This window comes from Eleutherodactylus coqui, chromosome 13, assembly GCF_035609145.1.
Source record: "Eleutherodactylus coqui strain aEleCoq1 chromosome 13, aEleCoq1.hap1, whole genome shotgun sequence".
Classification (NCBI taxonomy): Eukaryota; Metazoa; Chordata; class Amphibia; order Anura; family Eleutherodactylidae; genus Eleutherodactylus; species Eleutherodactylus coqui.
The window spans coordinates 48,249,453-48,321,541 of NC_089849.1; the positions used below are offsets into that span (position 1 = coordinate 48,249,453).

General features: G+C 45.0%; 1 protein-coding gene across 1 annotated transcript; it reads right to left on the reverse strand.

Annotated features, from left to right (window-relative positions):
* Window positions 1-5,629: 5,629 nt before the first annotated feature.
* On the reverse strand, window positions 5,630-55,127 carry LOC136587890 (protein-glutamine gamma-glutamyltransferase E-like). The gene is made up of 13 exons (XM_066586697.1): window positions 54,973-55,127; window positions 41,174-41,347; window positions 36,417-36,641; window positions 31,438-31,556; window positions 29,730-29,858; window positions 27,502-27,673; window positions 26,947-27,082; window positions 25,246-25,349; window positions 22,160-22,402; window positions 16,514-16,828; window positions 12,189-12,346; window positions 8,986-9,119; window positions 5,630-6,161 (listed from the first exon to the last, which is right to left on the reverse strand). The coding sequence occupies exons 1-13, from the start codon at window positions 54,989-54,991 to the stop codon at window positions 6,011-6,013; spliced, it is 2,079 nt and encodes a 692-aa protein (XP_066442794.1). The 5' UTR covers window positions 54,992-55,127; the 3' UTR covers window positions 5,630-6,010.
* Window positions 55,128-72,089: the final 16,962 nt, after the last annotated feature.

Genomic DNA, 72,089 nt, shown 5'->3' on the forward strand with positions numbered 1-72,089 from the left:
TAGTAAACTGAATTCAGTCCCTAATAGATGATGCTCCAGTTCGGTCCATAGCTTATTTTTAAAAGAATGTGCTAGCTCAATTATGCGAGCTTGGTGTAATGCTTTGTACTCTACGACCTTAGTTTTGCTACATAAATCTAGAAATTAGGCATTTCAGTTTTGTGAAGAATAATAGATATGTTTATGGGAAGAACTTAAAGCGGGTACAGGACTTTCGGTAAAATTATCGTTTTTATTGAAGCTTCCATCCAAGCTATTAAGTCTTGAGAGTTTTCCATGTAGTTAGATCTTTTTCAATTTTAAGTAGAGGTATATAATTTAATTTGAATAGGTCGGATAATACAGGTGAAATTTTGGTCCCTAGGTATGTAATGTGGGAGTCAGTGTTTTAACCCCTTGAGTGGCAGTTTTTTTTACCATGTTGTGCCTCAGAGGGCAGGTTTTTTAAATGAGTCAACAATGCAATTTTAATATTTATTAACCCCTTGAGTGGCACGCCCGGAAAATCTCTAGGGCTTGCTCCACTGACCATGCAGTTAGCCTCTTCCCTCCATATGACATAAGGGTACGTCATGGGAGCGGGGTACTTCCTGCAAAATGACGTACCCGTACGTCATAGGGATAGTGCGAAATCATGATAGATCTTGCACTATCTGGCAGCGGGAGCCGGCAGTCACTGATAGCCGGCCCCCCGCTGTTAACCCATTCGTTGCATGCTCCCTCTGTGAGTTCAGAGTTCATCCTATTGCCCTCAATGGGCAGCGGCAGCTACATTGAAATCAATAGGAGGGCATCACGGTCCCCTCCCACAGCTGGGGGGTCTTCTGGCGTCTTGATGATCCATGTTCTGTTTGGACTTAAAATGGCTAAGCTAAATGGGAAAAGCCATTTATAGGGTATTTCCTTTTCTCTCAATACTCTTGTAAGATGTTAGAGTTGTCTTCCTTGGTCTAATGTGAGATCTTGGAAAATTTGGATTTCTTTGTCATCAAATTCTATTTTTTGGCAAGTTTGGCTTTGTGTAGGATTTCTTCTTTAGTTTTCAAGCTTTGTAGGCAGCAAAGAATGTCTTGTGGTCTATCAGATTTCACAGATCTAGGTCTGAAAACAATATAAGCACTTTCTAAGTGAAGATTCATGTTTTCATCTCTCTCCGGGAGACCGTTGAAAATTTGGAAAAGAGTGATTGAAATCTCTTTGTCAGGGATGTTTTCTGGGATTCCACGTATATGTACATTATTACGTGTGGAGCAGTTCTCCAGATTGTCTATGTGTATTCTTTGGAAGTAAAGTTCTTTGTGCTGATCGAATAGAATATCCTTGACTTTTTTTGCATGGTTAATCATTTTGGCACATGAATCTTTAAGGCTGTTGATTCTGGTGTATACCTGTTTTATGTCTTTTCTTAGGACTGAGATTTCTTCCTTAACTGTTTGAGTGAATTCTTTGAAAAGATTTTGGATACAGTCTTTGGTTGCCCGAGCTTTGATGTATTTTTTTTATGTCTGAGGTTATTACTGAATTGTCTTCAGATTCACTTTGTGAGCCCAGAGAAGAGCTGGTGTGGATTTTATTATCCTCATCAAATGTTGTCTGCTTGGCTTTGCTAATTTGGAGAGCATCTAGAGAACATTTTCTGGAGGTTTTCAAGAAGTAGTGGGGTCTCTTTGGGTGTCTTTGAGTCCCTGGTGTTTTCAAAGTTTACAATTTTTGTGAGATTTCCCATTTTGCCTGTCTGGTCATATTTACACTAGGAGAACCAAAATTATATTGTGTTCACATACCGCGTTTTATCATAGTAGTTTCTTCTATTTTTTTGCAGAGGTTGTAGATTATTGTATTGCTTTCCATCACTAGGTGGCACCAATGCCTATTTATAGTATTTCAAAGAGTTAAGAACAATCCTGAAGAAAGGGGAAAGGTATAGGAAACTGCTGCAGAAGTGTTTGGTTTAGCCTGGTAGATGATCAATACCAGGAAAAGAGCAGGTGCCAATCAAATATAAAGGTAGGTTATTATGTTGGCGGAGCAGTCCCTCTAAGGCAGTGATGGGGAACCTTTTAGTGACTGAGTGCCCAAACTACAACCCAAAACCTACTTATTTATCACAAAGTGCCAACATGTCAGGGGGCGGGGCTTATCACGATGTATGATTTTACCCCCATCATTCTAAAAAGGACAGGGCCACTTCAAAATAGACAGCGTGCAGATTTTGACTACTTTTTGGATGTGGAAATACTACAGAATGTCCTCAGCGGAAATTTCTGTGGAAAATTCTTCAGCATTTCCGCATCCAAAAAGCAGTCAAAATCTGTACGCTGTCTATTTTGAAACAGCCCTGCCATCCCACAGCAGCCCCCAGTAGTAATAGTGACATCTCACAGTGGCCCCAGTAGTAATAGTGACATCCCACAGCGGTCCGCAGTAATAGTGCCATCCCACAGCGGCCCCCAGTAATAGCGACATCCCACAGCAGCCCCCTGTGTAACAGCGACACCCCACAGCGTCCCCCCAGTAGTAATAGTGACAGCCCACAGCGGCCCACAGTAATAGTGACACCCCACAGTGGCCCGCAGTAATAGTGACACCCCACAGTGGCCCCCAGTAATAGTGACACCACACAGCGGCCCCGAGTAATTGCGACACCCTACAGCAGCCCTCAGTAATGGTAACACCCCACAGCGGCCACCAGTAATAGTGACATCCCACAGCAGCCCCCAGTAATAGTGACATCTACAGCAGCCCCCAGTAATAGTGACATCCCACAGCAGCCCCCAGTAATAGTGACATCCCACAGCAGCCCCCAATAATAGTGACATCTCACGGCAACCCCCAGTAATAGTGACATCCCATAGCGGCCCCCAGTAATAGTGAAATCCCATAGCGGCCTCCCCTTCCTTACTCACTCACAGTTGGGGTCCTTCTGCGCCTCAGCTTCTGCCGTTGCAGCTCCCAGGGTCAGCGCTGTCTTCTGTCTCTGCGTTCCTAGCCTCGCCACTGTCCTGTATGCCGGGGCTGCTGGGCTCTGCGGTACCTTTGCTGCCGCTCTCAGCCTTGCCGGCCGGCGCTCCTGCCCTCGGGCCCGCCGCAGTCCTCTGTCCCCAGCCAATCAGAAGCTGGGGGCGTGAATCAGTTGGGTGACAGGTGTATCATGTCTCCAACCTTTACTTCCGCTGGCGAAATAACACACCAGTGCCAAGGGCATATTAACTTTTTCCACACCACATCTGCCCTATTCAGCAATTCCAGCAATGTGATTGGTTGTTTGGTGAATCAGTCAACCCAAACAACCAATCAGGTTGCTGGAATAGCTGACTAGGGCAGAAATGGTGTGAAAAAAGTTAATATGCGTACCCTGAGGAGACGTTGGGGGAGGAGGATCCCGGCTGCACACTGATGTCACAGTGTGCACCAGGATCGGCGTTGCTAGCAGCGCTGCTGAGTGAATGCCGACAGGGAAGCAGTGGCCCCCGCCAGCATTCACAAGTGGTGAGCGGCCGATGGCGGCGCGTGCCAGTAGGGAGGGCTCTGCGTGCTGCCTCTGGCACACGTTCCATAGGTTCGCCACCACTGCTCTAATATGTTAAGAACATGGATAGCTCTACTGTAAGAGCTGGCCAGCATGTCACTCACCCTCCTTACGATGTGGATTATTTGTGCAATCTCTGAATAAGGCCTCATTCAGACAAGTGTGTTTTTTGCATACACATAGTGGCGCAAAAAGATTGCCGCATACGTGTGGAAAAATCACGTGAACGGGCAATGTTTCATGCGCAGAAGACCCGAGCTTCATGCACATGAAAATCATCCATTTACTGGAGCAGCTGCACTTTAAAAAACACAGCTGCTCCAGGAGGAGAGAGAGAAGAAGCCCGGTAGCGCTTTGGCACTTCCCCAAAGCAGAGAGAGAGAGCGGTGCTATGGGGGATTAACCCATAGCAGGGGGGAACAGAGCTGGCTATCAGTAAATCCCCCATAGCCCCGCTCTCTCTCCCTACTATGGGGGATTAATCCATAGTCCCATTCTCTCTCTCTCTGCTCTGGGAATCCCCATAGCGCAGAGAGGGGGTGGGGTTAGAGAGAAGGGTGTGGCTAGAGAGAGTCAGGTCTATATGGCTTTTCACAGAGATTCCCCATAGCAAATATATAGGGGGCGGATCCCACTAGCCCTGCCCCCTCAACCCACACTCTCAGGGAAGCCCTGTAAACCCCACCCCACCACTATAGGGCAATGCCTTGGGGAGTGAGATGCAGGGAGTCCTCTACTACTCCCTGCTGATGGGTAATTTCCCAGCAGCGGGGCTGGAGGAATACCCCGCTGCTTACAACAGGGCATTTAAAACATGCTGCCCAGAAGCACCTTTTAAATGTCCCATTGTAAATTCCTGTTAGTCCCCACAGGGATTATGGGAACCCTCGGCGAGTCCCCTCATCCCCGCGGGGACTAACAGGAGTTTACAGCAGGACATTTAAAATGTGCTTCTGGGCAGCATCTTTTAAATGCTCTGCTGTAAGCAGCGGGGTATTCCCTCGGTCGGCAGAAATCTTCTTTTACTGCACAGGAGTTTCCATGAACTAATGCTCCCATAGGAGTCAATGAAAACTCCTGTGCAGCTCGCACCAAAGATAGGAAAGGTCCTATCTTTTGTGCGCACCACGGAGCTACATGCGTCCTGCACTCGCATATCCTATCTTTGTTAAGTGCGCACCGTTTTGCGCGCCTAACATTCTCTCTGTGAACGCTTCTATAGGAACCTATTGGCTCCAATCAGAAGCGTGTTCTGTGCGCTGCTAGCAGTGCAAAAAAAATTACTCATCTAAACGAGGCCTAAGTTGCAGCCTCACTTTTGCAGTGCAATTGATGGGGTTTTAACAAGTGGATATACTTTGTTTGTAAAGTGTTTCTCATAGATGGCTGCACAGATGAGCAGGAGTTCTCCCTGCTCTTTTCAAGAATGGCGGCTGCCTGCGCAGCTGGGTGAGCTACAGAAGCTCTGATGGAGTTTAGACCGCAGACACCTGTTTATCCAGGCTACTAGAGGTTGGAAAGGGCCAGAGGAGACCAGGTGAGCAGCCACTGGCAGGTGGTGTATTGTTCAGCTGGTGTTGGTGCAATGATCGAGAGCGCTACTCACCACTCTGCTAGCTCAGCCTCAGTCCAAGCATGACTGCGGAGAGTTGTGTGAGCGAGGAGATCAGTTCAGTTCAGCCAGTTCATTCAACTTTTGCAAAAAGTTCAGTTTAGCCCAATAGTTTGAACCAAACAAACGTTCAGCAGAACCCCTAAAACTGGTGTATAACACTTAGAGACACAAAAGTCCTGTATAATACTCTGGTAGTGTTATACAGGGCTTTTATGGCTCTTCGTGTTTTACACCAGTGTTCAGGACTGATGTTGAGTGGACCAGACCAGTAGGTAAAACTTTGCTAAAAGCTCAGTTCAGGTTCATGCCAAACCAAACTTTTAGCAAAGTTCAACCTCAAACAAGGTTCTACTGGTTCTGTTTGTTCAACACCAATGAAGATGCCCAGTAGTCACTAGCTCCTTTGGAAGAGAGTTCTGTAGGCAACAGTCTCAACACATTGTCTAGTCTAGGATCTCCATGAAAGTCACAGAAAAATTCTCAAAAACATCTGAAAATTATTTTATTTTTTTTACATTTTATTACAAATTCTTCCATTTTCATTTTTACCACAGAATAATGGAATGAACACATAAAATCCCGTACCCAGACCAACAGGAAGAAACGTTTCAGGTAATTGAAATAACTGTTCCTCTGCACCAGTGAAATACTCTTTTTCTTGCTTCTTTTTATTGCTATTTAAGTGCTTAAGCTGTACTTTTAATTACTAATCATCCCTAGTCTCAAGATACCCCATCACACTGTATTTAGGAAGTAGTAATGCACACAGTAATTATGTTAAACTGATTCAATATATTGCAACTACGACAACTTAAAAAAGTCATTCAATTCATATTTTAAAAAATTCCTCTTTATTAAATTGTGGATTAAGAAGAAGCAACCTTAATTTCTAATGACCCCTTAACATCGGAGAATAAATCAGACGAGAAGTCCACGAAGAGACATTTTGAACCAGGTTGGTATGGTACAATGTCAACTTTGCTGACAGATCTTTGGTTCTTGCTCAGTTTGGGCACTCTGTAGATAAAAACAAATGCTAGTATGTTATACCTTATATAACCACTTATATAGGTTGTAAATGGTCAAAAATGGGATCCAGTCAACTGAATCTATCCAGGAATAGAAATACATGGCTTCATTCTTTCAATAGAAACAGCGCCACTCTTGTCCATAGGCTTAATCTGGTATTGTAGCTCCTTGTAGTTCAAAGGAGCTCAACTCCAATGCCAGACACAGTCCATAGATAAGAGTGGTGCTGTTTTACCAAAAATCTAATTCCAGACACACACTAGCCTAAATCTAGCCATATGCTGGTTAGGAAGTTGTGTCTGGCTGACAGCAAGCTATCACCCCTGTCCTTCCCAAAAAATTGCACATTTCATGGCGTATTTTTTAATGGGCGGAGCAGTGACAACATTTTGCTAAATACGCATCGCAGTGGCTACAATTTTAGCAGAACAATAGAAATTCCGAGATGTTCAAACTCTTTTATCCATGTCATCTATTATCAGGATACAGATAATCCCAATAAGCATTAGATTATGCATGGAGCCCAATAATTTTATCAGGATCTACCTGCATTGATCTTTTTGAAATATTTTGTGAAAGAGGACCTCATAGTGATCAGCTGACTGCTACAGGAACCAATGTTGAAACAGCTGGCAATCAGATGTTATCACTGGGAAAGTGACCACTGTAGGAGACATGTGGTATTACATAGCACCCATGCCAATGTATTCTTTGGTCCTGCTGAGTCTTTATCTTGCATGGCAAAAAAACGGTAAAAAAAATCCTAAAAAAAGCTAAAATGCTTACTTTGCTAATTTTATCTTCTTAAAAATGCAATAATAATAATAATCTTTATTTGTATAGCGCCAACTTATTCCGCAGCACTTAAAAGCTGCGTGTACACCAAAATGGTACTAATAAAAACTATGGCTCGTCACTAGAGATGAGCGAGCATACTCGTCCGAGCTTGATGTTCTTTCGAGTATTAGGGTGCTCGAGATGCTCGTTACTCGAGACGAGCACCACGCGGTGCTCGTCTGAATTAAACGAGCACTGACCATTGAATTCAATGGAGCCGGCAATACAGCCGGCTCCATTGAAAGCAATGGGCTGCCGGCTAGTGCGGGATGAATTTTCGGGAAGTGCTTAAAAATATAAGCCTTTACCTGAAAATCATCCTAAAATGTGTAAAAAGTAAAAAAAAAAATATACTCACCTTGTCCCGGCAGAACGATGTTAGCCCATTGAATTCAATGGAGCCGGCAATACAGCCGGCTCCATTGAAAGCAATGGGCTGCCGGCGAGCGCGGGATGAATTTTCGGGAAGGGCTTAAATATATAAGCCCTTCCCTGCAATTCATCCAGAAATGTGTAAAAATAAAAAAAATTATATATACTCACCTGCTCCCGGCAGACGGAGTTCAGCCGCGGCCAGCGGCAGTTCTCCTGAACTGCTCTCTGTAGTATTCAGCAGCTGGGGATTTAAAATCCCCGCCTGCTGAATGAGCTGCCTCTGATTGGTCACAGCCTGACCAATCAGAGGCAGATCTCACTCACACCCATTCATGAATTCATTAATGGGTGAGTGAGGGCTGCCTCTGATTGGCTCAGTGCAGCTCTTAGCTGAATGACAGCAGTTCAGCACCACAGTGCAGGGGACAGCAGGAGAAGACGCGGCTGTGCCCCAGCAGTTGAAGGGAGGTGAGTATCTATTTTTTTTGTTTTTTAAATCACTTTTAATTCATTTCCAGGGAATGGCTTATATGTAAAGCCCTTCCCTGAAAAAGAATTCAGGTGTGCCAGCGGACCATTGTCTTCAATGGAGTCGCCGGCAGCAGCAGCGGCTCCATTGAAGAGAATGCCTGCATTTTTATTCTTTTTTACACTAAAATCTTTCTTTTTCAGGTAAGGGCTTATATTTTTAAGCCCTTCCCAAAAATTCATCCCGCTCTCGCCGGCAGCCCATTGCTTTCAATGGAGCCGGCTGTATTGCCGGCTCCATTGAATTCAATGGGCTAACATCGTTCTTCTCTGCCACAGCTGTTACAGCTGTGGCAGAGGAGAACGATCGTTATGCTGACAGTGGGCGGGAGGGGGGGTCTCACTCTTGCCACTATTATGGCTTAGTAGTGAGACCTCGGAGCCCGAAATGCAGCCCTGCATGTTGCTCCTCGCCTGCCCTATCCATTTCTGTGTTTTTTACATGACTTTGGTGATTTGCTAAGATTTTCACAAATGAAAACCTTAGCGGAGCACCAGTCATATATAAAAATGCTTCAGTCGCCCATTGACTTTAATGGGGTTCGTTACTCGAAACGAACTCTCGAGCATCACTGAAAGTTCGACTCGAGTAACGAGCACTCGAGCATTTTGGTGCTCACTAGAGATGAGCGAACGTACTCGTTTCGAGTACTTACGCACCCGAGTACCGCCATTTTCGAGTACTTCAGTACTCGGGTGAAAAGATTCGGGGGGCGCCGGGGCGCGGGGAGAGGCGTGGCGGTGCGGGGGGTAGCAGCGGGGAACAGGGGGGAGCCCTCTCTCTCTCCCTCTCCCCCCCACTCCCCACTGCTACCCCCCGTGCCGCCACGGCGCCCCCCGAATTTTTTCGCCCGAGTACGGAAGTACTCGGAAATCACGGTATTCGGGCGAAAAAGGGGCGTGGCCGAGCACGTTCGCTCATCTCTAGTGCTCACTCATCTCTACTCGTCACACAAAAACAAGTCTATACAGAGCTCCGTACATGAAAAAATAAAAAAGTTATGGCACTTTGAATACAGCAATGCAAACCAAATGCCTTAGTATGCAGTTTTGTATAATATTTCATACTTACTCAATCGTGATCTGCTTCTCTACCAGCCCACTTCCCTCAACAGTCAGAACACAGTTCTGGACGTCTTCTTCAGTGGGGTTAGTGAATGCGATCTCCACACTTAGGGGTTTATTTACATAGGCTTTATCTTTGGACTGGAATACATAAGACAAACATCAAACGTCACGGAGTATACTACTAAATCTTGACTTAATTACTTTTACGAAGCCAAGATCAATGATTAAATACATTTCCCACTAATTATTTTCAACACCTTAAAGGCTATGACCCCCTCTTTCGGGAAATTTGTTTTTTACTTAAAGGGGTTGTCTCATGAAAGCATGTGGGGGTATACACTTCTGTATGGCCATATTAATGCACTTTGTAATATACATCGTGCATTAATTATGAGCCATACAGAAGTTATTCACTTACCTGCTCCGTTGCTGGCGTCCTCGTCTCCATGGATCCGTCTAAAATCGCCTCTTCTGGCGATTTTAGACGCGCTTGCGCTGTGCAGTCTTCTGTCTTCTGAATGGGGCCGCTCGTGCCGGAGAGCGGCTCCTCGTAGCTCCGCCCTGTCACGTGTGCCGATTCCAGCCAATCAGGAGGCTGGAATCGGCAATGGACTGCACAGTGAAGATCCCGGCGGCCATCTTACTAAGGTAAGTAAGAAGCAGGAAGAAGTCGCCGCAGCGCGGGGATTCGGGTAAGTACTACCCGTTTTTTTTTTTATCACATGCATTGGGTTTGTCTCGCGCCGAACGGGGGGCCTATTGAATAAAAAAAAACCCCGTTTCGGCGTGAGACAACCCCTTTAAATGCTTACATTTTAGGTTAACAATTATTTTTGCAATACAGTTTTATTAGAAATGCTGCCACGTCAGGGCTCCTTCACACAAGCTTCGTTTTGATGCTGAGTATCTGCGTCAAAAACATTGCATCTAAAAGAACCGCGCCAAAATTATTTGATGCCGAGATTTCTCTCCATCAAAAGATATATAAGGCATGTCCTATCTTTTGGCAATGGGAGTCGGACGGCAAAGAGAGGGGGAAGAGGGTCGAGGGGAGCGACATACTCGCTAGTAGCAGTCGTGTCGTGTACGTGGCTGCTATTCATTCACCCAATTTAACGCTCAGATAGCCGAGCTGTTTTAGCGCGGCCTTAGAAAGGCTATCTGAACGTTAAAATGACCCTCCTGTGAAACAGCCCTTAGACTGCAGTTTCTATATAGAGTGATTTGTAGAGGATGCAAAAGACAAAACCTTAGTAGGAGATCCGTTAGTATGCTGGACTGATAGCTTCGTTTTTCAGCCCTTATCTCTCCTGCTCTGCACTTTTTATCAGCTGATTTATGACCAAATCAAAAACTTTGTGGTGGATATAAATTAGCTGATAGAAACATGAGTGGAGCGAGCAGATGGAAACCAAGCCATCAGTCCAGCACACTGACAGATCTCCTATTGTGACTAAAGCCCCAATTAACCGCAAAGATGATCACTCAAAATTCGTTCAAAAGATAGGATGATTCACAGTTTGAATGATCATTTTGCATGGGTTGTTAATGGGCACTAATGCCATTAGTAGCTTATTACTGTCATTTGAATGTAAACGAGGCTCCCTTCGCTGTATGCAAAGAACAGCAGGTGGTCTGTTATCTGCAATCAGCTTCTTTGTTCTCTCATAAGACTGCAGCTGAATACAATGTTATCAGCCCTCCCTGCTATCAGCTCTCCAGCCGAACAATGGATTTTAAGCTGAACTAAAAATCATCGTTCAACCAAAAAGAAACGATGGTAGAATTTACAAGCAACAATTATCGTTCAAAATACATTGTTTGAGCGAATTCTGAGTGATAAACGTAGAGTGGAACTGGGGCTTAAGAGTAGCCACCTGAATTAAAGCCACCTGAATTAAAGAAGCAATTACAGGCAACTCTTGTTCCATATAAACCTGGGACCCGACAGAGCAAGTGAGTGAGAATAGCTGAGCTAAAAACCAAGAGACTATCAACTATCTATGAATGTCTACCAGTAAACTGCAAATGGAGATCTCTGGCATGCTCCACCTCCATTCAATGAGTGATTAAAGCTCCTGTGTAAAAGCATAGGAGTAATCAATGGGACATGTAAAAGAACTCTGAGCGCTCTTTCACATGACCGTATGCGTTTTTACGTTCACTTGTACGTGCCATAAAATTGCATGAATGAAGAATGTCCGCAATCGAGTCACAAACTTTAGCTGCGTATTTTCTGCCATTCACACAGGTGGCTGTTGCGTATCGGCCAAAAAATATGCAGCGCAGAATTCCATCGATCGGCAGAAATCCTCAGAATGACTACTAATGTTAAATAGAGCTAGCTGTCTTCTTTTCCCAGTGTTGTACACAAAGTAATTCCTTCCCCCTTTCTTTTTATCCACTTCCATAGAAGTTTATGGGAGCTTCCTGCACATCTTGGCAAAAGATAGGGCAAGACCTATCTTTTGACGTGGCATATAAAATTGGCAAACGAAAACGGTCACCGATTTGTTACTTTACCCGGTGCAATTTTTTATGTGCCCAAAAACCATTCATCTGAACGAATACATTGGAATCTAATGCTTCAGATGGTCGCAGTTAAATAGCTGCGCATATAGGATTGTGTGAATAAAGCCTTTGATTGCAGTCTCTGTATACAGTGATATGTAGATTCCGCAGAAAACAACTGTGCAAAATTTTGAATTAAACCCTGTTGCAAAAATGATTGTCAGACCAAAATACATGTATTTAAGAAAACTTGTCCCTTAAAGGTGTACATGACCTGCAAACCACAATTATGAGTATCCAAAGAAACAAATGCATAATAATTAGTAATCAGATAGAAACATTTAGATTGGAGTACCTGAAACTCAACCTCTGATGGTGGCCAGCTAGGCACAACATGAGGAAAACGAAACTTGTTATGGAGGAAACTTTAACACTATAGAGCGTCATTAGTTATAAAATAGAGGAATGTAAAGAGTTGGCCCCTCCTGGGCAGGTTTACCACAGTTACTTCCCATGAAGAAGAAGGAGGAAGAAGAGGAAGACCTGGTGGCCATTCAATGGAATATGACATAGGGTAATTTTAATTCATGCTGATTAGTTTGGGGCTCCTGTCAGTGGGTTTCCTTGCAAAACTAAAAAGACTAAATAAATGTTACTTTATTGCTTATGGAGACGTAATGTATATAATTATAGTACCGTTATCACAATGGCTGGATTCTTCAAATTGAATACACCCTCCAGCAGGAGTTTACCTCCTTTCTCATCTTCACATACTGCCACTGCTTTAATCATGTTGTCTGTAGTTATGGCATGTTCATAGTCAGAAAATGGGATATTGTAAGGGATGCTGGTCTCTGAAAGAAATGCAAGGTAAGAACTTTATAACAAGAATAAACTGCCGTAGCGCATCTTTGTTAAAGCTTATTCCATAAATGAAAAATGTCCTCAAGAACTCAGTAGGGCTGATTTCAGATGAGGAATTATGGCCACATTTCAGCATTTCTGTGTCCTGGCCAGAACATGGGATTAACTGACCTGATCTTGAAGCATTGTAGGAACCTTATCCGTTGTGGCAGGGAAATGGAAATCAAGACTAAGGGCCCATTTACACACAATGATTGTCACTCAAAATTTGTTCAAACGACTGCAGATGAGCAATAATCGCTGCGCGCACATCATGCACTTTCCGTCTGAACGATGATTTTAAGGTAAGCTTAATATCCATTGTTCAGCTGCAGAGAGATAAAGTATCTCTCAAGAGACTGTATGTTGTGCTCTCAGCAGAAGCCGTGAGATTACATTGTATTCTGCCAACAGCCTGTGCGAGAACAATGCAGCTGTGTGCAGAGCCAAGCCCACATGCTGGGCTCTGCAAACAGCTCCTGGAGGCCCTTTTATATGAAAATGAAGATGAGAAAGCGTTAATAGAAATTAGTGTCCATTAACACTTTATGCAAAATGATCGCTAAAACCTTCAATCCTTTGAAAAATTGCCTTTGCTTAAGGTCTCAAGCACACTGGTGGATTTTTGCTGCAGAATCGGAGAGGGCATTTGCCTCCTAATTCGGCAGCAATAACCCTCCATAACATGCTATGGAAAAATTATTCTTCAAGGTCCAAAACACCAGAGATATCCAGGAAAATAAAATCAGTCTTTATTTAACTCTTTCTTAACCTCTTAATGACATGGGCCTCTTTTTTTCATTTTTTCATTTTTCACCCTCACTTGCGAAAAATCAGAACTTTTTTATTTATCCATCAACGTAGCTGTCTGAGGGCTTGTTTTTTGGCGAGATGAGTTACCGTATATACCGGCGTATAAGGCGACGGGGCGTATAAGACGACCCCCCCAACTTTCACCTTATACGCCGGTAATACAGTGGAGGAAAAAAAAAATCAGTACTCACCTCCCCCGGCGGTCTATCGCGCTCCGGCAGGCTATCGCTCCCATCTGGTCCCGGCAGAACATTGCTTTCTGAATGCGGGGCTTGAAATCCCCGCCTCCAGAAAGCTAATACACACGCCGTCAGCCAGTTACAGCCATTCAATGACACCATTGAATGGCTGTGATTGGCTAAAACACACGTGGCTTCAGCCAATCACACTATTCAATGACATCATTGAATGGGTGTGATTGCTAACACACGTGCGCCTTCAGCCAATCACAGCCATTCAATGATGTCATTGAATGGCTGTAACTGGCTGACGGCGTGTGTATTAGTTTTCTGGAGGCGGGGATTTCAAGCCCCGCATTCAGAAAGCAATGTTCTGCCGGGACCAGATGGGAGCGATAGCCTGCCGGAGCGCGACAGACCGCCGGGGGAGGTGAGTACTGATTTTTTTTTTTTGACACTTTTTTTTTTGTATTACCGGCGCATAAGACGACCCCCGACTTCAGAGCAGATTTTTCGGGGTTCAAAAGTCGTCTTATACGCCGGTATATACGGTATATTTTTTAATGGGCTTAGTTACTGTACCATACAATGTACTGTGTAGTGAAATGGGAAAAAAACTGCAATACTGCCATCTTTGGGGGGAGAGGGTGGGGGTCTTGTTTCTAGGGTGTACATACTGAAACAAAAATTACATGATAACTTTATTCTATGGCTTAGTGCAATTACTACAATACCAAATTTATATTTGTTTTTGTTGTATGATTGTTATAACAAAGCATCTTCAGAAAAAAACAAAATTATTTTCTGTCCCCTTCTTCGGACAGCCATAACTTTTTTATTTTTCAGTCAGCATAGTTGCACGAGGGCTCATTTTTTGCAGGACATACTGTAGTTTCTATCGGTACCATTTTGGAGTACATATAACTTTTTTATTGCTTTTTATTACATTTTTTATTAGAAATTGAGTAACTAAATGAGCGCATTTCTGGCATTGTGTTTTTTTTCTTCTGACTACATTTACTGTGTGGGACAAATTCATTAGATTGATAGATCAGACTTTTACGGATGCAGGAATACCAAATATGTTTTTTTTTATTGCTTCAATTTTTTATTACAAATATGGAAAAAGTTTTTTTTTGTAATTTTTACTTTTTGTTCTAACAATTAATAAATGTTTTTTTACTCATTTTTACATTTTATTTTTCTCCCCACAGGGTACTTGAACTTACGATCATTTGATTACATTATACTGCGATCTGACAGGCATTCTACCAAGCCACGCCATAGGCTTGGTAGGCAATCAGGCATGGCAAGCACTGAGTGCCTTAGCTATGGCAACCGAATGGCACTTTACTATTGCATCGCAGAGGGTCATTCAGGTCTTCTGAACTTTGATTTGGGGGATTTAAATGCAGCTGTCAGAACTGATAGTGACATTAGAAGGGTTAACAGCCAAAATCAGCATTCATGCTTATCACGGTTATTGCCGGCGGATGTCAGAAACAGCAAGCACCAGCATTGTATGAAGCAGGATCGGCATCCAACCCCCTCCATACGAACCCTGAAAAAACAGGACGTAACTGTACTTCCTGTGTCGTTAAGGGGTTAAAATGCAATGCACGTTTCAGCCATGCAGGGCTATTACCAAAAGGTACAAGACAAATAGAAGCATTGATTAGCTTGATAATGGCCCTGCATGGATGAATGGTGCATTGCATTTTAAGGAAAAGATTAATAAAAATTGATTTTATTTTCCTGAAAATCTCTGCATTTTGGACATTCTTTGGGCATTGCTTAAAGGGGTTGTCCCGCGGCAGCAAGTGGGTCTATACACTTCTGTATGGCCATATTAATGCACTTTGTAATGTACATTGTGCATTAATTATGAGCCATACTGAAGTTATCAAAAGTTTTATACTTACCTGCTCCGTTGCTGGCGTCCTCGTCTCCATGGTGCCGACTAATTTTCGGCCTCCGATGGCCAAATTAGCCGCGCTTGCGCAGTCCGGGTCTTCTGTTGTCTTCAATGGGGCCGCTCGTGCAGAATGCCGGCTCCGTGTAGCTCCGCCCCGTCACGTGCCGATTCCAGCCAATCAGGAGGCTGGAATCGGCAATGGACCGCACAGAAGAGCTGCGGTCCACGGAGGGAGCAGACCCCGGCGGCCATCTTCAGCAGGTGAGTATGAAGACGCCGGACCGCCGGGATTCAGGTAAGCACTCTCCGGTTTGTTTTTTTTAACCCCTGCATCGGGGTTGTCTCGCGCCGAACGGGGGGGGGGGGGGGGGTTAAAAAAAAAAAAAAAACCCGTTTCGGCGCGGGACAACCCCTTTAATATTGTGGTTTGGTAGAAAGACCACTAAGAGCAGCACAGAGGAATAAGAAGCGGTACATGGGGGTGTAATTGCACCCCTCATGCACAGTACTGTGCTGTAGAAAAAAAAAAGACAGGATGTGTATGTGACAGGTGCTGTCATGTTCCGTCAAGGGGGCAAGTTGAGCTGGAGGAGATGTTGCAGGATGGGATACCTTGTTGCAACAATAAATGCTGCACTCGGGTCACATGACCTTGGAGAATAACAAAAGAGAGCCTCGGGTGAAAATAAAGGATCATTACTAAGGTAATATCATAATAAAAAATATTGCACCATATTTTTGTTTAAAGGAGTTTTCCACCAAAATATTACCTACGACATATTCTCTGGAGAGGTTATCAATAGTTGATCAGCTGGCCAATCAGCTGACTGGGCACCCGTTGTCCTCCCCAGGATACACAGGGGTTGGAGCAGATGCCGCTGTTCCAACCCCTATGTAGTGGCCGGTGCTTGAAACTGTAGGCACAGCTCACATTGATTTTAATGAGACCCCAGCCTGCAGTTACAAGCATCGGCTACTACATGAGTCGGTGTAGTGGCTTCTGCTCTGACCCCTGTGTATCTCGGCGCAGGCAGTGGGCACCCAATCAGTTTATCAGCGGGAGTCCTGAGTGGTGGAACCCAGCCGATCAACTATTGATAACCTATCCTGAAGGTATCAAGGTTATCAATAGTATTTTGCATGGAAAACCTCTTTAAGGCTTCATTTTGTAATTCACATATTTCTGTAAATTACTGAACAACATAGCCTACCTTCATTTGGCCCCAGTTTCACAGACTGAGTGTTGGTCAGGATTTCTTTGACTGGAGCGTTGGTATATACAATAGCAGAAGCGTTCAATCTTACTTGTAGATTCATGTCATTAGCGCTTGTATTTGTCATATTGAGGTTGAATGAGACGTCTTGACCAATCTCTGTGTCATTGCCATATTCAAAGCTGCCACTAAAATCTGGTTTTGGTGCAGGTTCAATAGCTGAGAATGCAACGGTACTTCTTCTAGAACTAAAAGCGGTACTCTGCAGTTTCTTTCGAGCCTTCTCAAATGTTTCTCTTTCTTTGGTGGAGCCTGAAATACACACAAGTTTTACAATGTGCCATTTTTATGAGAAAACCATCATGAAGCCACTCACATGAATCCCATTTGGCCTTTCTGCTAAGAGGGCTGAGCTATTTTTCATACAGAGGTGACTTTTCAATGGATACCTTATTGGAAGCTTGAGTTGTAATTTTGGAACTTGAACCAACATTGCATTTTTTTTCATCAGAATTCTAATGCATTTAAAATAAATTAGGCCCCATTGTACATAATGAGGGACCTGTGAGTCCCCTCTGTTAGTGTGTGAACGCCTGAGTCATGTCCTGTTTGCTGTGTTTGGTGTGGCTGTGGACAAGTGATATTTACTAGTGACATTTCCATCTGCTGTACATCCTTTCCTGTTCTCCATCTAGGGGCAGGCTAGTTTTCAGAAGTTCAAGACGTGAAGCCTTCCTTATCGGCAGGGGTGGGCTGTGCGAGGTGGTAGGATGGCACGAGCCCCCTGGGCCGGTCCCTCAGTCAGTGTTTTGGGCCGTCACTTGCCTCTGCTATCATCCCACTGTGCAACACTTGTAATGACAAACTCATTGCTAGGACCAGAGCTGCTTTAACCATAGGGCAAACAATGCACCTGCCCATGGCCACCTGGGAGTAGCACCACTTTGAACTGTATCCACGTCCTTAGGGCATGGATATAGTTGAAACTTAGTCTTAGCAGAGAGCAGTCAAGCACTTGATCCTTGTGACTGTTAGTGCCGAGCAGTCATTGGTTATAGAACATCGTAGGACAAACCCATAACGTGTCGGCAGCTACTCTGACCAACTGGAGGCTGCCTTGCTTCAGCACGGTGGAAGCGCCTGGGAGCGCCACTTCCTGCTCCGCTCTGGTCCTGCCCACAACCAATTCATGTGTGAAGAGGACTTCAGTACATTCCAGTGTCCTGCTCACCACATTTCAGATACTCATAAGTATGTATATGCATGTGTGTATATATTTCTAAGTGATGCATTGTGGGTGCATATACTGGAGTTGTGAGCGGTTGTTAATAATATGTGCCTACCAGGATGTTTTTTTGTAATGCATACAATGGACTGGACTCTAAAGGGTGTAGGGCTTGGGTTTTAAATGTGTATGGATTGTATATGTAGGTGTTCGGAACATGTGTGGAGTGCATGAAGGGATGTATGGAGTCTATCCAGGTGTGTTAAGTGTATGTTGATGTGTTTGGAGTGTTTGCAGGTGCACAATTCATATATATGGAATGTATGCAGGTGAGAGGAGCATATGTAGATATATGGCGCATAGTATGTATAGTGTTTTTGTGGAGTGTATGCAGGTGTTTGAGTTATGTGTATGCGGCGTTTACTTGGCTGGATTCACATGAGCCTAAGCGTAATTGCGTGCATCTTTGTGGAATTCGCCAATAGTGAATTCGCCACGAGTTCAAAATGCTCTCTTTCCAAATACGCAGGAGAATAGAGCATACTGCTTATTTATTGCACGACTGATTTGAGCATGCCAAATACATGCATGTGAACACACCCATTGAAATCAATGGGTTCTATTTTCTGCATATTGCACACGCTAATTTGCTCGTGGGAATCCGGCCTTATACAGGACTGAGGGCGGATTCAGACAAACATGGATTTCTGTCGTTATGTGGCCGTAATAGTTATGGCCACAGAACAGGACAAAACAAAACGGGTAATTTCAATGGTTTCATAGCTCTTTTCTCTTGGTTCATCATATGACCGAGAAAAGATAGGACCTGCCCTATCTTTCCCGTACATAGTGAATACTACGTGCGAGAAAGATCTGACAGCAATTATCTTCCAGCGGCTTCTTTCAAATTCCTGCGCTCTGGTGCGAAGTTTGAAAAGCTGGCGAAAGGGAAGAAATTGCCCTACTTCAGGCGCAACTGCGCCACTGAAACTACTCCTATGCTCATCTGAAAGCGCCCTCATACTGGAATTAGGAGAGATGTGATGAACTGCACACAATGAGACGGATTTATGAAATTCTAAAAGAAAATCTGTCTTTGTTGCCAATGATAACCACAGTGCAGCTTTCATTTCTTAAAATGCTTTCACGCAGGCGAGTGTGAAAACCCGACCGATATACGCTCGTGTAAGTAGGCTCTTAGGCAGCCTACACACAGGCACCAAAATCACACGAGATTTGTGCGTTTTGAGATGCATACATCTTGCACAAATATGAACTCCATTCTTTTGAATGGGGTCATACACATGAGTGATGTTTTCCAGCATGGCAATGCGATGCGATGCTATGCGGGAAACAAATCGTGCATGTTCTATCTTGCTGCGTGATCTCACATCGCAGCCTCATTGTTTTCAATGGGGTCGGCGTCAGCAGAACCAGCTCTATTAAAAGCAATGGGAGAGACTCTGATCTTCTGCAGCGCCTGACAGCCACGCTGGAGGATCCCTGCATCCCCAAAGTGATGCAAGGCTGTTCTGCCATGAAAACGCCTTGCATCCCTAGGGATTTCATATGGTGGGGAGCGCAGAGGTGGGATTCATGTCCGCATATCACATTCGCCAGTGTAAAGTTGTCCTTAAGGTATGTTCACACGGCAGAATTCACGGAGAAAAAATTCCATGTGAATTCCGCCTCTAAAATCCACAGCAAGATCTGCATCTTTTGACGCATTTTTTCGTGCAAATTCGCATGTGGAATTTGCCCTGACAATGGGTTATACTCAAACGTGATGCGGGAAATTGTTTTTCTCATGCATTTCTGCATCAAAAAGTTACGTGTTTGAATTCCACACGTAGGTTTTGACCATTTGCAGGACAAATTCTGCATGTGGTTCCATACAAAAAACTGTATTAAACAGACGCATCTTTGGATGCGAATTTCAGAGGTGCAATTTTTTCACGGTGAATTCTGCCATGTGAACATACTCTTAGGCCTCATTCACACGAGCGTTGTTTTGCATGCATTCCGTGCTTCGCAAAAGGCAGAAAAACGCGTGAATGAAGCTCTGTGCCAATTGCTTCCAATGGGCTGCAGGCTTTCCCTGCAGTTATTTTCAGGGAACTGCTTAAAATATAAGCCCTTCCCTGTAAATCATCCCTAGCATGTGTAAAAAATGTAAAAAGTAGCCGCTTGGTCTCCCTGCACTGCTCTGAAGCTCTTTCATAATTCAATGGATGGCTGAGCACTGCCTGTAATTGGCTGAGCACTGTGACCAATCACAGGCAGCTGTCATTCAATATATGGCTGAGCGCTGCTGTGATTGCCTGAGTGATCAGCCAATCTGACACAGCCCTTTCTGCAGGCTGGGATTTCAAATCTTCGCCTGCTGAAAGAGCTTCAGAGCAGTGGAAGAGGACCAAGCAGCTAGACGCACCTGAGCCTCGGCAGCGGCAGAGAGGTAAGTAATAAGTATATATATTGTTTTACACCAGCTAGAGATTATTTTCAGGGATTGGCTTATATGTAAAGCCTTTTCCTGAAAATCACTGCAGGGGTTGCTGGCATCCTGTTGCTATCGAATGGGGCCGCTGGCAGTGGCGGCCCCATTGAAATAGATCAGAGAGTTTCGCAATCCTCTGCCACAGCTGTCACAGCTGTGACAGGGGATTCTTTATTCCCTGCGGGGAATCCCCTTGTTACTGAACACTGTGACAGTGCTGTCACAGAGTTCAGTGATGAGGGGACTCCCTGCAGGAAATATTTACACACTGCGGTATGTGCACGCATGTCCTATGTTTTGCAGGTGCACGTGTTTGCACGCCTGTAAAACACGGACATGTGAACACACTATGGAAAACCAATGGTTCTAATAGATGCGTGGTTTTGTGTGCATGATTGTACGCACATAAACACGCTCATCTGAACGAGGCCTTATAAAGCTGCATAGTGATTAGTTGATGTGTGCAGCACAGATAGTTTTCCTTTTAGACAATGTTCCTAAATTTTCCACAATACGTATTCTTTGATTATAACATTCATTATATACAGTATGCATTTAAAGTTGGCTCCTACATTTTTCAGTTTAGGAACCAATGGCTCCTACTATAGGTTATTTTTCTGGTCGGGAGTACTGACCGCTGACGTCCTGTCCTTTTATTGACAATGCAGGCAAAATTACATTCCTGCTGGCCATACTGCTTGTCCTGAGAGGTGGGTTATGCAAAAAACTTTTATTTTTTGCTGTTGTTTAAAAGGGAATCTATCAGATTCATTGAGCCCTTCAAACTATGTTTATGAACTGAAAGTAGCTGAGTCCTTAGATCTAAGTTCAAGGCATGTGACCAGGTCGGATTCCGCATGCTGGATTCTGCAGTGGAACCCAGCCTCTGACCCCCGGGTACCTGTTCGGATGATCTTCTTCTGTGCTGCGTATGTGCCGGACAGCACATGTGCAGTACAGATTATGCCATGCTATAGCTAGGGAATGACGCGGATTCCACGGCCTTTCCGCAATGATGATTACGGAAGGGCAGCGGATCGGACGGCTTTCATTGACTTCAATGAAAGCCGTCTGAGCAGAATCCGTGCTAAAATAGTGCATGGTGTGATTTTCCCTCCGAAAGCAGAAAATTGCAATTGATTTTCACTCGTGGACATGGGAAAGCAATTTTTCTATAGCATCTTATGGGCAGCATTTGCTGCGGAATCCAGAGGTGGGCGCCCACTGCGGATTCCGCAATGCAAATATGCCCGTTCGCATTAGGCCTTATACTTACCTTCTCAGCTGTTAGCACTAAAATCCGCCTCTGACCTATTTACTTTCACTGTTTTACTAATGTCTCTACTTGAAGATCCGCGTATAATCAAAGAAAAATCCTCAACAATTAGGATTTCTTGCGAATTTTGATTCCAAAGCAGAGGCCCGCACAGAAACGGCAATGCTGACGTGCCTGCTTTGCACCGCACATGTGCAGCTATGCGCCAGCTGGCACATCTCAGTGCAGAGGCAGAAGATGCCGAACGGGTGAGTATAAGGTCAATACTGGGGCATGGTTCGCATCCCGCTGCCAGAATTCTGGCATTGGGATCCGACCCAGCCATGTGCAGGCGGACAAATTTGGATTGAAAATCAACAGCAATTCTACCACATGTGAACAACCCCTTAATTTGTAGAGCCCAGCATGTCTATGCTTTACATAGACAGCTTATTAATTTTAATAGGAATGTAATGCAATGCTTTATTTCTCCTGTGGTGGCGCTGTGAGGATATCGATCACATGTTGCCAAGTTACCTTGCAGATTAGAGCTGAATGTCAGGGTTTGCAGAGGCTTATTTTCAGGGAACAGAAAGGGGTTGTACAAATCCAAGCAGTTCTTTATTGTAACTTATGTAAATGGAAACAGTAACCCAAAGTGCTTACCTTCAGCATATTTATATTTTTCTGTTACGTCAACACGCGCATTTGAATTTATCGCCTTGGTGCTGGTTAATCTCCCAACTGAGCGTGTGTTTGAGCTAATTTTTTTCACTGTACCATCATCATAAGACACATAGTCGTGCACGTCAGCGTTCATCTCAGCAAATAGAAAAGGTGCATCATAATCAATGTCCACGTCTCCCTCTTTAATAGCCTTCACAGGGCAGGGTCCAAGACAATACAACCCTATGAGAAGAATGAAGCAAAAGTCTTCACTGTCACTTTAAAAAGTCGTCTGTAGAACAAACATTGCGGAACTGGGAAACCCAATTAGACCCTCCCAAATTCCTCCGAAATGCAAGTTAGGGAGCTTAAAAATAGTGACTTAAGGGCCTTAGCTTGAAATACACTCTGTATGGTGTCATCTATGGGCGCCCCCCTCCTCCATTTGTCATACAGTGTACAAATATCCATGTCATACAGTGAATAATTATAAGCATCAAACTTATGTTGCCTACATCACAGACCCACATGTTGGCCAAATAACATGTCTAATCAGGTGTCTAAATAAAAATACAATAGAATGCTATCTAAAAAATACACTGCAATAATATCATACTGCATAGTGTCCGTTCCAGACAGTTGCAGTATCATACATGGTAAAACCGTCATAACGTGCTCAAATAAGGCCATCTACAGTGAACAAATGGAGGTATTGAAGTGATCTGAACAGAAGACAGGAAGGATTCATCGATTCATGCTGCTTGTGCCAAATTCTGGCCCTCCTATTAGCATGGTGCAATATTTTCCACTGCTCAGTGATCTGATTTTTGTGCTCTTTTGTCCACTGGAGTCTGGTCTTTCTATTTCTCTTATATATCAATGGCACTGGAACTGTTATAGCCCATCCGTTCTAAGAAACGATGAGCTGTGCACTCAGACATGTTACAGTCGGAAGTCATTTCTCGGATAAAACACCAGTGTTGTATTTGGCTGCAACTTGCTTGACTGTCCACTGCCTGTTCATCAGACTGATTGATCCTTGACATCCTCTTCTGACCACTATCGCTGACCAGTTGTTTACATCCATAGGTTCCCCTTTCGTTGGATGCTTTTTCTTAACCCCTTAGTGATGAAGCCCGTTTGTGCCTTAGTAACGGAGCCGAATTTTGGAAATCTGACATATGTCACTTAGACATAGAATAACTCCGTAAAGGTTTTGCATATATTCTGACATTGTTTTTTTCGCCACATATTGTGCTTCATTTAGGTGGTAAAAATAGACCAATAGAATTTATGCATTTTTATTAAAAGTGCCAAAATTGGGAAAAATTTGAAAAGATTATCATTGTTTCACATTTTCAATTGCAATATCTCAAATATGTGCAAAGATACTGTACACATTTTTGTTAAGATATATTTTTCCATCTGTTTACTGTATTGTGGAAGCACATTTGAAAAACTTTCGGGTTTTTTTTTAAACCATTTAGGAGACGTACAAATTTAACATTGATATCAACATTTTGAGGAACACTTTGTTTTCTTGCACCAAGCCAAGGTTGCAAAGGCTCATAGGTGTCAGAATGATAGATATCCCCCAAAATGACCCCATTTTAAAAACTACACTCATTACTGTATTCATTAAGGGATGTCAGGAGTATTGTGAAGCCACAGTTTTTTTCAGGAATTAATGCAATTTAGAGGAGATAAAATAAAATTTTGTACTTTTGCAAATATGCCATTTTAATGGCAGTTTTTTTCTATAGTGCACATGAAAATGAGAATTTACACCCCAAAATGGATACCCCTGTTTGTTCTGTATTCGGAAACATACCCATTGTGACCCTAATCTTATGTCTTTATGCACAACGTGGCCTAAACCGAAAGGAGGAGCTTGTGGCTTTGAGAACAGAAATTTTGCTTGAAGGTGATTTAAGCCCCCATTGCACACTTGTAAAAAGTTTAATCTTCTCTCACTGATCACATCGGTGAGGGGAGATGAAACTTCATTTTTGTTTTACCTTTACGTGATCGATATTATCCATTGAATAATGGCGATCATGTGACCAGGAAATGCTCACCGCAGCCCCGTGACATCACCAGGCTCTCTGCTACCTTTGGTAGCCAGTAACAGGGAGATTTTAAATTTCCTGGGCAATCCTTGACTTTTGGTATGTGTCCGCCATTTTGCTGACGGGTGCAATTGTCCATGGGACAACAACTATCACGTGCCTGGGCCACGTGACATCTTCTGCCTCCCAGCTACCTTCAGGAGCCGGCCTTCTGTGCCTGCACGTGATGTCATATGTCTGGCGCGCATTTGCAGAAGAGTGGCGTCGGAGCACCAGTTCACTGCGGGACTTCAGGGAGGATCGGGGTGAGTAATCTCAGCTGCCCTGATGGATCCGATACATCAGGGCAGCTGTATCTTTAACTTTTTATTTACTTTATTGTGATCGGCCCCTGATGACAGCTCCATGGAACTTTCACGTCCATAGCCCATGTGGCTTTAATCCTAAAAGGATGCATGTTTTTACGTTCTCTAAGTTTAAAGCCCACTTAGCTAGGACGTAAAAACACTGTGGGGCCGTCACTAAGAGGTTAATCACAATCTTTTTGATACACTCTCCATACCGTTGCATGAGAAAACCCCACATTGTTGGCAGTTTTTGAAATACTGGCCCTGCCTAGTCTAGCACCAATGACCATGTCTTGTCAAAGTTGCTCAAATTGCTTAATTTTTACCATTTTAATATGGATTCACACTGAAACTGATCCACATAAAACTTTATCTTATGCTATACAGGCAACCATGAAAGGATTAGATAGATATTAGAAGACGCTTTCTGACAGTGAGGGTGATCAATGAGTGGAACAGGTTACAACGGGAGGTGGTGAGCTCTCCTTCAATGGAAGTCTTGAAACAGAGACTGGACAGACATCTGTCTGGGATGATTTAGTGAATCCTGCACTGAGCAGGAGGTTTGACCCTGGAGGTCCCTTCTAACTCTACCATTCTATGAAAGTGCAAGTGTCTTTAGTAAAGTAACCATTCAGTGTATAATATCATATCATACGCATCATTGTACCTGCACTTTGTTCTTGTGGAGTTGCATCAAGAGCCTGCCATCCATCATACCCCGGGACAAGGTCATTCCTGACAAACCAAGATTCATTCCATACATGAAAATTCCTATCAATGCAAAGCAGAGTTTTCAATTCCTGATCTCCAATAAAGATAAATTATTGTCTTGCTTTGTATATCATTGGAAAAACTTGGCCTAACCAAAATGGATATTTACAGAAATTTTGATCAATTTATTCTACACAACAGCATGGTATGGCAGTAACGCATCTCAAAAAAATAGTGCGAAGTGAGGAGACCAATTGCTGGAGTTTTGGGAGAGAAATGTTCTCTCATTGTTATCTGATGCAAGATTCTAGTTGGTCAACAGTAAAAGAATTGGCTTAACAGCACTCAATTAGTGAGCCTTTTCCAGGCGAGGGAGAATATAATGCAAAGCCACTGTGGAATTATGGACCAAAATTCCAAAAACAGCAACGTTTCAAGAAAGACCTTTATGTTGGTCATTTAATGAAAAGTCTGGACTGCAGGTGGCAGTCTTCTTCTGTGAAGCCATGCTGTTGTGATGGATGCAGTATGTGGTTTAGCATTGTCTTGCTGAAATATGCATGGCCTTTCCTGAAAGAGAGATGGTTTCCTCACTTTGCAGATATTTACAGACTGTTGTACAAAAAAAAAGGGGATGCTACACAAAGTAGACATGCCCCTGGTCCAACTTTTTTGCGATGTGTTGCTGCCATCAATTTCTAAATTAATTATTTTTTAAAAATAGAATAGAAAAATGTCTCCCTTTCTACTTCTGATATGTGTGTTATGTTCTACTGTGAGTAAAATATGATTTTATGAGATTTCCAAATGATTGCAATCTTTTTTTTTTTTTACATTTTTCTACATTTTACAGTGTCCCAACTTTTTTGGAATTGAGGTTGTACATTATCACAATAAGTAATTTTGTAATAGGTTTACTATACCTGGTCTAGCTACTTTTTTCATTTGCTATCTATGTCATATGACCCTCTGCCAGAAAAATATCTCCACTTCCTCTGATATCTTGTCCACATTTGCTACTCCCCCCCCTGTCCATAGCCTCCAAATCCTGTGAGCAGTGCATGATGGGAGGATAGGAGCGGCAGCACCACACTCTTTTGCTGGAAGGTAACGTCCGTCTGCCTCAGCAGGCTTTCTCTGACACTGTCAGCGAGAGGGAGGTTGGTGCTGGTAACTTGCAGGACCAATGAGCTGTGGGCGGAGCTACAGTGCTGGCTAGTAAACCAGCTCCATGCATGCTGGAAGTTGTAGGTAACAGTCTGCTGTTGTGTTACCGCAGAAGTGATGCAAGTAAACACAGCAGCAGATCAGCGACTGCACAAGATAAAGAAGAGGGTACAGAGCAGCAGATAAAAGGTACAGGTTGCTGCTACTTAGCTGTACCTCCTAGATTTCAATTTTTCAGAATTTCCATTTTGTGCCTAGAAAACCCCTTTAAAATATGTATACAATTGATCTAAAAAAATGAGGAGTGGATTGATTCCATCTCTGAATGAGCCTGCTCAGCCTTAGTGGGCCCCGACACCTGCCCAAGTTTGCCCCGTGCTGACGCTAGCCCAGCTGCCACCATTTATAAAATAATGGCATATCCTAGCAGTATGCTATCTCTTTATAAGATAGGAATACCCCTTTAAGATGATATAATTCCTGTTCTTACCATATACTATCAGATGTTTCTCCAGAGTCTTCTCCATCCTCAGTGAAAAAACGGTCAACAATGAGATTCGAATCTGTATCATGAGCTGATGCAAAATTTGTGATGACCCGTGTAGGTATACCAATACTTCTCAAAACTAAATAAAGAAATGTACAAAACAGGTTAACTTCGTACTCAATCACATAGATACCCATGTATCCTCCGAGTGAAAAGGAAACCGGGTTCACAAAATTTGAACAGCATAAACTACCATGCTGTTCTATGCAGCAAAAAGGTATAACAAAGCATACCAACTTGCTATATGGTAAAAGAACACTCTTTGGGCAAACACTGAGTGACTGGGTCTATATGGATACATTTTGCACATGTATTGGGAGCTTTCCCGATGCATACACCAAATCTAGTTCACAAACAATGTGTAAATAAAGCCTTAGTAGCACAAAAGGAAATGCAAAGAACATTACAACTCAGAAGTCAGAGAAGCCTATCACGTATGACCTTCAAGTTTAGCCAATAACCTTTCTGTAACAATATGCTGCAGTGTATTTTACAGACCTGTGCAGAGCACCCCCGCAAAGACCCAGCATTGCCCAAATTGAACAGGTCCATCTTTCATCCACTGGCGGAGAATGTCAGCGCTCCCATTCCATTTTGTAGGTCTCTCTCCTTCTGAATAGTCCCCACTCCAGTTTCCCACAATTACTCCAGAGTCATCTTGGACATTAATCTAAACATAACAATATACACAAGATTTACAGCAAGCAAGTAAATATTTTTAAAGTGACTCTCCAGTCACGAGCTAAAAATTGATATGTCAAATTGTCAGTATGTACAGGAGATGATTAGCCGCTATTTATTTTTCCTCAGTGCTTGCTCCTTGGACGATTTTTAGCTTAGCTGTATTAGGACAGAGCTGTCATCTGTGACTATAGTTTAAAGGGGTTGTCCCGCGAAAGCAAGTGGGGTTCAGCACTTCTGTATGGCCATATTAATGCACTTTGTAATGTACATTGTGCATTAATTATGAGCCATACAGAAGTTATTCACTTACCTGTTCCGTTGCTGGCGTCCCAGTCTCCATGGTGCCGTCTAATCTTCAGCGTCTAATCGCCCGATTAGACGCGCTTGCGCAGTCCGGTCTTCTCCTTTGCTGAATGGGGCCGCTCGTGCCGGAGAGCGGCTCCTCGTAGCTCCGCCCCGTCACATGTGCCGATTCCAGCCAATCAGGAGGCTGGAATCGGCAATGGACCGCACAGAAGCCCTGCGGTCCACCGAGGGTGAAGATCCCGGCGGCCATTTTCACAAGGTAAGTATGAAGACGCCGGACCGCGGGGATTCGGGTAAGTACTATCTGTTTTTTTTTTTTATCCCTGCATCGGGTTTGTCTCGCGCCGAACTGGGGGGCTATTGAAAAAAAAACAAACCCGTTTCGGCGCAGGACAACCCCTTTAACTACAGAATAGCTATTAGCAAAATAAAAAACAAAATTTTCTGCGCTCAATGAATGGTGCGTTTCCACAAATAGTAGTAGGTCAGAAATATAAGGGAGTTACACTTACTGGGAAGGAGGGGGGTATGATGACCATGAGCCCCCTCCTTGAAGTGATGTCTCCTTTTTCTCCTTTTTCTCAAGGTGCCTGTGAGCACAGAAACGCGTTGCCCGTTTTTTAGCGATTACTGGAATAAAAGTGTTATTACTTCATCTCTAAACGTGTGGAAACATCCATCTGGAGAAAAAGGAGACATCACTTCAAGGAGGGGGCTCATGGTCATCATACCCCCCTCCTACCCAGTAAGTGTAACTCCCTTATATTTCTGACCTACTACTATTTGTGGAAACGCACCATTCATTGAGCGCAGAAAATTTTGTTTTTTATTTTGCTAATAGCTATTCTGTATCCCATTTCTTTGGGATCACTCTCATATGAGAGACCCCAACTATTTCCGCAGCTCTCCCCCTTGTTTGGAGGATTGGAATTGTGTCGTTTTCCACTGAATGACGATCCTGTGGCGCTATCTGGTTATATCTTTTTATAGTTTAACTACAGCGCCTACTATGAAGTCGTCTGGAGGGAAGCCCTGTCTCCTCATTGATTCAGGGAAACACACCCCCTGCTTCCTCTGCACCCTGAACCAATGATTAGACAGAGGGTGTGCTGCAGACTACTTCAAATTAGGCACTGTAGCCAAACTATAGTCATAGATCACAGATACTAAGGATGGGGAAAGAATAATCAAAATCCACTTTTTTATGTTTTTAAACGGAACCTGACAGTTTATAGATTAATGTTGTAGAATGTGTTGGTGAAGGCAGATAAATGAAAAAAAAATCTGAGTCCGTTCCAGAACCTATCAAAGAAAACACATTTGCTAGAAGAACGATGCAAACAGGATATGTTCCAAAATTGCGATGCATTTTTACGTCCAATGTATCTGTGCCAGTGTCCTTTTTACATTAAAAAAATAAAAAGGGAATGAAAAGTGTGGTCTATAGAAACTCATACTGTGCTACATCACAATGCATACAGTGGACCTTGTGTAATTAGTCAAAACTCATAAAATGCAGTTGCAAAGATACTGGAACATTGAATAACCTGTACTGTACTCTTCTTCCATTAAATGTGGACAGATACACTACAACAATTTGCATGTGTTAAAAGCAGTTTGCGCCATCGGCATACCATGAAAACTAATGCCACATATCTCATGATATGGTGAGCCAAGAGGAAAGGTAAGGAAAGACAAACAGTATCTGTAGGTATAAAAATTGAAGGACGCCTTACCATGGCACTTAACACTCTTCCCACATGAACTGGGTCATTTCTCAGATTGATATCTTTGTTAGAATCTCTTTTATGCTGAATACTACTGTCTAGTAGTTTTAAAGTGACATCCAAAATTCCTTTTTGACACTAAAATGAGTAAAAAAATAAATTTTGCAAGAAAAACCATAGTACACACAAAGTCCAGAGAGCTCTACAGAACCATCAATCATTCTTGACACTAGAATAGAATTGATGCAAAATTAAAGGGGTTGTACAAGTTATTTGTGATCCACAGGATAAGGGTGGCTTCACACAAGCATGTGCGTACTTAGGTGAGCACCCCTGTATGCACAAAAACACGCATGTGTGAAGGTCGATGCATTGCCTTCAATGAAGCCTTCAATAGAGTCCGTGCATTGTCTTCAGGGAGCTCTTCCCGGAAAATTATTCCTTTTAATGTAAATAAAATATATATATACTTACCTGTCCACTGCTGCCCTGTCCCCCGCGAGGATGAAGAACACATTTGCAACATACGGCAGATGTTTTCTTCATCCCCATGGGGAATAAAGAATTCCCTGCTGCACCTGTCACAGATGTGACAGATGCAGCAGAAGGAATTCTTCATTCCCGTGGAGAAAGAATAGAAGATCCAGCTGCTGACACCCCTTAATTGTTTTTCAAGAAAGGGCTTTAAATATAAGCCCTTCACTTAAAAACAAGCCAAACTAGTGAAAAAAAAACAAAAAACATACTCACCTTTCTTCAGCTACCAGGGCTCAGCTGCATCCTGTCTGCGCTGTTCCCAGATCTGCACTGAAGTTCTTACAGCAGGCGGGGAATTAAAATACCCGCCTGCTAAAAGAGATGTTTCTGGTTGGCTGAGGCGCACAGCCAATCACAGGGAGCTCTCGCTGAATGAATTAAAGGGTCCATTGAAGGCAATGCGTGCATTCCCTATCGTGCACGCATGTCCTATCTTTGCAGGCGCCCACCTGTAAAACATGGACATGTGAACACACCATAGGGAATGCAGTGGTTGTAATAGACGCGTGTTTTTGTGCGCGCGTTTGCATGCTCACGCTCATGTGAAGGCACCCTAAGGGATAACTTGCTGAATAGTGATGGCCTCACCATTGAGGTACCCACTGATCTCAAGAACAGGAATTCAATGTCCCTTGTTCTCCTCACTGCAGGCTAACTGTAACCCCTGCAGTGCAGAGGAGACTGAATGGAGCACTGGCCGCGCTTTCTATTCACTTTTAGTGGGCTGGCAGGAGATAGTTGAGCAACATGCGTTCTGGTATTTCCATCAGCCCCATTGAAATGAATGGAGTGGCCATGCATGCTTCATTCTGACATCACTGCAGGGGATAAAGTGACCTCACAATGACAGTAGAGAAGGACACAAGACATCCCTTCTTGAGATCGGTGGGGGTCTTAATGGTGAGAACCCCACTGATGTAATGATTTGCATGCTTTAAAGCAGTTTGTGCAAATGGAATATCATGAATACTCTGACAATTTGACAAAATCTGGCAGTTTTCCTGATGATGCTTAACAGTACGTTTACAGCGCTTGGTCCTGGACTTTAATCCCAGATGATAGCAAAAATGGAGCAAAGAAGCAGAACCCCCCATGCAGGTGTGAAACCACTCTTAAAGCGTTAAGTCTCCGATTAAAGTTTGCTATATCCCTATCTGTCCTAGAAGGTGGTAAACTTTACCTGGCCAAAGTCCCAAGTCCTTGGCTTTATAGAGCTCGAATTTCCATAGAAAATGACTCCAGTTTCATTGAGAACATATTCATTCCTCTCTTCTTCACTTTCCATGTACACTGCATCACCTGTGTGGATAGCAGAGCATATACAGTATAAGGGCTCAGTCAGACGGCATTTTTACATGTGTTTATTTGTGCGTAAAAAAGATCGCATTATGAACGTAAAAAAAAAACATGACCATGTCCATTGCCACCCATATGTTCTATCTTTTGTAGGTGTGCATTTTATGCACATGTAAAAATCGGACATGTGACCGCTGCCCTTGAAAAGCATTGGTTCTATATAGATGGCAATCGCAAATGCAAGTAACATACGCACATAAAAACGCCCATCTGACTGAGGCCTAAACATGCAAAATGTCACAGTAATGAATAGAAACATTTTTAAACACTTAAGTGATTAAAAAGTCTTAATCTGATACATACGATTTTTTATGATGTATCATAATAACTGCTGTCAGTGTGATCACAGCATGTAAGAACTCCAGCCGTCACTCATCAGATCTTCGCAATGTGATCAATCAGTTGGTATGGTACCCAGAGATTTGACAATGACCTCTTAGTCTACTATCCATAGTGGCCTATGAAGCCATGTCAAAGGCAGGGTCTAATAGGCCAACGTAATGCACTGCAGTACTGAAGTATTCCAGCATTGTATAGGAACAATAGCTCCTAATGGCATTCAAATTCCGTGATGGGCCAAAAATAAAAAGTAATGAAAAGTTTGATAAAAATGGTAAAAATAACCCATGATAAGACCGTACATCTAATCACATTGCAACTCTAATCATTTTCATATCTGCCTGAAATGTAACTGCATGCCGAGTTTTGCAGCAAAACGACGACTCCTTCTTACTGCTTGATTTTTTTTTACGAAGAGTGTATAAATAAAGAAAAATAATAGAATTGCAGATTTAGATAGTTACTTCTAGAAAAAATGGAATAAAAAATGATCAAAATGTTGATCAAGATGTTCCCCAAAATAGGACCAATGAAGACTAGAGCTCATCCCATAAAGAAAAGCTAGAAAAATAAGTCCTCATAGAGTTCTAGCTTAAGTGTAAAAAACAAAATTTAAAAAAATCACAAAGCAAAAAAAAAAACTGTATAAAGTTGGTATCACCAGAATAATGTTATCACATTCTCAAAAAAATTCAAAATTCAAAAAATATTAGCGGAATTTCTTTTTCTTCACTTCTCCGCAAAAGTTAATAAAAGTTATACATTATATGTATCCCAAAAGTTGCAAAATTTTGCGCTAGTGCAGCTTGCAAAATTTTTTTTGCGAATTTACAACATTCAGCACCAGCCTCGCCATTTTTTCAAAAAGTAGGCAATGCTTGTCGAGAGGGGGTGTAGCCGGACTGATTTATGTATAATTAACGCCAGAAATGAATAAATTATACCAGACATGTACGCTTGGTCAGGAGCAGGGGTATATTTCAGTGAAGGTGGACGGAGTTGCGTATAATACATTAAGAGGCGCGTGCTGGAGGAAGTTACATTAAGCCCAGCGCAGGAAATGCTGGCCTTAGCAAATTTTCCCCTATGTCTCCATGATAATAGATTGCAAACAAATTCTGTGAAGTGTAATCCTGCAGCCATACTTTCTTCCATCTCCACTGCTTTGTGCTGTAGTACATTTGGAAGGTTAGCCCGAAGTAGAGCACATATAGAATAGAATATGACTGCAGGTTCAGACCATACAGGGTTTGTTTGCCGTCTTTCACTATAAAGATGCATAGTCAGCGGCGGAGCTGCAGAAGTTGAACGGTAGAAAATTTTTATTGGATACCTGCTACAAAGTTGCTTCAGTTTTCAATTTATATGCATTGTTTGTGAAGGTGGATGTAGTCGACAAAAAACAGTTGTCAACAGTTTTAAATCTGGTCATAGGCACCAATCACCAACCACATCAATGTTCAAATCCTAACTGACTAGAATAGAATAGTATAATTTATGTGCCTATGGAAACCCTGATGTGGGCATTCCTATAATAACTCTGAATCTTCAAAGAGCACTACACTGGAGCACATTTATAAAGGATTTTACGCACATTTCTGGCGTAAAAAAGTGTTAAATTTTGCACAATTTGTAGACCTGCGAAATTACCTTCAGTGTGTAAACTCAAGCCATTACTTTCAGGCCTCAGTCAGACGGGCGTTTTTTCGCACGACTTGCGCATGCGATCTGTGCATATATAGACCCAATGCTTCGCAATGGGATCGGTCACATGTCCGCTTTTTATTCGGATGTGCGATAAATTATAGGACCCGACGAATCGCAGAACGCGCCTATCTGCGTTCTGCGATTCCTTCTGTTCTATATGTGCGCTCAATGGGGCCGGCGGCAGCAGCGCTGACCCCATTGAGAACATATACTTAAAGATCATTCTCCTCTGCCACAGCTGTAACAGCTGTGGCAGAGAAGAACGATGTTCGCCCATTGAATTCAATGGAGGCGGCAATACAGCCGGTTCCATTGAAAGCAATGGGCTGCCGGCGAGCGTGGGATGAATTTTCGGGAAGGGCTTAAAAATATAAGCCCTTCCCTGAAAACCATTATAAAATAAAAAAAAAAAAAAATACTCACCTTTTCCCTGCAGACGGAGTTCAGCCGCCTCCAGCCGGCAGTTCTCCTGAACTGCTCTGTGTAGTATTCAGCAGGCGGGGATTTAAAATCCCCGCCTGCTGAATGGGCTGCCTCTGATTGGTCACAGCTCTCACCAATCAGAGGCAGCTCTCACTCACCCATTCATGAATTCATGAATTCTGATTGCTGAGAGCTGTGACCAATCAGAGGCAGCCCATTCAGCAGGCGGGGATACTAAATCCCCGCCTGCTGAATACTACACAGAGCAGTTCAGGAGAACTGCCGGCCGGACGCGGCTGAACTCCGTCTGCAGGGAAAAGGTGAGTATACTTTTTTTTTTTTATTTTACACATTTTAGGATGGTTTTCAGGGAAAATTCATCCCGTGCTCGCCGGCAGCCCATTGCTTTCAATGGAGCCGGCTGTATTGCCAGCTCCATTGAATTCAATGGGCAAACATCATTCTCCTCTGCCACAGCTGTGGCAGAGGATAGCGGGCAGCACTGGGCCGTTTCGCCGAAAATGCTGCTAGCTGCAGATTTCTCGGCGAATCGTCGGCCCCGGTCACGCGATTTGCGTATGCGCATCCGTCATGCGATCCGCAAATCGCGCGAAAAAACGCCCGTCTGACTGAGGCCTCAGTGTGTAGAACCAAGCCAATATCTTCTATATGTAGATTGCGCAAAAAGTTGCAACATTTCTGCTATCTGCACTGGCCCTGCCATCCCAGACCGACAGATTTATGTATAGTTTACACCAGAAACTGGGGTAAATTATACCAGAAATGTACGCCAGGTTGGAGTTGGTGTACATTTCTGTCTAGGTGCACTGAGCATGCGCTGAATACTTGAGGAGGTATGCACCACTTGATGCATTCAGCGCACTGTATGGGAAATTGTACTAAGCCCGCTGCAGGAAAAGCTGGGCTTTTTAAATGTCCCTATTAAGTATTAGCATAAAGACATAAGAATACAACACATGCTTGTGTTTGGCGCAGTGTCAGATCACAGTTTATGACAATATTGAAACCTGCTGATATAATGAGAAGTAAAACTCTGCAGCAGCTTTTTCTTACTAAAGCAATGCAATTATGTATAACTGCTGTCACTCGGTTCTCCACCTAAAACTTAATTACATACAGCACTGCCTATTGGCAGTATATTTTGTGTTCCCATGACCCTGCCCTATACAGCATGCTATCTGGAGAGAAGTTGGCACTTGCTTATCGCTCTGGGCATATTGCGTATTTCACAGAAAATGGCAGGCTTGGCTGAACTGGCTTAATGCTATAGCCATGCCATTCATATAAGAGGTGAATGTTGACTATGAAGATGTGTGAGGGCTGACTGATATGCTACAAGCAGATCACCATGAAAATGAGCCAAAGGCTACCAGACGTGTGTCTAAAACAACAGTTGGGGGAAGCCTATTCCGAAGCAGATGGATGGTCACTGCACCTATGCTAACAAAGTTTCATTGGAAGAAATTTGCACGGTAGTATTGGAATTGGATCACCACTAATTGGCAAAGCATCAGAAAACAAACACCCTACAACCATTGCTGGAAGAACACAAGCTGGTGGCGGCAGCGTTATGGTCTGAGAAATGTGTGTGTGACATTCTGTGGGCCCGCTCATCCATGTGGAAGGCACTCTGAACCGATTTGGTTCTGAATCTATCCTTGCAGATCACCTACACCCATACATGCTGCTTGTCTTCCATGGGGCAAATGGGATCTTCCAGCATGACAGTGTGACATGTCACATGGCTAGAAATGTCTGACAGTGGTTGTAAGAGCACAATCAAGACTTCTATATACTTCCCTGGCCCCATTCTTCACAGGACTTGAATCGAATCAAGCATCTGTAGGACCACCTCGATCACTGTGTTCACTCTATGGATCCTCCTTCACATACCCTCCAGCAACTGTGGGATACACTGCAATGAGTATGGCTCCAGATACCTTAGACTACCTACCAACATCTTATTGAGTCACTCCCAGCCCGTTTAGCTGCTATCCATACAGCACATGGCAGTTACTCTGCATATTAGCTGGTGGTCATGATAATGGGACTTGACTCTGTATATTCACCTAAATAAGCTACAGACCATAAGTATACCGTCAGGAGGATGAGCTGCGATCTCCTCTATTATATCTGTGTGACAGGAGCTGAGTGATCATCATTAATAACCGAGGTAATGGTAGCTCACTTATATCTACTGGGGCATACATAATGAATGGATAAGAAAATCACCGGAATGGCCATTTAATACCATATACTGTATATATTTCACTATATCAATTTAGCTAAATGCATTTAGATTAAACACAGTACCTTTAGCCCAAGGGTTAAAAAGAATGTATACTTTTCCCAGACTTTTTGAATCTGTACTCCATCCACTGGCAAAACTCAGTGTCATATTATATGATCCAATGACTGCATTCAATGGGGAATGGATAGTGATTGCCAAGATGTTATTTTTCTGGGTACCGCTTACAAACCAAGGTGTTTTATTGGTAGGACTTGGAATTTCAATAGGTAAATCTATTTTAATGGGTCCTAGAAAAAGAGAATAATGCAAAATACAGTTAAAGTGGTATTCCAGGTGCAGACTAACATTTTAAAATCTAATGTACATCATCAAATTAAGTCATTTTATAATAGGTTTACTCTACCTGGTCTTGCTACTTTCTTCATTTTCTATCTAAGTCACATGACCCTCCACCTGTAAAATGTCTCCACTTCCTCTGACACCTTGCCCACATTTGCTACTTCCTCTCCTGTCCATACCTCCCAACTTCCTGCTGTGAGTAGTGAAGGATGGGAGGACAGAAGCGGTGCAGTCCTGATTGCGGGAAGGTCCTGTCTGCCTGCTTCATCGGGCTTTTTCTGGCACTCGCAGTGGGAGGGAGGCTGGTGCTGGTAAGTTCAGGACCTGTAAGCTGTGGGCGGAGCTACAGTGCTGAATGGTAAACAAGCTCTATGCATGCTAGAAGTTGTAGGTAACAGTCTGTTGCTGTGTTTACTGCAGAAGTGATGCAAATAAATACAGCAGCAGATTGGCAGCTGCACAGGATGAAGATGGTCCAGAGCAGCTGATAAAAGGTACAGGTTGCCGCTTCTTAGCTGCACCTCCTAGATTTCAACATTTTGAGAGTTCCCATTTTATGCCCAGAAAACTTGTGTGATTGTTTGATCACTTCTACAGTATGCTGCTATATTTCAGTATTACAGCACATTGTATTTTGCATGTTCTCATACTAAGCCCTGCCACAAGCTGGGCTTAATAGGGTTAAATAAATGCAGCCTTGAGAGTTTTAACTAGGCCCAGGGTTACCATGACAACCATCAGCACCCCACAATTGCATCAAGAGGAGCTGATCGTAAGTCAGGGGGGTCATTCCCCTCCAGCTGATATTTTATATGTTGTGGTCTGGATTGACCACTAATGAAAAGCCATGATCAAACCCTAGGTATAACTGTGGCCGTTTGTAGTGGGTATCAGCTGTCAGAAATAGCTGGCACTCACCAGGTATGAAGTGGGCTTGGCTCCTAGCCTTCTTCAAACCCATCCTGCACCTTTGTCACATACATGAGGGAGGGGATTATTGTGTAGATTCAAGGCATTACCTTCAATGTGTAGACCTGACTATGACTACTGTCAATGTGTTGACCAAAGTCATTACATACCATGTATATTCTTAAGCCATTACCTTTGATGTTTTGACTCTGCCTATTAAATGTGTAGATCAGAGACATTACCTTCCATTTTAAACCCAAGCCAATAGTGCCAGTTTGTAGACCCAAGCCATTACCTTCAATGTGTAGACCTGACCATCATTACCCTTAATGCGTTGACCAAAGCCATTACTTAACTTGTATATTCTTAAGCCATTACCTTCACTGTGTAGAATTAAAGGAGTTGTCCGGCCACACAGGGTAAAAATTTTTATAATGCTGCTGCTTCCCTTTCAGTAAGGATAGTAACAGACAGCATACAGGGGCTCAAACCGGCCAGTAGATCAGCTGCAATGTCAGTTTATTACCTTAGACTGATCTTCTCTGCAGTTTTCAAAGATGGCGCCTCTGTGCTGCCTTCTCACATACCCTGCGCCCCCCCCCCCTCTTCTGTGTGCGCGCTCCCGATGGTAGTAAGACATGAAAAGGCAGGATTTCCCTCAGCTCACGTCCTAGCCCCGCCCACGACACGCCCACCTCTATTGAACTGCTCTACAGTCTCTCCCCGCCCAGGCCCCACCCCCTGCTAAAGTAAAGTAAAACATTTCCCCACACACACATGCCCTCATAGTGCCCCTCTCACAATGACCCCCCCCCACACTTCTGTCAGCCGGGTCAATGCACATACACATCACTGCACCCCCCCCCCTTCCCCTGCACACATCCATCCATCCATCCATCGATCTCTCCCACTCCACACCCCCCCCTTCCCCCGGGACGTCTGTCAGCCGGTCCGTGCACATACACACACATCACTGCACCCCCCCCCTTCCCCTGCACACATCCATCCATCCATCCATCGATCTTTCCCACTCCACACCCCCCCCCTTCCCCCGGGACTTCTGACAGCCGGTCCGTGCACACCACACACACATCACTGCACACCCCCCCCCCCGTGCACACATCCATCCATCCATCCATCTCTCCAACATTTCTCCCCTACTCCCCTTCTCCCCTTTCACATACTTTTAAAGTCCCGACGGTGTCTTCTTGGCTCTTGTCCAAGCAGCAGCGGCAGGCAGTCACTCACTCCGCTCTGGTATATGAAACCAGGAAGTGAGTGTACTGCGCATGCGCCGACCGGCGGCGCGCGTCCCCTGCGATGATGAGGTAAAGAGCGCGGTCCCGTCAGAAGAAAGAAGGACTGCGCATGCGCGGAAGGGAAGAGGAGCGTTCCAGCGCCGACGAGAGCTGCTGCCGGCCCGACAAGAAATGCAGAAGATTTCTTGTCGTAACCTGGGACGACCGAGGGTCAACACAGGGGGGGGGCACCCCTAAAGGTAAGTCCAAAACTTCTGTTTGCTTCATTTTCCATGCACAATGTATATTACAAAGTGCATGGAAATGGGCAAACAGAAGTAATGAGCTATGATGTTTCTGGCCGGACAACCCCTTTAAGCCATTACCTTCAATATGTAGACTTGACAATCATTATCCTCAATAGATTGAATTAAGGCATTACCTTTCATGTATATTCCTAAGCCATTACCTTAAGAATATAGACTGCTCATTCAATTTGCAGACCTGGGACAATACCTTCACTGTGTAAACTCAAGCCATTACTTTCAGTGTGTAGAGATAAGCTAATATCTGGGTACTATCAGGGTACTATAGATGGGTACTGTTGTACCTTGACGCCACCAGAGGCTAGGGGCTTGACAGGGCTTGCATGGAGGAACGCCCCTGTCACACCCCTAGCTCCTGATTTGCTGAATTCTTGAAGGTCCTAGCAGTGTCTGTATTGATTTTTGGCTGGCATGGAGGGTTAGGGTTACATTCTTGTTAGGCTTACATTATTAGCTCTAAATGCTTCCATGTTACAGTTGTGTGCAGTGTGCCACCTCTCTGTTCCGTCCTGGCCGCCGGCTCTCTGCCGCTGACAGGTGGGTGCCCTGCTCATTGTGTCTTTCGCTCTGTGCCACTCCCACCATTGCCGCTGTCCTCCCTGACAAACTGCCGTGTCAGGACTGCACTTGGGGGATTAAACACACTCCCAGCCAATCAGAAGCTAGGAGCGTTACGAAATTTGAAGACTGCTGTATTATGTCGCCACCCTTAACTTCCAGTGGCGACATAATACAACAGTACCATGTAGATTAGTGAATATCAATATGTTGACTGAAGCCATTAAATATCTGTATATTCCCAAGCCATTATCTTTAGAGCGTTACCACTAATGTGTAAAATTTAACCATTACTTTCAATCTGTAGTAGATAAGGCCATACCTTCTGTTTTTAAATTCAGGACATCAATGTATAGACTCACACTATTACACTCTATGCGTAGATCCAGGCCATAACCTTCTATATGCAGATCCACACCATTACATTCTATGTGTAGATTCAGGCTGTTACTTTCAGGGCAAAAGCACATGTTCTGATATGTTCACTGCTACAGAGTGTATTAGAGCATGAACCAGGTACATTTTTTTTACCATTCAAACTCTGTGCCATTGCATGCAACTTTGAAAAAAAAAAGCAGGAAGAAAGCTGAGAGCGAGGTTGCGTCATCGCGTCCAGTGCTCTCAGCGTCCTCTTGGAGCAACAGAACACAGAGTCATGCTGTAAACTCGGTGAATATATGTCGCTCTATATATATTTGTAATGTACCACTATTTTTTATGCTTGACAAAGACCATTAGGTGACCGAAACGCGTTGCATCTGCTGTTCGACCTCCTGTGTGAGGGACAACATTTGTATATTTGTAAGCGTGACATTTGGAATAAAGAAGATTCTATTACTTCTTGGTAAGATTACATCATCTCCACGAAGGATTATCTATACTGATTAACAGGCCATCCTGGGACCCCAAGGGAGGAGGTGATACCCCAATTTGATCTATTGGAGAACCTCCCCCTTCAGAGTGAGTAACCAGATTATTGTCATTGTTCTCTTATTTGAGCGCACAGTAAGACCCTCTAACCTACATATGAGAAAGATAGGACAAGTCCTATGTTTTCTTGCGTGTAGTATTAATGCGCGAGAGTCCTGATAGTGGAAACGAAACCATTGAAATCAATGGTTTTGTTTTGTCCCGTCATGCGCCCGTGATTTTCATAGCCGCATAACGGGACTAAAACACGCCCATGCGTTGAAGCCCTCGATTTGTATTCTCAAACTATTACCATTGGTGAGTAGACCCAGGACATTACTGTGTAACCTTCAATGGATATGCCCAAGTAATTACCTTTTATGTCTAGAGTCAGGGCATATGAAGACAAATGGTGACTATTAAACGCTGATGATAAAACTGGATTGTAGTTGCTACATTTCAAACTATGTGATGTAAATACACATCATTTTACTAAATTGAACATTTCTTAGAAAATCACTATTAATATTTGGTATTTACCTGTACTCATTTGTAACTTGAGGTTGTCTGAAGACTGTACAGGTCTGTTCAACGTGACTTCAATAGTGAATGGTTCACCTCTCCTCACAATGAGATAGTTGTCTATGTAGTTACTGGTTCGGTGTGCAAATGCATTTGAGTTTTGCTTGAGATTTGTGCTTTCCAGCTGTAATGCTAAAAAAAGCAACAGTAATACATAACATCAGAGTGGATCTGTACATTAACTGTAGGATCTAGAAGCCATGCCAGTCAGTAAAAAAATAGCTCTAAGACCAATCAACCCTTCCTACCTCATAAGGAAATAATGTTAGTGCCTTTGTCAGATAGCAATAGACACCTCCTTAGGTTGGAGACACTTGGGGAAAAAAGCCAGATAATGCACTACAGTCCTAATGGATCCAAGAATGTAACCATCAAGGCATAATAAAGTCCAGATGTCTAATGAAAGGATTTACTAAAGCTGTCTGCATCTAACGCGTTTTGAATGCGCTACTCTTACATCAGATTGTAAAACACATCAGACTTGTTTTGAAAAGTATATATGTTGCATATCAAAACCATCTTTTGGATCCAACCTTACAAACTAAAAAGATTTGGATGAAATATTAGCACATTCCTTCACCGTGTCCTATCATGTACCCACGATTTACATAAAACCAGTTGTGCATCACTTATACACTATACGCTAGACAATATATGCTCTTGTTTCACTGGAAGGAATATACTTCTTTTGTTCATTCAGTTCTATGCTTCTGACTGGAAGATCTGCCACATGGCACCACGGTATGGCACCATATTCTCCCACAGAAAAAAGGCCATCATTCCCGCTGATCTTGGGAATCTGAACGATATATCAGCCCATGTAAAATGGCCCTGACATATCTATGTTGTGGCATTCAATTTTCCCAGACCTCACTGACTATAATGTGGTCTGACTATAATGTGGTTTGTTGGACTTCTGTCATTTTACCGGACAAACATTTTGTGCCAGATCTGAACTGGGGGGTTCAAAAAGAGTATTCAATGCAGAAGTAAACAAAGCCTAAGAAAACATTTAAATAAACTCTTGTGTTGATTCACATTTTTGTGTGCCATGGTCAAACAGGGGGTGAACAAAAATATCGAAACACCTTATACATGCACAGGATTTTAATCATTAGCACTAAGCTGCCATTTTAACCTCTGCTTGGCTGAGAGCTTTTCCACCAAATTTGTGTTTACTTCCCCTCTTGCCCTGCTCTGGGTGGTTTTGGGAGGCAGCTGGTAACAGCAGTTTAGTGGCTCAAACCTCTTACCAATGGAACCTTGTTGCTGAGGCAGATGTTCACTTCTGCCTGGCAGCATCTGTGTTATATTACCTCCACCTAAAATTGGTCTCTACATGTCTTATTGAAATATAATTAATAATCCCATGTAACTTAAGGCATGTATTTCATACGGTGTTTACATATTTCTGTCCGTCCCCTGTATTTGTACAAAGCCTTTCAGCACCTCTCACTATATTATGCAATGATGGGAATTGCTGTGTTATGTTTCCACCTGTCATAGAATAATACAGTGTGTACTGCAATTACTGTAATTAAAAAAGTAATAAGACACATTTGTCATTTCTCTTCTACTTTGAAGGTCGCTTAAGCATAAAGACGCTCTTTCTGTCATTGCAAGGAATGTGAGATCTGTCACATTTTCAAGAATGACCTAGGTTGTGTTGTATGATGGGATGAAAACTATGAGTGGTATTAGGAATGCCTCTCTTCTGTGTCTCTAGAACCACTACCTTACAAAACTTTATTCAGCCATACTTGGTTACATTTATTTTGAGAAAAATCTGACTAAAAACACCGGCTGAGATGGGGAATGGGATTGGGAATTATCTATCTCTTACTGGAATATTAATCTGATTTTTAAGAAATAGTACTTACGGTGATAAATTATACATGCTATAAACAATACCAAAATGATCTAATGCACATACTGTACATATGGTGCAGTTTGCTATCACATTTTTATATCATATAACTACATGCTGTGCCTCACACTCACTCATCATCACCATAGCATCTACAGGGCAGGCCACAGAAAAGTAGGCCGGCACCATACGCTAATGAAAGCTGTCTAACAGAAAATTTATTTGTTGCCCATAGGAACCAATCACAGCTTTCATCTCCTTAAAGGTGGATACCTACTTGCGATTTTTTTCCCTGCAATGCGACAGCGATGATTATGAAACCAATGATTTTCAATGGTTTTATACTCATTTGCGATGTTTCAGTAGAGCTTTGCATCGCAGAGAAGAAATCTGCGATATCGCTCAGCGCTAGCCCCATAGAAAACATAGGGAGTATATCGCGGACTTCTGCCACAGCTGTGACAGCTGAGGAATAGCTAAGCGCTGCCTGTAATTGGCTGAGCGCTCAGCCAATCAGCACAGCTCTTTCAGGAGGCGGGGATTTTTAAATCCCCACCTGCTGAAAGTACTGGACAGCAGTGCAAGGGAGCCAGCCGGAGGACGCGCCTGAGCGGCGGAGATTGAAGTAAAGAATTTTTTTGTTTTTTTTCACCAGCTAGGGATGATTTTCAAGGAAGGGCTTATATTTCAAGCCCTTCCCCGAAAATTATGCTGCGGAGGTTGCCTAAAAACCACTGCTTTCAATGGGGCCGGTAGCAGCAGTGCCGACCCCATTGAAAGCAATGGGATAGTATTCTGGACTTCTGCCACAGCTATGGCAGAGGTCCGCCATATATTCCTTATGCTTTCAATAGGGCTGGCGCTACTGCTACTGCTTACTGCTGTCGGCCCCATTGAAAGCATTTGCGATATTGCAGCGTTTTTTTTTCGTTGCGAGGCAAGTGTTTTCACTCCCTCTCACAGCTCAAGAAAAAAAAAACGCTAGTGGGTGTCCAGCCTTACTTCTAAGGTAAAATGAAAGCTGCGCTATGACTCGTTGCTATGGAAAACAAAGATTTTCTTTTAGACTGCTTTCATAAGAGTGTAGTGCTAGGATACATTTCCACGGTCCATCCTGTACCACAAACTTCGGTCCAAAAATCAGACGGAAATAACACCAATTCATTTGAATGGTGAATGTACATGGGAACATTGGAATTTCCTATTCTTGTCCAATTTTCAGCAGAACATAGTACATGTTAATGTGTGGTCCCCGCACATAAGACAGCACATGTTTGTGTACTGCCTAATTTTAATTGCACCTGACAATTCTCAGTGCAACTTTTTTAACACCCATGTACATGTATCCTTACCAGGAAATATTTTAATTAGATGCGCTAAGACTAAGGGCTCTTTCACAAGAGCATGTGTAATACCCAGAGACTAGAACCCATTGATTTCAATGGGTTCTCTCACATTATGCAATTCTGAGCGTGCATTTTGCGCACATGAAAGAAAAGACACAATGTGCACTATTTTGGTGCATATAGGGACCTCGTTTGATTTAATAGCCATTTAAATAAGGGTTAGGATTGAACCCTCGGCTCATATAAACTAGCGGTGTCTGTACAAATACACACAGTATTTGCGTAGGGACGCTCACAAAAAAGACTCCTTCAGTGCGCAAATGCGTTGCGCAGGAGCAAGCGGTTTTTGCCCTTACACTCGTTGGAAGGAGCCCAAATAGAAAAACCCGCAGAGGGTTTAAAAAATTCCTCCAGTGTCTACGAAAGTAGGCTAGTGGGGCAACACACAAAGGGACCTCCACGTTGGTTTGTTCAGAGTATTTTATGTATTCAAAATAGCCAACGACTTTTCAGGCTACTTGTTATTCCTAATTTTCTTGAATGATTTTGCTGAGCATGGAGTTTTATATACATAGATTGCAGTCACCGCCCTGGAACCGGCTTTCTACTAGTAGAAATAATATTTAGTACAAGAGCCTAATAGCTTCTTATATAACCATAGACTCCAACCTATGGCTTTCTAGGTGTTGCAAAACTATAACTCCCAGCATTGTCTGATATATAGTAGAAGTTACAATTAAGGCCGCCTGCAGACGAGCGGGTCGGATCCGGCAGCGAGAATTCTCGCCGCGCGATCCGACCCGAGAGCCTACAGGGACGAGCGCGTACTCACCCGCGCCTGGCGGCCCCGGCTCTTTCATGTGCCGGCTGCCGCGCAGACCGGAGCCGGCGGCCGGGTGAGTGCGTTCCCCGCAGAAAATTAGGACATGCCACGGTTTGTTTGCCGCGCGAGATTTCGCGCGGCCAAACCGCGGCCGTCTGCATAGGAGTGCGTATTTTAATGCACTCCTATGCAAACTTTCAGCGGCGGAGATCCCGCGGGAAATCTCGCGGCAGGATTTCCGCTCGTGTGCAGGCGGCCTATAGGTGACTAACTACCAGAGGCTGTCAGAGTCTCTCTTTTTTGTTATACTAAAGGGTCAGATAAGAACAAATGGAAGAAGGATAAAATACTTACCCAACTTAAAGGGTTTTTTCAGCACTAAGCTATTGATGATCTATCCTCAGAATAGGCCATCAATAGTTGATCTGCGGGAGCCTGCTACTTGGGATCCCTAACTGATTAGGTGTTTGAAGAGACCATGGCCTCTTTTCAGGCCAATGGTGTCATGTTCATCAGTCACATGGCCTGAGAGCAGGTCAGTACCATTGTAGTGAAAGGGACTGAGCTGCAATACCAGGCACCACCACTATATAATGTATGGCACTGTGCCTGGTATAGACTGATTAAAGTTACTGCTGTCACTTTAATCAGCTGATCATCATGGACCCTGAGCAGCGAACCTCCCCGATGAACAATTGATGACCTATAGGATAGGTCATCAATAATTTAGTACTGCAAAATCCCTTTGACCTTTCTAGCATTGAGTAACAGCAGTATATTATAATAAGTCAAGGGCACAATAATTATATGTTGATTACGATCCTCAACACAAAGTAGTTTTTACTGGCATGTGATTCTGTACACCATAAACTGAACAACATAATAATGCCATAACAAATAAACCCAAAGTGTGACTGATATATAATTATAGATATGAAAAACCTATGACAATTTCAGCTGCTCTAATGACTTACAATTAAATAACAGTTCATTTAAAAGTAAGGATCACTGTCATTTTCTCAACAGCTGATATTATTTATAGGAATTTTTCATTTCTGGCAATGCCTTTTTTTCTAGAAAGAGCTCCAGAAAACTACAGAGGAACTTGGCATGTGCCAGGTGTTCTATATCCCCATTTGGATAAAAATCCATGGCTGTCCTTCAGAGAGAGAAGCTGTCCTTGTAGCCACTCTCTGCTCAAGCTAATAAATCGGTCATGAATAAGTGACTATTGATTCAAAAAGGCCTAAAAGGATATTTGAACATAGGTTTTCTTAACCTGGCAATCCATTTAGGCTACTTTCGTTCAAGGAGCAGTATGGTGCCCCTCACAGACATCACCAACACATCAAAGCAAGATGTGATAGTGTCTGCAATAGACCAACATATACATGTATTTCAGCATCAAAACAAGAGAAAGACCAAAACACTGCAATGCTATCCCTAACCAACACTGGCTTGGTGGACCCTGCCTAAAAGCAGCATAATCGTCCAAATAAGGACGGCCCCACTTCTTGAACTTATGGGACATAGCTTAACCTAGATGGAGGTTAGGAAAGAATATATAGCAGATGGAAATGCAAACATGGCTAGGAAATGGATCTTAGCTAACAGAAGTCCTTTGCCACACCATACACCACAGACAGGACAGGGTACAGGTGTGCGACAAACCTTCAAACGGAAAATGAATATGCAGAACTTGGCTCAGGTATCAAACAACCCTTTAAACACAGGAGGACAAACAGAACAGGACATAGTTCAGGTGTCCCACAACCATTCGGACAGAGGGGAAACATACAGTACTTGATTCAGCCATCTGGTAATCCTTTGGATAGAGGGAGAACGGACTGGATATGGTTCAAGTGTCCAACAACCCATTAATCAGAGAGGACTCAGGCTTCTGCCCATCGATGGATAGACAAACAGGGCCAGACCCAGGCATCTGATCACTATCAGATGGATGTAAGTAACAAGACAGTACTCAGACCAAATATGGATAATAGATCCAGGCAGAGATCTGCACTACATGCATGCACACAGAAGGATAACCAGCGCCCATGTAGGGGCGGAAGTGGAATAAATACATCTCTATTATGGCTGACTGACCAGCAAGGTGAAATACCTCCTTGTGGACCAATCAGTCCACACCCCACAGCAGATATTGAAGCAGGGAAGGGAAGAGGGGAACATAAAACACTGTGGGATTCTCAACAGAGGACACCAAAAGGAGTATCTGCTCTGACAGGAAAGACAGAGGGAATCCTGACAGATGACTTCTAAGGGAACTTCTGCAATGACAAGAGAGAGGCACTTATTAGTGTTAAGTGCCAAATGACAGGGCTCGTGCCCCAAAGGCGTGATCGCATGGACCGGGCTTATCGTCGCTAAAGTACCTTGGCTCCACCTGCAGTTTGCATATGGCAAGCTGCAACACTTTAGCTCTGTTTTCAAGTTAGTGAGATACTGGCAGCATATCGTTTAACTTCCTTCTCTTTAAAAGTGTTTTCCCGGAGAATTCATGCCAATTGGACTTGGCCAGCCGACATCCAACAATCATTTAACTTTGTTTCAACTTCCAGCAATTACCAGAAGGGTCTGTACTGGATCTGACATTGGCTGTGGTTTTCCAGTACAATGCTTCTTCGAAAGGGTACTTTTTATTCTGGCAGCGCCTACGATGTGATTCAAGCAATGGAGATGATTTGCAGGAAAATTGTGGCAAACTATTATTATTTAGGATAAAGGGGTTGTGCTCCCTGGTGTGTACAACACAACTTGTTATTAGACAATGATACTTACAGGGGGTGGACAAAAATATGGAAACACTGTACAAAATGCATGCCTTAAATTACATGGGATTATAAAACATTTTTCAATAAAACTTGTAGAGACCAATTTTAAGTGGAGGTAATATGACACAGATCCTGACAGGCAGAAGTGAACATCTGCCTGAGCAACAAGTTCCATTGGTCAGGGGGTTGAGCTACTCAGCTGCTGTTACCAACTGCCTCTCCAAACCACCCAGAGCAGGGCAAGTAGTGAAGTAAATTCAAATTTAGCAGGAAAGCTCTCTGTGTAGCAAGGGACAGAAGGACATCTCAGTGTTAATGATTAAAATCCCATGCATTTCATACGGTGTTTCCATATTTTTGTCTACCCCCTGTAATTCTTACGCATAGTACCACACCCACCTGCTGAATGTAAAGATTAAGTTGATGCTATTTTTAAAATATCAGTATTAAACAATACAGAAGAAAATCTTGCAGTCTTGCATTGCTTATTAAGCTGAGCATTACTACTACAATGTCATCTGGGTGCGTCCTTGACATGTCTGGATGTATTGGAAGGGAAAGTAAGAATTATTTCTTAGTTAGGACTGGATTATTATTGCTGGGCACACTCCTTACATTAAAGATTATATAACCAGGGAGATCAAACACTACATTTGCTTTAATATGCCGACACTTGGGAAGTAGCGACATGTACTGCAGCTGTGACAACTGTTGCCATCCAAGAACCCTGGGGCCCAGCTGAAGTGAATGTTGCAATTACTTAGGGTTGCTTGTATCTATCTCCTTGGCTTAAGGAGTACCAAAACTTGTTAAACACTTACAGGTTTTCAAATATGGGAGTTGACATAAAGTCATGGGAAAGACAAGGCAATGATTTCCCACACATGTTGCACTGAAGACCAAAAGCTAGGTATCATCTAGAACAGGGGTGGGCAATTAATTTTCCCATGGGGCCACATGAGAAATTGGAATGGTTTTAGAGGGCCAGACCAACATACGAAGGCTCCATGCACATTGCCTTAATGGGGCCGTATTCCAGCCGCCCGATTTGCGGCCAGAATACGGCCGCCATTGAAAATGAATGGCGCTGTAATACGGCGCGGTGAACACCCGGTGTTTCACCCCGTTTTACGGCGCGGCCCCCGTGTCTGCCAATGGAGAGGGGAGCGGTAAGGAGCACTCCCATCTCCACTCAGAAGTTACAGTGGCATCACTTAGGGCTCATGTCCACAGGGAAAAGAAGAATTCAAATCCGCAGCGGATTTTAACTCTTCTCCCGCGCGCGGATCCGCACCCCATAGGGATGCATTGACCACCCGCGGGTAGATAAATACCCGCGGATCGTCAATAAAAGTGATTTAAAAAAAAATGGAGCATGAAAAAATCTGGACCATGCTCCATTTTCATGCGGGTCTCCCGCGGGCTTCTATTGAAGCCTATGGAAGCCATCCGGATCCGCGGGACACAAAAATCACATTTTACTTACCCGCTCCGGTTCTTCTCTTCGGCGCCGCGCCATCCTCTCTCAGCCGCGGCCGGATCATTTTGCTTCGGCCCGGCACATGCGCGGAGCACGTCACCAACGTCATCGTGCACATCCGCCGAGCCGAAGAATGAAGATCCGGCCGCGACGAGAGAAGATGACGCCGCCGCGAAGAGAAGAAACGGAGCGGATGGGAGGTGAGTTTATTGTCATTTATTTGTATTTTCAGCGCTCATGTCCGCGGGGCAGGAGGGACCCGCTGCAGATTCTACATGTAGAATCCGTAGCGGGCCCGATTTTCCCCGTGGACATGAGCACCGGACTCATTGGTGAGTCACGAGGACACTCTTTGCGGGCCGGTCCGAGCTATTCAGCGGGCCGGATGTGGCCAGCGGGCCGTGCTTTGCCCAGGTCTGATCTAGAAGATAATGCCTCTAAGAGGTTAAACCATAGGTAATGGAACCACACATTGAATAGACATTTGAACCAGACTTCAGGAGCGCTTCAAGCTCCTTTAACTGTCCTGCTGATTTAGATAGTCGGTTAGTGCAGCCCTGCTTGTCACTCTCTCTTCTCCTGTATGTGTTCCCTAGAGTGTAAGCACCCTACGTATAGGGTACATGGTGCACCAAGTGTTGTCCCATCACATACGTGTTCCTCTAGCTTGAATATGAGCAGCACTGTGACTGGCTCTGTGATGAACACACTGGGAAACCTGGAAAATGCCCTAATGGGTACACATCATGCACATATTTATTTTGCTTTTTCCATCTTCTAACTTTGGAGAAACAGTATAAACTCACTTTCTTTCAAACTTTCTAATAAAGTTGAATTCATTGCAACCAACCCCACTACCATAGACTTCAACACATCAATTGAGGCAGCACCATAGTTACTTATTGAAGCTGCATAGTATATATCACTCACTCCTCCCTCTTTGACACCCCTAACCAAAGGTAACGAAAACCTGGAGATTGCTGGTAGTGGTTAGTAGACCCCATCTATTAATGTAATAAAGGGTTGAAGTGCTCAGCTGAGACTGTGCCACTTTGGCTATAATCATGTTTTTCTTGCTCTCCTTGTAGACCCAAGCCGATCAGTATATGGACTTAGATATTATCTATCATTATGGCCCATATTTTGCTGAACTGGTCTTTCCCAGAATCAGTTGAACAAAGCAGACCAAAGCTGGAGAGGTACAGGGGTACTCTGTTGAATACTTCTTCCTCTTAGTTCTAGTGATCAGTGGGGGTCTTAGCTCCGAGACTCCCAACAAAGTTCTGATATTTTGCTGTGAAATGTCAAGAGTTTTGCAAACTGCTATTGACACAATTAATGGGCTTTTAACATATATTACATTGTGACTGCAAGATGAATTGCCATGTGATATGGCAATGGGATGTGTTACCGCTGTTGTCTACTTCTAGCCAATATTGGTCATACTTGATGGACTTGAGTGCAGTTTTCAAATCCTGACTTGGTTAAGTAGTGATGCGGTGTCCTTTACTGGTGATCGATGTAAGTCACTAGGGCACTAGGTTTGGGCTCTGATCGAATTCCCAGATAATCCAGTGGTCATTCCTGGTAATCTTCTCCGATGACCACTTATATTTTCTACTCATCCAATGATCTTCCCTGTTGATCCAGTGATTAACTAGCATTTCCAGAGGAATAGTGGTAATACTAGAGTACACAGTGGCTTTGTCAATATTTACTTGCCTTCAGGCATACTATGAGTTGGGTGCCAAAGAGCATATACTAGAAACATAGTACATGTATGACACGAAGCCATTGAACTGTTCTTAAAGTGAAATTCCCATAAGAAACTTAGGCCTTGAAGATTTACTTTAGAAGAGTGTCTCTTCTTTACAATCCAGGCTGTTACTGTCTTGACATGTTTTTACTGATATTAGTAATGCTTTGCATTAGTTTTTACAAGCTTGCACTGACAATATATAAAGTTGCAGTGGAGTAATTTGTAGACCTGCTTAGCAGCTTTTCTATTGTGTTCACTGCTTGAGCATAATTTATTAAAGGCTTGCCCTTTTCTGAGTGAGACACAATTTTGGGTAAGGTGCTCATTTACAAGAGCATATTTTCTGCCTGTATTGCATCCGTATTTTTGACAAACGTAATACGGACAGCCTAAGCCCCATTAATTTGCATGGGGGTATTCAGATTAGTGTAATTTTTTTATGCACCAACTAGTTGCATGGAAATAAAAAATCATAGCATGTCCTAATTTGGTCCATAATCACGCACTGAAATCGTCCATTGGAGCTAGAACAGATGGCCATATGCGCAACTATGCTCCCTGCTATGGAGCATAGTGGCACATGAATGGGTTTTGTTTTTCTTCTCAGGCCGTTCGAAAGTTCTATCTTTTCTCGCCTGTACTATTAATGGACAAGAATACGACTAATGAAAACCAAAGCTTTGAAATTAATGGTTTTGTTTTGTTCCGTTATGCGGCCTTGATTATCATGGGTGCACAATGGGATGAAATCACGCTCATGTGAAGAAGCCCTTAAAGTCTATGGGATTCATTAAAAATGCAGCAAATACGTAGCCGCATGCTTATTCACTGCATTTTATGCTGCCAGGAGACAGTGGATAAAAAAATAGTGACATCAATTAGTGTGCGTGAAAAACACAGTATAAAAAGTGCACATGCACCAAGAAAACACTACATATGCACATACACATGCAATGAAAATGGCCTGATTTTCATGAACCGAAATTGCATCATCTCGTGCGCATGAGTCCTTAGAGAGGTGAATGACTTCACTATCAATAATTTTAACTAAAGGAATTAAAAAAAATAAAATAAAAAAAAATAAAATATATATATATATATATATATAAAGTATATAGCAAATTATGCAAAATGTATAATCTGTATATTGAATAGTGCTACAGCAGAGTGCTATTCAATACCATTACTACAGACTAGAAAATTCCAGTCTTATTGGATACCCATATGCGCTGTGATTTTTGGTTCTTAAAGGAGTTGTTCAGGACCTAAATATTCTTGACTTATCCTTAGATCAGGTCATCCATATTAGATCAGTGGGGGCCCATCTGCTAACACTTCCACCAGTTAGATGCTTGAAGACGTCATAGCAATTAGGTGAATGCTGCAGCCTCCATTGGCCTCTGACATCACATCATGGTCATTGGTCACATGGCGTTTGTGCAGTTTAGTCCCATTCAACTGAATGGTATTGAGCTGCAATACCAAGGTGGGGGGCGTAACTATAAGGGATGCAGGGATGCGGTTACTCACGGGCCCAAGAACCTTAGGGGCCCATAAGGCCTCTCCTCTCCATATAGGGAGCCAAGTACTATGAATAGAACTTTATAGTTGGGCGCCCTGTTACAGGTTTTGCATTGGGGACCAGAAGCTTCAAGTTACGCCTCTGCCTCTGCCAGACACTACTACTATGAAATGAATGACACTATGCCTGGTATATAATGAAGAAGCTCCAATGTTCCCCCAAAGGCTGAAACCTCTTCAAACAGCTGAAAGGTGGAGATGCTGAGAGTCTGACCGTCACAGATCTCATGCTGACGACCAATTTTAAGCATAGTTCATGAGCATGTAAGTCTTGAAAATGCTTTTAATATATCAGAAAATTTAATTAATGCTAAGCTTTCCCCTTTTGTTCTGAACAAAAAGATAGACTCCTTTGGCTCTGTTTTTTCCTTAATGATTGATTTTATGGTAACCAACAGAAGGCAACAAGAGAGTAACTGGTCATTGGTGAAGGGCAGGGGTAGACATACCAGATATCCAACTGGTGAGGTTGCAAATAAGCCCTATGGGCGCAGATTGGCTACTGCTACCTTAAAAAATCAGCTTCTTATTGCCCATGTTCATTCCCATCCTTGTCTCACATTTCCTGGTGGACTGGTGTGCTGAAGACTTTTTTGCTTAGAGCGGCAAACATGATGTGTTCTTTGGCTAGCCACCTATTGAATTTCCCATCTAGAAACAATGGGCTCAGATATGATTCTTGCTTTATTCTATTGAAGGTTCAGTATGCAGAGCCGGACCCTATTATTTAGGACACTGGTGGAGATCCCATTTCTTGAACATTTTTCTTGCCATTACTTTCTGACATGTCTATTAAACTGGAAAGTGTCTACAGTTAATAGAAAACACATGCAAAAGCCATTCACAAAACACAGGATGGACCACATAGTCCGACACAGTACTCTTATGAAAGTTGTCTAAAAGAAAATTGTCTCTGTTGTCCATTGCAACTAGAGATGAGCGAACGTACTCGTTTTGAGTAATTACTCGATCGAGCATCGCTATTTTTGAGTACCTGGCTACTCGGGTGCAAAGATTCGGGGGGCGCCGGGGAGCGGGGGATGGCGACCCCCCGCTCACCCACGGCGCCCCCCGAATCTTTTCACCCGAGTAGAGAAGTACTCGAAAATTGCGGTGCTCGAGTGAAAAAGGGGCGTGTCCGAGTATGTTCGCTCATCTCTAATTGCAACCAATCACAGCACAGTTTTCATTTTATCTTAGCAGTTTAAGAAATGAAAGCTGCACTAGGATTGGTTGCTATAGATAACTAAGACAGATTCTCTTTTACGGCTCATTGACATCAGCCTTCGGGAATTCTGTCTTTTTGCTCTATTCGGGCACTCCCTGAATGGATCCACCTTATGATGGAATCGAACAGTGTCAAATGTATCCCCATTGAGAATAATGGGGTTTGTTTGATTTCAGGACAGTAGTCCAGCCTTTTGTCGCTATTTATGGCATGAAGTAGAGCAGTTTTCTGCACAATTTTGTCCTGTATTCTAGTGAAAATCAACAATGGAGATTCCAAACTGAACCTCATATGAATGAGCCCTAAGACATATTCCAGAAGTGTGCTGCCAGGCTACTTTTCCATGGCCCACCCTGGTAAATGGACCTTGCTACCATAGAGATATGTGATCGATAGGACTTCTACTAACTTAGACTTCCAATGTGCTTTTCGGACTCCCGTGTGCACGCTTCTCCCATAGACTTGTATAGGAGAATGCATGCACGGGACTCAAGAGTCAAACTTTCCATCACCATGTGATCTTCAGAGGGGGACAGCGCTGAATCATGGCCACGGGTGAATATAAAAAAAAAACATCACCCGGCTTTCTGTCATGTCCCCTAACAGCGCTATAAGTTATTTAATGATGTGACAGGTTCCCTCTAAGGGTGATATCACATGGGCAAAATTATTCCACAACTACACTGCAGTACATACCGTCCCAGAATTGCTGGAAATATTCAGCCATTTCCGATTCTGCATTAGCAGTGTGGATTTTGGTGCTGAATATTCCGCAAGAGGGCATATTCCGTTCCGTGTGAAAGCACGCTAAGAAGACCTACAAGACTGTCACTGCCGTAGGCTAAAATAAAGAGGGGGGCTATGGAAATACATAGACTTACCTGACACCCTTCCTCCCATGATTCTGTTCAGATGGACAGATGATCAAATGACTTGTTCTTGCTTTAGTTTATCAGTCTTATATCCCAAATCTCAAGCTTCCTCCAGCATCTTTCCTTAAATATGTAGATGAGCTGGGTATGGCTCACCTTAATCACTTTGAGTGCCATGCACTTCTTGTTGGGTTTCACAACATTGGGTGTGTGCGGTGTAAGGCTTGTCAGGAACTGATGCCAGTTGTGATTACTCAGAGAAAGTCCTAAATTACTGTGTGTGTTCTCATGTACAGTAGCTATTTAAAAAAGTCTAAATATTCTGAGGTTCGGACTAATGGAACCGGGAGCAGGATTACAAATTGATGGCGGTATTGGACCTGTTGCCTGACCGATACAAGTAGCGTCCTATGGACCTCAGTGACTATAATGGGGTCCCTCAGGTTTCCGATAAAGTGTCTGTTATTTTGCCGGAAAATAATTGCGCTGCATGTTCTATTTTTTCAGCATTTTTGCTTTGGAGCTGCAGATGGGAACAGAGTAGAGATGAGCGAACGTATTCGTCCGAGCTTGATATTCGTGCGAATATTAGGGTGTTCGGGATGTTCGTTATTCGTAACGAACACCATGCAGTGTTCCGGTTACTTTCACTTCCTTCCCTGAGACGTTAGCGCGCTTTTCTGGCCAATTGAAAGACAGGGAAGGCATTACAACTTCCCCCTGTGACGTTCAAGCCCTATACCACCCCCCTGCTGTGAGTGGCTGGGAAGATCAGATGTCACCCGAATATAAAAGTCGGCCCCTCCCGCGGCTCGCCTCAGATGCCTTGTGAGTTAGATGAGGGACAGTGCTGCTGGTACCGGAGCTGCTGTAGGGAGAGAAATAGCAGTTAGTGTAGGCTTCAAGAACCCCAAAGGTCCTTATTAGGGCCAGTAATACCTGTGTGTTGGCTGCTGTTAGCAGTGCCTTTTTTTTTTCTTCTCAAAATCGCCTCTGCAGAGCGTTGCACCCGGCATTAGGGACAGAAGTGTTGGATAGGCAGGGAGAGTGTTAGGAGTGAGTGTAGCCTTCAAGAACCTCAACGGTCCTTTCTAGGGCCATATTTAACCATGTGCAGTACTGTGCTGGCTGCTGTTAGCTGTGCTGCATATTTTTTTCCCCCTCAAAATCGCCTCTGCAGAGCATTGCACCCTCCATTGATACTACAGGGAAAGAATTGTGTAGGCAGGGCCACAACACAGTTATTATTCAGTGAATATACGCAGTGGGTCCTTTTGGTGTAAAAAAAGGGAAACTAAATCTATTTGTCCTGCCTCTGTCCGTCCTAAGGGCTGTGGACACATGTGAGCTGCGTGTACAACGTTAAAAAATAAGACGCACCCAGCTATGGTTTACTGCTGGCTTCGCCATTTGCTTTCCTTAATTGGGAAAAAAATACCTGCTCTGCCAGAGTTAATAACTCTGCTACCCTCAAGTTCTGTGACACATTAGCAGGGACACAGCACAGTTATTAAACTTCTCATGTTCATTGAATATACGCAGTGGGTCCTTTTGGTGTAAAAAAAGGGAAACGAAATCTATTTGTCCTGCCTCTGTCCGTCCTAAGGGCTGTGGACACATGTGAGCTGCGTGTACAACGTTAAAAAATCAGACGCACCCAGCTACGGTTTACTGCTGGCTTCGCCATTTGCTTTCCTTAATTGGGAAAAAAATACCTGCTCTGCCAGAGTTAATAACTCTGCTACCCTCAAGTTCTGTGACACATTAGCAGGGACACAGCACAGTTATTAAACTTCTCATGTTCATTGAATATACGCAGTGGGTCCTTTTGGTGTAAAAAAAGGGAAACGAAATCTATTTGTCCTGCCTCTGTCCGTCCTAAGGGCTGTGGACACGTGTGAGCTGCGTGTACAACGTTAAAAAATCAGACGCACCCAGCTACGGTTTACTGCTGGCTTCGCCATTTGCTTTCCTTAATTGGGAAAAAAATACCTGCTCTGCCAGAGTTAATAACTCTGCTACCCTCAAGTTCTGTGACACATTAGCAGGGACACAGCACAGTTATTAAACTTAGATTATTCATTCAATAGAGGCAGTGGGGCCTTTCGTTTTCAAAAAAGGGAAAAAATTATATTTGGCCTGCAGTCTTGCGCCAATTTATTTCCTGCCTGTGAAATCAAATCACTGGTAATACAGCATGCTGAGGGGTAGGGGTAGGCCTAGAGGACGTGGACGCGGCCGAGGACGCGGAGGGCCAAGTCAGGGTGTGGGCACAGGCCGAGCTCCTGATCCAGGTGTGTCGCAGCCGACTGCTGCACGATTAGGAGAGAGGCACGTTTCTGGCGTCCCCACATTCATCGCCCAATTAATGGGTCCACGCGGGAGACGGTTATTAGAAAATGAGCAGTGTGAGCAGGTCCTGTCCTGGATGGCAGAAAGTGCTTCGAGCAACCTATCGTCCACCCGCAGTTCTGCGCCGTCCACTGCTGCAAATCAGAATCCTCTGTCTGCTGCTCCTCCTTCCTCCCAGCCTCCTCACTCCACTACAATGACACCTGCTCAGGAGCGGGAACACTCCCAGGAACTGTTCTCGGGCCCCTGCTTAGATTGGGCAGGAGTGGTTCCTCTCCCACCAGAGGAGTTTATCGTCACTGATGCCCAACCATTTGAAAGTTCCCGGGGTCCGGGGGAAGAGGCTGGGGACTTCCGCCAACTGTCTCAAGAACTTTCTGTGTGTGAGGAGGACGATGACGATGAGACACAGTTGTCTTGCAGTGAGGTAGTAGTAATGGCAGTAAGTCCGAGGGAGCAGCGCACAGAGGATTCGGAGGAAGAGCAGCAGGACGATGAGGTGACTGACCCCACCTGGTGTGCAACGCCTACACAGGACAGGTCTTCAGAGGGGGAGGCACGGGCAGCAGCAGGGCAGGTTGGAAGAGGCAGTGCGGTGGCCAGGGGTAGAGGCAGGGCCAGACCGAATAATCCACCAACTGTTTCCCAAAGCGCACCCTCGCGCCATGCCAACCTGCAGAGGCCGAGGTGCTCTAAGGTCTGGCAGTTTTTCACCGAGACGCCTGACGACCGACGAACAGTGGTGTGCAACCTTTGTCGCGCAAAGCTCAGCCGGGGAGCCAACACCAACAGCCTCACCACCACCAGCATGCGCAGACATATGATGGCCAAGCACCCCACAAGGTGGGACGAAGGCCGTTCACCGCCTCCGGTTTGCACCCCTGCCTCTCCCCCTGTGCCCCAACCTGCCACTGAGATGCAACCCCCCTCTCAGGACACGGGCACTACCGCCTCATGGCCTGCACCCACACCCTCACCTCCGCTGTCCTCGGCCCCATCCACCAGTGTAGTTCAGCGCACCGTCCAGCCGTCGCTTGCGCAACTGTTGGAGCGCAAGCGCAAGTACGCCGCCACGCACCCGCACGCTCAAACGTTAACCGTCCGCATAGCAAAATTCATCAGCCTTGAGATGCTGCCGTATAGGGTTGTGGAAACGGAGTCCTTCAAAAGTATCATGGAGGCGGCGGCCCCGCGCTACTCAGTTCCCAGTCGCCACTACTTTTCCCGATGTGCCGTCCCAGCCCTGCACGACCACGTCTCCCGCAACATTGTACGCGCCCTCACCAACGTGGTTAGTGGCAAGGTCCACTTAACTACGGACACGTGGACAAGCACAGGCGGGCAGGGCCACTACATCTCCCTGACGGCACATTGGGTGAATTTAGTGGAGGCTGGGACAGAGTCAGAGCCTGGGACCGCTCACGTCCTACCCACCCCCAGAATTGCGGGCCACAGCTCGGTGGTGGTATCTGCGGAGGTGTATGCTTCCTCCACTAAAGCACCCTCCTCCTCCGCAACCTCTGTCTCGCAATCAAGATGTGTTAGCAGCAGCATGTCGCCAGCAGTCGGTGTCGCGCGGTGTGGCAGCACAGCGGTGGGCGAGCGTCAGCAGGCCGTGCTGAAACTACTCAGCTTAGGAGATAAGAGGCACACGGCCCACGAACTGCTGCAGGGTCTGACACAGCAGACCGACTGCTGTGCGACGTGCTCACACGGTGGAACTCTACGCTCCACATGTTGGCCAGGCTCTATGAACAGCGTAGAGCTATAGTCGAATTCCAACTCCAACATGGGCGGCGCAGTGGGAGTCAGCCTCCTCAATTCTTTTCAGAAGAGTGGGCCTGGTTGGCAGCAGACATCTGCCATGTCCTTGGTAATTTTGAGGAGTCTACCCAGGTGGTGAGCGGCGATGCTGCAATCATTAGCGTCACCATTCCTCTGCTATGCATCTTGAGAAATTCCCTGCAAAGCATAAAGGCAGCTGCTTTGCGCTCGGAAACGGGGGCGGTGGAAGACAGTATGTCGCTGGATAGTCAGAGCACCCTCCTGTCTATTTCTCAGCGCGTACAGGAGGAGGAGGAGGAGCATGAGGAGGATGAGGAGGAGGGGGAAGAGACAGCTTGGCCCGCTGCTGACGGTACACCGGCTGATTGCCTGTCATCCTTTCAGCGTGTATGGCCTGAGGACGAGGAGGAGGAGGAGGAGGAGGAGGAGGATCCTGAAAGTGATCTTCCTAGTGAAGACAGCCATGTGTTGCGTACAGGTACCCTGGCACACATGGCTGACTTCATGTTAGGATGCCTTTCTCGTGACCCTCGCGTTGCACGCATTCTGGCCACAACGGATTACTGGGTGTACACACTGCTCGATCCACGGTATAAGGAGAACCTGCCCACTCTCATTCCCGAAGAGGAAAGGGGTTCAAGAGTGTTGCTATACCACAGGACCCTTGCGGACAAGCTGATGGTAAAATTCCCAGCCGACAGCGCTAGTGGCAGAAGGCGCAGTACCAAGGGCAAGGTAGCAGGGGAGGTGCGGAGATCGAGCAGCATGTACATCCCAGGCAGTGCAACAGTCTTTAAGGGCCTGGACAGCTTTATGGCTCCCCACCAAGACTGTGTCACCGCTCCCCAGTCAAGGCTGAGTCGGCGGGAGCACTGTAAAAGGATGGTGAGGGAGTACGTAGCCGATCGCACGACCGTCCTCGGTGACGCCTCTGCCCCCTACAACTACTGGGTGTCGAAGCTGGACACGTGGCCTGAACTAGCGCTGTATGCCCTGGAGGTGCTTGCTTGTCCTGCGGCTAGCGTCTTGTTGGAGAGGGTGTTTAGTGCGGCTGGGGGAATCATCACAGATAAGCGTAGCTGCTTGTCAACCGACAGTGCCGACAGGCTAACACTCATCAAGATGAACAAAGGCTGGATTTCGCCAGACTTCTCTTCTCCACCAGTGGACAGCAGCGATACGTAAGCAATACGTAGGCTGCACCCGCGGATGGAAGCTACGTTCTCTCTCACCATCCAAAACGGGGACATTTCTGCTTCATCAATCTGTGTCTAATATTCCTCCTCCTCCTCCTGCTCCTCCTCCTCCTCCTGAAACCTCACGTAATCACGCTGAACGGGCAATTTTTCTTAGGGCCACAAGGCTCACTCAAATAATTTTTCTGAACAATTTTTAAAAGTTTCAATGCGCTTAAAAGCGTTGGAACTTTAACTTGAACCAATTTTTCGTTACACTGGGCTGCCTCCAGGCCTAGTTACCACTTAAGCCACATTAACCAAAGCGATTAATGGGTTTCACCTGCCCTCTTGGCTGGCCATGGCCAATTTTTTGGATGTACATTAGTACTGTTGATACAGCAATTTTTGTGGGCCCTCGCCTACAGTGTAATCAAATGAATTTTTAGCCCACCTGCATTACAGCTGACGTTACCTCAGCTGTGTTGGGCAATGCAATGGGATATTTCTATGTACCGCCGGTGGCTTCCTGGCACCCACCCATGCTGTAGGTGCACACAGAGTTTTTACTACATCTGTACACTTGAAAAGAACCCCAGTCAGACTGGGGCATGCAGTGTGGGCCGAAGCCCACCTGCATTAAGCACGACATTACTACCTCAGCTGTGTTGGGCAATGCAATGGGATATTTTTGTGTACCGCCGGTGGGTTCCAGGAAGCCACCCATGCTGTGGGTCCACAGGGACTTCACAATAGGGAGTTGTACCTGCCTGTGTCTATGAATTAAAAACCGCGGTCTGACTGGGGCATGCAGACACCTTGACAGAATGAATAGTGTGTGGCACATAGGTTCCCCATTGCTATGCCCACGTGTGCAGCTCCTGATGGCGGTGGCACAGGATTCTATTTCTCATTGCTTCTGTACAGCATTGTGGGCTATCGCCACGCCACTTTTAAAGAGGGTCGCTGCCTAGCCGTGCCAACCTCTGTAGTGTCTGCCTGCGGTCCCTCGTCATGGCAGACGCAATTCTAAATAGACATGAGGGTGGTGTGGCATGAGGGCAGCTGATGGCTGCGCAGGGACACTTTGGTGTGCGCTGTGGGGGGGAGGGGGGGCGGTTGGGCAGCATGTAACCCAGGAGAAGTGTCAGTGGAGTGTCATGCAGGCAGTGATTGTGCTTTGTTGGAGGTAGTGTGGTGCTTAGCAAAGGTATGCCATGCTAATGAGGGCTTTTCAGAAGTAAAAGTTGTTGGGAGGGGGGGGGGGCACTCTTGCCGGTATTGTGGCTTAATAGTGGGACCTGGGAACTTGAGATGCAGCCCAACATGTAGCCCCTCGCCTGCCCTATCCGTTGCTGTGTCGTTCCCATCACTTTCTTGAATTGCCCAGATTTTCACACATGAAAACCTTAGCGAGCATCGGCGAAATACAAAAATGCTCCGGTCGCCCATTGACTTCAATGGGGTTCGTTATTCGAAACGAACCCTCGAACATCGCGGGAAGTTCGTTTCGAATAACGAACACCCGAGCATTTTGGTGTTCGCTCATCTCTAGAACAGAGCCTAAATAATTTATATTGTAAAAGTTTTTGTTGAAGGGCCGTTGGCCGGATTCACACATATTTGCGCTCATGAACAGCACGTATTTGCAGAATGAACGTTGCTTTGTTGCACGCACATCGGCAGATTTTATTGTACTTTTTTCTGCACACAAGCCATGAGCATTTGCACATGCCAAATAAAAAAGGACCAATGTCCCCAGCCGTAAAATGCCATATTAGTCTAATGACCTCAAGATGTGTTCTTTTGCCTGCACAATTACGCAGTGTATCATGCATCTCCTAGCGTATTGCGTACGCATTTGTACATCCCCATTGGCGTTGATGGACTTTTTGTGTACAAAGGCGTAGAAAAATCAATGGGTTTTATTTACTGCCTATTCTTCACGTAAATTCTGCATGTACAAATATGTGTACAAGTACGCCTGTGTGAAGCCGGCCTAAGTTACGCAAAGTTTGGAATTTCAGTGTTCAAAGCTTTCATTCAGTTATGTGTGCCCAGTCACATAAGTATAATATGCAAGAAAATGTTCAATTACATCAAGCATCCGTAAGAACCCTTTAGGGCTCCCGCACACGGGCGGTTTTGTGTGCGTATTTGTGGCTGCAAAATCTGCATATGAAATGTGCAGCAAATAGAATCCATTGATTTTAATGGGTTTCTTCACAAATAGGATGTTTTCTCTATTTTGGTACGCAACTACACACCAAAGGCTCTTGTCTGCACAAAATCTCACACTGAAATACACGACTTGGTGTAGAAAATTGACAACACCTGGGACTAAATAGGCTGGCCCTTCTACCTAGTCAACTTGACTCAAACATGTCACTGCTGAGACCGTGCCGATAGGAGCAGTCCCAGCAATGCAAAAAAGTACAGTAAAAAGCACCCAAAGGGCGTCCGCGCCCTCTGCATAGCACATATATGTCATGCTATCGCGAACGTTAGTGGCCACCATTAAACATTTTGGGCTCATTATTATATAAAAGGTAATGTATTAGGCTGTATTCACGCACCCAAGACCCTCGAACGCAACATTCATCGCAGAGCATGCAGACACCCCAACCAGAACATTGCATGTCTCATTCTCGTGTGAGAGACAAAAAAAGGACATTGGTCCAATTGAAAAATCATTCATGTGAATGAGTCCATTTTCTGTGCACGTTCTGTTCATCTCAGACATGGACAGACGTTGTGCGGGAATATCAGCCTAATGAACATGGCCTTAGGCTGGGTTGACACAGGGCGGAATTGCTGCAGAATTTCCGTGCGAACTTTCCTCATGAAAATTTCGCTGTCAATCTTAGGCTGGAGACTAAACAGCAAAATGGACACACGCTGCGGACAGTCCATTGTGACCAAGCCGCGCTGAAACTGACATGCCGTGCGGAATTCAAAGTCACGGCATGTCAATTGTATCACCGTTTTCACTGCGGGCTTTCTCTGCTTTATGGGGAGAGATGGCCGCAGTGGAATAAGTCGCTTTCAAAACCTGCGCCAAAACCACGGAACTTCAGCTGCGGAAATCTCACGGAATTTCTGTGCGGTCCTGCTACGGAAATTCCACTATATTTCCGCTTGGTGTGAATCCAGCCTTGGAGTTGTACGGCAAGAATAGGGGCGGCTTCAGACTGTCGTGTATACGAGTGCATTGCGCAGAGAACCCATTGTTTTCAGTGGGTTTATTCTCACTGTTCTTTTTTGTGTACGCAAAAAAACCCATGACATGCTGTATTTTTGTGTGGATTTGTGCACCAAAGGTTCTCTTAGGAGTCTATGGGGGGGTGTTCAAATGCACATCTATGTACGTGCGGGTAGATGCAAAACACTATGCATACCCGTGAACACCGGGTGACTCCCCCATCCATGTCAACGAGCGGTACCTGTGCGAATGCACACAGTATCTGCACAGGCATATGCGTGCAAAAAACTCTTTCATTGTGCAAATACATTGCACAGGAGCAAGCGTTTTTGTGCTTATAATGAAGCTGCCAACAATGAAGACCTTCCAGATTGGTCTTTGTTTGCTGAGCAAGCCCGACCCATAGCGCTGGAATGCCGACAGGTCAGATCCAGTGCAATCTGTCAATAAACACTTCTGAGGTACCAGGATATGGTAATGGTTTTTTGCACTATGGACAAAATCCAAAGCAGAACGTTACAAACTTTAGTAACATTTGACATCAACTATGTGTAATAGGAACAACCCTTTAAGCAATTAATGTCAGCATCTTTGGTGGTCTAGGACAATGCAGAAATTAATATTAGCAACTTTGGTGGTAAAGGGCAGTGAAGGGACTTATATTGGTATCCCCAGTGGTCTATACTGATATAGTCTAATATTTCAGGTACTAGCCACTACTGAGAACACTGTGACCCCAGTAACCTAGCCACTGATAAAGTGTTAATTTTTACAAAATCATATATTAGAGAAAAAGAAATAAAGAACGGGGTCCATATTTCTGCATCTCACAAATCTCGCCTGATTTTCTTGGCGATGTGAAACCAGCCTCAATAATGCAGTCACCACATAATATTCAAATATCAGTTCTACACAATGTTAGGGACTACAGCACAGTTGCCTAATCATAAGTGATGTATTCGCTGATTAGGGTCATACCCTTTTCTTGATCTTGTCTTTGACTAGCCAGGACTCATCTCTGTACACTGTCCTGATTCTACTACTTCCCCCAATGCCCCCTACACATTTGTAGTGCTTTTAGACCCTATATATTAATTTCCACACACAATAATAACCCCCCCATAGTGCCCTCCACAATAAATAATGCCTCAATTGTGCCCAGAGTAATAATGCCCTACTTTGTGCCCACACACAGTAATAATTTCACTTTGTGCCCCCACAAGGTTATAATGCCCACTTTGAAAAGTAAGTCATGTATGACTGTGGCAAGCTTGCAACCTATCTGCTGATTTGTCTGCAAATCTGAAATGGCCATTTACAAACAGAAGGGCAAACACAACCAAAAATGGTAAAGATAACAAGTCCACAATGGATCACACCCAAATGGAGAAATGAAGAACACAAAAAGAATGTGTGTGAAAATGCGACACATACTGTAAAGAAATAGAATATCTATGATAAATATATATTGCCATGATAACAAGTTATTGAAAAACATTATGCAGACAACTAAAAACATTTAAAAAGGTATATAAAAAGACATGCAGTAACCAACAGAGACCACTAGTATACAACATAAATAGCCATCACAAGATGAGAAATTGTCTGGGTATAAAGTACACAGATGCTCAATGGAAAGGTAACAATCAATTCATATAAACGAGATCAGTGTCACAATCTATTTAAGTAATTCCTGAGAGATCCCAGCTTTGGCCTCCAAAATGCTTATACTGCAAAAATAGCAATGTCCCTATATGTGAAAAAAGTCATAAAAAAAACTCCATTGAAAGCACAAAATTAGGCATCAGCTAGCATCCTCAGGGGTAATCCAGCAATTCACCATATATATATATATATATATATATATATATATATATATATCCGAAAATATAGCTGTGCTAGTGAACTCACCTACAACATATCTTTTCCAGTAGGGCACATAGTAAGCATACATAATTCATGGGAGTTTTGTAGGTTGTTTTATGGTGGTTTATTGGGTTCCTGCTCGTCTTCTGACAGAAATCAGCCTTGCTATAGCATTATAAAGGGAGGGGAGGGTTAAAAGGGGAAGGGTGAAAGAAACAAAAAGACAGGAATTATTTAACAGATTTAATTCAGCTTTTCCTCACCAGGGCCTATCCATGCGGTGATATGCATGCATTCCTGTGAATCATGCGACTTTGTGGCTTTTGATTATTTCTGTATTTATTTTTGAGTTATTTGTTTTTGCATATGGATCATTGTTAGAGATGAGCGAGCTCCAAAATGCTCGGGTGCTCGTTACTCGGGACGAAATTATCGTGATGCTCGAGGGTTCGTTTCGAGTAACGAACCCCATTGAAGTCAATGGGCGACCCGAGCATTTTTGTATATCGCCGATGCTCGCTAAGGTTTTCATTTGTGAAAATCGGGGCAATTCAAGAAAGTGATGGGAACGACACAGCAACGGATAGGGCAGGCAAGGGGCTACATGTTGGGCTGCATCTCAAGTTCACAGGTCCCACTATTAAGCCACAATAGCGGCAAAAGTGCCCCCCCCCTCCCAACAACTTTTACTTCTGAAAAGCCCTCATTAGCAATGCATACCTTAGCTAAGCACCACACTACCTCCAACAAAGCACAATCACTGCCTGCATGGCACTCCACTGCCACTTCTCCTGGGTTACATGCTGCCCAACCCCCCCCCCCCCGCACGACGCAGTGTCCACAGCGCACACCAAAGTGTCCCTGCGCAGCCTTCAGCTGCACTCATGCCACACCACCCTCATGTCTATTTATAAGTGCATCTGCCATGAGGAGGAACCGCAGACACACACTGCAGAGGGTTGGCACGGCTAGGCAGCGACCCTCTTTAAAAGGGGCGGGGCGATAGCCCACAATGCTGTACAGAAGCAATGAGAAATATAATCCTGTGCCACCGCCATCAGGAGCTGCACACGTGGGCATAGCAATGGGGAACCTATGTGCCACACACTATTCATTCTGTCAAGGTGTCTGCATGCCCCAGTCAGACCGCGTTTTTTTATAAATAGTCACAGGCAGGTACAACTCCGCAATGGGAATTCCGTGTGCACCCACAGCATGGGTGGCTCCCTGGAACCCACCGGCTGTACATAAATGTATCCCATTCCAGTGTCCTGGACAGCAGAGCTAACGTCAGATTAAATGCAGGTGGGCTTCGGCCCACACTGCATGCCCCAACCTGACCGGAGTTTTTAATTCATAGACACAGCAGGTACAACTCCCTGTGGACCCACAGCATGGGTGGGTGCCAGGAAGCCACCGGCGGTACATAAATATATCCCATTGCATTGCCCATCACAGCTGAGGTAATGTCATGTTTAATGCAGGTGGGCTTCGGCCCACACTGCATGCCCCAGTCAGACTGGGGTTCTTTAGAAGTAGACACATGCAGTTACAACTCCCTGTGAACCCACAGCATGGGTGGCTCCCTGGAACCCACCGGCTGTACATAAATGTATCCCATTCCAGTGTCCTGGACAGCAGAGCTAACGTCAGATTAAATGCAGGTGGGCTTCGGCCCACACTGCATGCCCCAACCTGACCGGAGTTTTTAATTCATAGACACAGCAGGTACAACTCCCTGTGGACCCACAGCATGGGTGGGTGCCAGGAAGCCACCGGCGGTACATAAATATATCCCATTGCATTGCCCATCACAGCTGAGGTAATGTCATGTTTAATGCAGGTGGGCTTCGGCCCACACTGCATGCCCCAGTCAGACTGGGGTTCTTTAGAAGTAGACACATGCAGTTACAACTCCCTGTGAACCCACAGCATGGGTGGCTCCCTGGAACCCACCGGCGGTACATAAATATATCCCATTGCAGTGCCCAGCACAGCTGATGTAACATCAGCTTTAATGCAGGTGGGCAAAAAATTAATTGGATTACACTGTAGGCGAGGGCCCACAAAAATTGGTGTACCAACAGTACTAATGTATTTCAGAAAAATTGCCCATGCCCAACCAAGAGGGCAGGTGAAACCATTAATCGCTTTGGTTAATGTGGCTTAATTTGTAACTAGGCCTGGAGGCAGCCTAGTTAAAATAAAAATTGGTTCAGGTGAAAGTTTCAACGCTTTAATGAGCATTGAAACGTATAAAAATTGTTTACAAAAATTATATGACTGTGGGCCTAAGAAAAATTGCCCGTTTGGCGTGATTACGTCAGGTTTCAGGAGGAGGAGCAGGAGGAGGAGGAGGAATATTATACACAGATTGATTAAACTAAAAGGTCCACGTTTTTGATGGTGATAGAGAACAATGCTTCCATCTGCGGGTGCAGCCTAAGTATTGTTTATATATCGCTGCTGTCCGCTGGTGGAGAAGAGAAGTCTGGGGAAATCCAGGCTTTGTTCATCTTGATGAGTGTTAGCCTGTCGGCACTGTCGGTTGACAGGCGAGTACGCTTATCCGTGATGATTCCCCCAGCCGCACTAAACACCCTCTCTGACAAGACGCTAGCCGCAGGACAAGCAAGCACCTCCAGGGCATACAGCGCGAGTTCAGGCCACGTGTCCAGCTTCGACACCCAGTAGTTGTAGGGGGCAGAGGCGTCACGGAGGACGGTCGTGCGATCGGCTACGTACTCCCTCACCATCCTTTTACAGTGCTCCCACCGACTCAGCCTTGACTGGGGAGCGGTGACACAGTCTTGCTGGGGAGCCAGAAAGCTGTCAAAGGCCTTAGAGAGTGTTCCCCTGCCTGTGCTGTACATGCTGCCTGATCTCTGCGCCTCCCCTGCTACCTGGCCCTCGGAACTGCGCCTTCGGCCACTAGCGCTGTCGGATGGGAATTTTACCATCAGCTTGTCCGCCAGGGTCCTGTGGTATAGCATCACTCTCGAACCCCTTTCCTCTTTGGGTATGAGAGTGGAAAGGTTCTCCTTATACCGTGGGTCGAGCAGTGTGTACACCCAGTAATCCGTAGTGGCCAGAATGCGTGTAACGCGAGGGTCACGAGAAAGGCATCCTAACATGAAGTCAGCCATGTGTGCCAGGGTACCTGTACGCAACACATGGCTGTCCGCACTAGGAAGATCACTTTCAGGATCCTCCTCCTCCTCCTCCTCTTCAGGCCATACACGCTGAAAGGATGACAGGCAAGCAGCATGGGTACCCTCAGCATTGGGCCAAGCTGTCTCTTCCCCCTCCTCCTCATCCTCCTCATGCTCCTCCTCCTCCTCCTCCTCCTCAACGTGCTGAGATATAGACAGGAGGGTGCTCTGACTATCCAGCGACATACTGTCTTCCCCCGCCTCTGTTTCCGAGCACAAAGCGTCTGCCTTTATGCTTTGCAGGGAACCTCTCAAGAGGCATAGCAGAGGAATGGTGACGCTAATGATTGCAGCATCGCCGCTCACCATCTGGGTAGACTCCTCAAAGTTTCCAAGGACCTGGCAGATGTCTGCCAACCAGGCCCACTCTTCTGTAAAGAATTGAGGAGGCTGACTCCCACTGCGCCGCCCATGTTGGAGTTGGTATTCCACTATAGCTCTACACTGCTCATAGAGCCTGGCCAACATGTGGAGCGTAGAGTTCCACCGTGTGGGCACGTCGCACAGCAGTCGGTCCACTGGCAGATGAAACCGATGTTGCAGGGTGCGCAGGGTGGCAGCGTCCGTGTGGGACTTGCGGAAATGTGCGCAGAGCCGGCGCACCTTTCCGAGCAGGTCTGACAAGTGTGGGTAGCTTTTCAGAAAGTGTGAACCACCAAATTAAAGACGTGGGCCAGGCATGGCACGTGCGTGAGGCTGCCGAGCTGCAGAGCTGCCACCAGGTTACGGCCGTTGTCACACACTACCATGCCCGGTTGGAGGCTCAGCGGCGCAAGCCAGCGGTCGGTCTGCTCTGTCAGACCCTGCAGCAGTTCGTGGGCCATGTGCCTCTTCTCTCCTAAGCTGAGTAGTTTCAGCACGGCCTGCTGACGCTTGCCCACCGCTGTGCTGCCACGCCGCGCGACACCGACTGCTGGCGACGTGCTGCTGCTGCTGACACATCTTGATTGCGAGACAGAGGTTGTGTAGGAGGAGGAGGAGGAGGAGGGTGGTGGTTTAGTGGAGGAAGCATACACCGCCGCAGATACCACCACCGAGCTGGGGCCCGCAATTCTGGGGGGTGGGTAGGACGTGAGCGGTCCCAGGCTCTGACTCCGTCCCAGCCTCCACTAAATTCACCCAATGTGCCGTCAGGGAGATATAGTGGCCCTGCCCGCCTGTGCTTGTCCACGTGTCCGTTGTTAAGTGGACCTTGGCAGTAACCGCATTGGTGAGGGCGCGTACAATGTTGCGGGAGACATGGTCGTGCAGGGTTGGGACGGCACATCGGGAAAAGTAGTGGCGACTGGGAACTGAGTAGCGCGGGGCCGCCGCCGCCATCGTACCTTTGAAAGCCTCCGTTTCCACAACCCTATACGGCAGCATCTCCAGGCTGATAAATTTGGCTATGTGCACGTTTAACGCTTGAGCGTGCGGGTGCATGGCGGCGTACTTGCGCTTGCGCTCCAACACTTGCGCTAGCGACGGCTGGACGGTGCGCTGAGAGACATTGGTGGATGGGGTCGAGCACAGCGGAGGTGAGGGTGTGGGTGCAGGCCAGGAGACGGTAGTGCCTGTGTCCTGAGAGGGGGGTTGGATCTCAGTGGCAGGTTGGGGCACAGGGGGAGAGGCAGCGGTGCAAACCGGAGGCGGTGAACGGCCTTTGTCCCACCTTGTGGGGTGCTTGGCCATCATATGTCTGCGCATGCTGGTGGTGGTGAGGCTGGTGGTGGTGGCTCCCTGGCTGATCTTGGCACGACAAAGGTTGCACACCACTGTTCGTCGGTCGTCTGCACTCTCAGTGAAAAACTGCCAGACCTTTGAGCACCTCGGCCTCTGCAGGGTGGCATGGCACGAAGGGGCGCTTTGGGAAACAGTTGGTGGATTATTCGGTCTGGCCCTGCCTCTACCCCTGGCCACCGCACTGCCTCTTCCAACCTGCCCTGCTGCTGCACTTGCCTCCCCCTCTGAAGACCTGTCCTCAGTAGGCGTAGCAAACCAGGTGGGGTCAGTCACCTCATCGTCCTACTGCTCTTCCTCCGAATCCTCTGTACGCTCCTCCCTCGGACTTACTCCAATTACTACTACCTGAGTGATAGACAACTGTGTCTCATCGTCATCGTCCTCCTCACCCACTGAAAGCTCTTGAGACAGTTGCCGGAAGTCCCCAGCCTCATCCCCCGGACCCCGGGAACTTTCCAAAGGTTGGGCATCGGTCACGACAAACTCCTCTGGTGGGAGAGGAACCATTGCTGGCCATTCTGGGCAGGGGCCCGGGAACAGTTCCTGGGAGTCTGCCTGCTCCTCAGAATGTGTCATTGTAATGGAGTGAGGAGGCTGGGAGGAAGGAGGAGCAGCAGCCAGAGGATTCAGAGTTGCAGCAGTGGACGGCGCAGAACTCTGGGTGGTCGATTGATTGCTGGATGCACTTTCTGCCATCCACAAGACCTGCTCACACTGCTCATTTTCTAATAAAGGTCTACCGCGTGGACCCATTAATTGTGAGATGAATGTGGGGACGCCAGAAACGTGCCTCTCTCCTAATCCCGCAGCAGTCGGCTGCGATACACCTGGATCAGGAGCTCGGCCTGTGCCCACACCCTGACTTGGGCCTCCGCGTCCTCGCCCGCGTCCACGTCCTCTAGGCCTACCCCTACCCCTCAGCATGGTGTATTACCAGTAGTGCAGAAACAGAACGCTGTAATTAAATGTGCCGCTTATTGGCCTGTGGTTGGAGGCTGACTTCGCTTACGGAACGCACAGCAGAGGCAGGAAAGAATTTTGCGCAAGCCTGCTGTAACACTTAGCTGGCTGCGTATGAATTAGGATAACTACACCAGCAGAGACCCAGTACACAGAGGACGGTCACAGGCAGCCCAAATAGATTTTTTTTCCCAAATGTTTTTGGAAAGGCCCACTGCCTATATACACTAAATATGTCTTTTGTCCCTGCCTCACCACTACTGGCCCTGGACAATGTAAAATTATTGCAGACTGTTTCACTGTGGACAGGAATACAGCGGTGATGTAAGAGGCAACACAGAGGCAGGAAAGAATTTTGCGCAAGCCTGCTGTAACACTTAGCTGGTGGCGTATGAATTAGGACAACTACACCCAACAGAGACCCAGTACACTTGTGGACAGGAATACAGCGGTGATGTAAGAGGTAACACAGAGGCAGGAAAGAATTTTGCGCAAGCCTGCTGTAACACTTAGCTGGCTGCGTATGAATTAGGACAACTACCCCCAGCAGAGACCCAGTACATTTGTGGACAGGAATACAGCGGTGATGTAAGAGGCAACACAGAGGCAGGAAAGAATTTTGCGCAAGCCTGCTGTAACACTTAGCTGGCTGCGTATGAATTAGGACAACTACCCCCAGCAGAGACCCAGTACACTGAGGACGGTCACAGGCAGCACAAATAGATTTTTTTTCCCAAATGTTTTTGGAAAGGCCCACTGCCTATATACACTAAATTTGTCTTCTGTGCCTGCCTCACCACTACTGGCCCTGGACAATGTAAAATTACTGCAGGACGCAATGCTCTGCACGGC

Bases quoted from the DNA above. Each gene is read 5' to 3' on its own strand.
- LOC136587890 (XM_066586697.1), bottom strand. The intron at 27,674-29,729 runs GTAAGGCGTCCT...TGTTATGTTTAG, and splicing joins GAAGAGTGTTAAGTGCCATG to ATTAATGTCCAAGATGACTC. The intron at 16,829-22,159 runs GTAAGCACTTTG...TGTGTATTTCAG, and splicing joins AAAATATAAATATGCTGAAG to GCTCCACCAAAGAAAGAGAA.